Source organism: Arachis hypogaea, chromosome 16 (assembly GCF_003086295.3).
Source record: "Arachis hypogaea cultivar Tifrunner chromosome 16, arahy.Tifrunner.gnm2.J5K5, whole genome shotgun sequence".
NCBI lineage: Eukaryota > Viridiplantae > Streptophyta > Magnoliopsida > Fabales > Fabaceae > Arachis > Arachis hypogaea.
In genome coordinates, this window is record NC_092051.1 from 23,825,857 (window position 1) to 23,897,945 (window position 72,089).

Sequence of the window (72,089 nt, forward strand, 5' to 3'; positions counted from 1 at the left end):
GTTAATTTTAATTATCCTTTATTACCATTCGATGCTGTGATCTGTATGTTAAGTATTTTCAGGCTTTATAGGACAGGAATGGCTTAGAGGACAGAAAGGAAACATGCAAAAGTGGAAGAAACGCGCAAAATGAAGTTTTGAAGAAAATGGTAGCGACGCGCGCGCATGGATGACGCGGACGCGTGCCTAGCGTAGAGCACGAGCGACACGTACGCGTGACTGACGCATACGCGTGACAAGAAAAATCTCCAAATGACACGCACGCGTGACCTACGCGTACGCGTGACAAACGCCACATGCAGAAAGTTGCAGAAGTCGCCCCAGTGATTTATGGGCTCCTTCTCGGCCCAAATCCAAGCCTAGAAACACAGAATAGAGGCTGGAGAATGAGGGAATCAAATCATTGATCAATCATTCATTCATTATGGACAATTTTTAGGTTTTAGATGTAATTTTCTAGAGAGAGAGGTTCTCTCCTCTCTCTAGGTTTTAGGATTAGGATTTCTCTTAGTTTTAGGATTGTTTCTCCTCAATTCCAGATTCAATGTTCCTTTAATTTAATTTCTCTTCTACTTTTATTCATTCTATTACTTTAATTTATTTACTTTTCCAATATTGGTTTATGAACTCCATGTTAGAATTGATTTTCTTATTTAATACAAATTGAGGTATTTCAGAATTATGATTGCTTTCTTCTATTTATGTTATTGATGCTTCCAATTTAATTTAGATTTTTTCTCCTTGCTTTGGTTGAGTAATTGGTGACACTTGAGTTATCAAACTCAGTTGTTGATTGAAAATTGGAATTTGCTGATTGATTTCGATCCCTCTAAAGCTAGTCTTTCCATAGGAGTTGACTAGGACTTGAGGAATCCCATTGATTGGTCAACTTGACTTTCCTTTGTTTAGTAAGGGTTAACTAAGTGGGAGAAATAAAAAATTCTCATTACACTTGATAAGGATGACTAGGATGGGATTTCCAGTTCTTATACCCTGTAATGGTTTTCATGATTATTAATTTACTTTATTGCTAATTTATTTTCCTGTTCCTTTCAAAAACCCAAAAATATACCTTTTTCCATAACCAATAATAAATCATACTTCCCTGCAATTCCTTGAGAGACGACCTGAGGTTTAAATACTTCGGTTATCAATTTTATTGGGTTTGCTTTAGTGACAACCAAAATTTTTGTACGAAGAGATTCTCTGTTGGTTTAGAAACTATACTTACAACGAGCTTTTATTTGCGAATTTCTAGACCACACAAAAGTCCTCTCGTCAGATATTTGGTGAAAGAAAGTTTAGGATGCTTAGTGAGTTTTTATTACAATGCGTTGTATTTATTTGGCACTTTTACCGTACTGGGAACCCATGAGTCAGGGGTTCTCATTCCGTATATATCTCTTGTTTTTAAGATACAGGTCCAGGTACTTAGAAGTGAGCTGTGGTTCATCTGAGAGATGGCGGAGATCTTTATATTTTCTACTTTATATTTTGCTTAGAATCTCTCCACCTTTATTTTGAAAAGCTTATATTATATATTGAACTCTTTTGAACTTGCCTATAGAGGCTCTTATGTTTCTTTTGGGAGAGATTAGGAGATTCTGTTGTCAACTACTTTTATACTGTACCCTAACCGGCCTAAACTTCGCGGGTCGCGACTAGTGGGTATTTACCTATATTATATATCTATATACTGTCTTTGTCTTAATCTCCTTTATACCTTTATCTATATATCGTTTTCGACTTCACGCTTTATCTTTTGTTGTCGATGTGTGAGTGTTATGTCCTCGCTATTTTATTTTTACTCTTTTCAGGCTTTTCGATTAATACTCCTTTCAATTATACTTATAATTATATATTAAAAATCCAACTGAGAGTCATACTATCGTAATATCATTGACTTATGACTCGAGCATAAGGATTTGAATATTAGGGTGTTACAATGAGTGTGTGGACGAGTCAGATCCCATTCTCCTACAAGTCAACCAGGACAAGTAGCTGAGTCAAAGAAGATGAGGCGTTCTGGCGGGCGAGGGTTTCACGTGCTTAATAGAGAATTGGCGGTGGCGACAGCGGCAGTGTATGAGGTTGTAGTTGGAGGAGGAGTTGTCCTTGAAGGCCTTATCCACGGAAGTTGTGATGACGGAGGATTCAGTTTGGGGGAGGAAGGCGGCGGAAGAGGGGTGGTGACGATGACAACGGCGGCGGAGATGGGGGGAACTAACCGAACTTGAGAGCCTCTTTACCGTAGAGATTGTAGATCTGACGCTTCTAAGGGTCACTGAGAATTTTTAGAGAGAGAGAGGGAGAGAGAGAGAGAGAGAGAGAGAGAGAGAGAGAGAATTATGATAATAGTGGTGGAGAGAAGAGTAATTTAAGATCTTTAGGGTTGCGTTTGTTTCTGAGAACAGGACAGGAGAAGACACTGATGGACAGAGACCCAAAATTTTGTGTTCTTTTATTCTGTTTGGTGATAAACTAGAACAAATTATGAAAATCCAATTTATTCTCATTTTTTTTCATTCAAAAAATTTGAGATGAAAAATATAATAATAAAAAATGTAATTATGAAAAATTAACAAGAATAATGAAAGAAAAAATGAAAAATAAGTTGTGTCCCTTGTTAGTGTCTCTGTGTCCTTCCTGTCAGGATGGACACAAAATACACTAATTCAGTGTTTCTAGACACATTGTCTCTGTCCATGTCTCCTTTGTCAAATACGATTTTGTGTCTCTGTGTCCCTGTTCCAGTATCCTGTCTCTATAAACAAATGTAGCCTAGGTAATTTTTTAGTATTTAGATAATTTTTTATACGGGATCCAAGTTTTATAGATACAATTATAATTTTTTTTAATAAATAAATTTATCAACGTTTAAAATTTTCATAGGTAAAAATGATAATTTATTCTTAGAATATATGTTCTAGATAAAGCTACATGTTAGAAAGATTAGGGCTGACAACGGGCGGGTAGGGGCGGGTTTTCGCTCTACCCGACCCCGCTCCACCGTACAACAACCCGCATAGAACCCGCCCCACTTCTATCCGCGGGTAGTAAAACATTGAACTCTAACCCGTCCCTGGGGGTACCCGCTCCGCCCCTACCCGCCCCTATAATTATTAAAATCTAATAAATAAAATTAAATTTCAAAATTTATATAACCATCATCACATACATAATATAAATTAAAGTAAAAATTTAAATATGATACAATATTATTAATCATTTACTAATTATTTTACATATATTATACATATTATATATTAAAATTATATATATTATATATATAGCGGAGCGGGTAGAGGCGGATATTACCTAAATCCGACCCTGTCCCATCCCTCCCAAAAACCCGCTCCGCTAAAAATTTGCCTCGGTGTGGGGCGGGTAATTACCCTCTCCAAACGGATAGGAGCGGGGTGGGTACCCGTGAATTCAAATACTATTGCCATCCCTAAGAAAGATTGCAAAAGGTCGTAACGAATTGATATATATTCTACATGGAAGGGAAAAAAAAAAGAAAGAGAGAGAAAGCAGCTATGTTGAGTTGGATATAGCAAGGTATTTGCACACACGTCTTGTGAATTGTGATATTCAATACCTTAGAGCTCACACTTTATGTTCGTTAAGAAGTTCTATTCCCGTTGGTATAGTGGTTTAGTTAAATCAGGTAGGCACGTCACCTTCACCTCTATATTTTCCTCATTCATTCTCATCACTCCCCATAGAGATGGATATATATAGAACTTTGAAGAACGCGCGTCATGGAGTAGCTTAAAAGTAACTCATATAGCCAAATACTAGTAATATGTGCATGAAATTAGTAGTGGACATTGTTCAATGTTTTGAAGGCAACCACATGATAATGATTTAATAAATGGTGGGTGGTTGGTGTGTTAGGAAAGTGGATGACGATCCAACATAATTAATCAATCACCAATCATTCGAAGGGAATGTCTGAAGAGCCAGGCAACCTCCCACTGCATTAACTGATTTTTCTCCATATATATGTAGCCTATAATTGAATAGCATAATTTTAATGAAGTGAAGAGGTGGAGTCAAATCTGTATAATCATATAGTCATAACTCACGAGTATATGCTGCCAAATAATGCTCATATAGTTTGTACAAAAAGATTCGCTTTATTTAGACATAGAAAATAGAAACTAGTAGAAAGAGAGGAGTACAAAATATTTTGTGTTTATATAGGATAAAATTAAGACTTATATCTTTTTCATTTTATGTCCATTACACTATATATATATATATATATTCGTTATAAAACAAGTTACCACATAATCTATTCTTTTGCCCCCACAAATATTCTAGATTGCTTTTCCCATAGTAAACGCCACACACTTTGTGTCAAACTGTCAACGCAGTGTGCATATAGTATGCAACACCTATCTACCAACTTATTAGTTGTAATTACTTGAAACATCGTCATACTTCATTCAGTTCATTGTGAATGTGACTATTTCTTTACCTTGGTAGTTCAAAACTTGGGAATGGTTGTTTTGTAGCTTTCTAATCCTTGTATTCTTTATCTCTCTTTCACATTTAATATTCTTTTTACGGTAATACTAAAAAAATAATTACTTAAAATTATTTTAATTAACTTAACATCCATCATTTTATATACATATATAACATTTATAATTACACATTTATTATATATAATATTATTCAATCTTTTGACAATAATTAAAAAATATAAAATAAAAAAAATGTTAGACCTTTTTATTATCTCTTAAATGTTTTTATGCCCACATACGTAAGGTTGTGTTTATTTATAAACACAGGACACTGAGACATATAGATACAAAAATACAAAATCATGATTGTCAGATGAGATATAAATAGAAATATTGAATTAGTGTATTTTATGTCCATCCTGACAGAAAAGAGACAAAAACGCAACTTATTTCTTTATTATTCTTATCAAATTTTCATAATCATATTTTTTATCATGATATTTTTTTTCTTAAATTTTTGTATAGAAAAAAAGGAGAGTAAATTAAACTTTTATAATTTGTTCTAGTTTATCGATCACCAAACAAAATACAAAAATTCTAATTTTTGTGTCTCTGTCCTTTGTGTCTTATTTTCAATATCTTATCTTGTTCTCATAACCAAACGCATACTAAGTAACTTCATAAAATATTTTAAGAGTAAATTATGCTTTTGGTCCCTAACGTTTTCGAAAATTTTTAAAACTATCCCTAACGTTTAAATCGATTCAATTTTTATCCTCAACGTTTAAAATCAATTTTAATTTTATTCCTACTGTTAATTTTTTGACAGTCATACTATTGATCAATCTTATTTTTTTAATCTTACTCCTATTATCATCATCATAATCAACACCAACACCGCTGCCAACATCAACACCATCACTACTACCATCATCATTGTCACTCGCCACCATCTCATCTACTTTATCCCATCATAGAATTACACCTTCCACAACCACTTCTCCCCCTTTCCCCACCACCACCACCTCATAGACTCCACCACTGCCACACATCAGATCCACCTTCAAGAAACAGTAACCTCCCACAACTCACAATTCAATCCAACCTCACCATTACTGTAACCCTTACTAACCCTTATTATATTCTTTATCCCAATCTACAATCCTCTTTCGCTTTCACCCACAACCCCTCTACTCTTAACTCCATCACCCGCAATCCTTTTCCAAACTAATCATTTCAACAACAAAAACACTACAAGCATTTTAGATTATTATTTTCAAAAAAAAAAAAAAATACACGTACACAGAGAAAGAGAGGGAGGGAGAGAGGGAAAAGACAAGGTTATGAGTGTGAGAAGAGGGTAGCTTTGTGATGGTGGTTAGGGTGGGGTGAGAAGGTTCAGATGAGGTTGGGGGTTCAGGTTGAGACTGTAACACCCTATCACCCTAAACTTTATTTCTAACCGTAAAGTAAAGGACAATAATATATCACGATAATTTTAAAGCTCAAACTATACATATATATCTAAGGTAATATTATAACTAAAAACCCAATAAAAAAATAAAGGATCAAAGACGGTTAAAACAAAGATACAAAGTGCGAAGCCTTCACACACGATAACTAAAGCGCGTTGGCACGAATAAGAACAAAACAATATATATAAAACCTTGTGAACAGTTCCAAGATACACAAGGTAGTTAAATATAAGAAAGACAAGTGATGATATATATATATATTCAAAAGGTAACTAGCCGTAATCCGCGGAGTTTTGGCTCACTAGATAAATAAGATAATTAGTCGTAGTCTGCGGAGTTTCGGCCGACTAGATAACTAAGATACAATAGAATTTTTGATAAAAATAGATACATTCTGTCTCTCAAAGTTTAAGTCTCATTGGACTTTTAGTTATAATATTACCTTAGATATATATGTATAGTTTGAATTTTAGAACTGTCGTGACACATTATTGTCTTTTACTTTACAGCTAGAGGTAAGATTTAGGATAATAGAGTGTTGCAAGCACTGTAAAAAAGAGAGAGAGAGAGAACAAGGAAGAGGAGGAAGAAGACAAGATTATGAATTTGAGAAGAGGCCTAAGTGGCTTTGTGATAGTGGAAAGAATGAGGTGAGAGTTTAAATAGAGTTGGAGCAGTAAGAGAGATAATGATGGTAATAATGAAGAAAGAAATGTGAAGACCATAATGATGAGAATTAGGTGTAGAATTGAAAAAAAAAGTTTGACTGACTATTAACGGTTAAAGAATTAATAATAGGGATAAAATTAAAATTTATCAAAAATGTTAAGAATAAAATTGAATCAAATTAAACGTTAGGTGTATTTTTAAAAACATTTAAAAATATTTAAAAAAAAACATACTTTATCCCATAAATATCCTAAATTATAGTTAAAGACGCAAATGCCACATTTTATTTTGTTGCGTGGGTAAATATTTACTCAAACTTCCAACCGTAAACAAACCATTTTGACATGGAATTAACAACTGACCATCAAGTCATCAACATACACGTGATATCTATTTTTCTTTCAAAAGGAAAAGAAAAAAAAGTTCATGTCTACAGCTAGAAAGTAAGCTTACCAAATTAAAGTACTATAATAAAACATTTCTAATTGATATAGCAACAAAAAACCCCAGCTCTTGCTTTGGTTCAGTAGTGACAATGATTCTTGCAGTTGGCCATAAATTACTGCATGCATAAGGTAGAATTTAAATTTCTAACATTATTTGCTTAAGCAGATGACTCAACTTAGCTAAGTTGGTTACTTACACTTGTAGTAATTTAGTTATAGTATAGCTAATAAACACTACTTGTCTAATAATTAATAATTAAGGTTATTTAAACATGCAATGTAACATACAGTTAATACGATGAAATTAAACACTGTTCAAGAGAAAATTAAAGTAGTAGTTTTGTTAACATTTAGTGAAGAAGAGGAAAGTCAAGGATTTGAGATGAGAAGATGATGTGGTAATAGCAAACAGTGCATGTGTATCGGTGGGGACCAAAAAGATACATAACATCTATCACGAGAATGAAGACAGGTATGTGTGATGTGTGCATGGCAAATGGCAATGAAGTCGAGCCCCCACACTTGGTACCATCCCATCCACCCTACCCTAATATTTAATTTAAAGACACCAACGCCATCTCCATGTCCTACTGGTCGGGCCACCCGCAAGATGCCAATTACTTTCACAACATTTACCTCCACAAATTCCTTACTTTAATCTCTCAAACTCTTCTTCTAAAGCCTTTCCTTTTCACCTTCCAACAAGGAACGAACAAAATAACATGTACCCATGTGATTTCACCTCACATACACGGGGATTGGAATTGGAATTGATACTACACCCTTATAGTAGCTCTAGAAAAGTAGAATATAATGAAAAGAATCCATTCTGCTTCACTTTCTACACACCTAATCATGTTCAAATAATTCACAACACTTTGTTACATTTATACTTTAAATCATTGTAATTGAAAGACAACGCAGATATACAATAATTCGTTATTCCAACTTTGATATATATGTTCCCTTCAACTTTTTCTATTGACACACCTTGTTTAAATATTTCCCCCCTATTTCAGATTTGAGGATCTTTGACGAGCGGGGCAAAGATATACAATGCATATAAAACTGGCTATGATAGTTCCAAAATGATTTATCAGACAGTGAGACACTACTGAGTGTGTGTGTGGCAGTACACACAAGTACTTAGTTATTTTTATTGCGTGTATATTTGACTACTTTTTCTCTTTGTCTGTGATGTCACGAGTCCCTTGAGTTCTTCTCTAAATTACTAGCTAGCTCACATTTTGTTGCATATATATGATTTACACAAATTCGGATATATATATATATATATATATATATATATATATATATATATATATATATATATATATATATATAATTAAAATGAACTATTAGAATTAAATTACCAAAAAATCAATATTTTTAAAATACCTAAAATTCGTCTTATAAAATTTGGAAAATTTTAATTATCAATAATTTCTGTATTTTCTCTATGATAATACATGTTACTTACTGTAATTGTGTCATGAATAGTGTAACGACCATGATAGATATAACATAATAATAATAATAATTATGAGAGAAAAATTACACTTTTAATTATATTTTTTTATATAGAAATAGAGTATAATATTTACTATTTTAACAAATTATTATTAATATTATTGTACATATTAAATATTAGAAAAAGGCAAGTTAATAAAGGCATTAGCAATAAGATTTTAGAGAATCGACAATTTTTAGTTGACTAATATAGTAAATATTTTATATTTGATCAAATTACACAAATAAATCAGTATAATTTATTCCCAATTTTTTTTAAAAAAATAACGTATATATATAATAAATCTTATATGGTTTGTAGTTTTTCCTAAGAAGTAAGGCTATAATATACATAATAGATAATAGGAAGGAGGAGGAATACTAACAAACAAAAAGAAGAGCAAGTTGTCTCCATCAGACATTACCAGCGCAACCACGAACCTTAGGAGTTTGGACTCAAAAAATTCCAATCTAAAAAAAAGCCTTCACCTTTAGTTTTGCCATCCCCACCAATTTTTAATTTTAATACTACTCTGTTTCTCTCTCTCTCTCTTACTCTGCATTGGTGATCCCTTTTAACACCGTCCCATTATTCCCTAAACTAACCATAATAATGACAAGGCTCTTTCGATCCAAATCTTGCAGACTCGTAGATTCCAAGCCTTCTCCGCCAACTCCCATCTTCCGCAATGAAGAAGAAGAAGAAGAAGAAGAAGAAGAAGAAGAAGAAGAAGAAGAAGAAGAAGAAGAATTGGAGAGTGATGATGAGGAGGAGAGCAGTCCTGTTTGTACGGCGTTCATGAATGGAGGAGGAGGGTCAAGTAGATGCCAATCGGAGAGCCATCAAAACCAGTTTGCAATAGTGGACATTCTGGTGGCTGCTCTCAAGAAGTCTCTGGTCACTTGCAGTGTGGACACGGAAGAAGATCATGTTTCTTCCTTGGATATTAGCTGGCCAACGGAAGTGCGTCATGTTTCTCATGTCACCTTCGATAGGTTCAATGGCTTCCTCGGTTTGCCCTCTGAGCTTGAGCCTCATGTCCCCAAGAGGGTTCCTAGTGCCAGGTTTATTGATCTCTCTTTAATTCTTATGCTTCAATTATTAGCCACATGACATCAATTTCAATTATGGTGCTTAATTGAATCATTGAATGATGATGCAGCGCAAAGGTGTTTGGTGTTTCTGCAAAGTCAATGCAGTGCTCTTATGATGAAAGAGGGAATAGTGTCCCAACCATTCTTCTGATGATGCAAAAGCGTCTTTACTCTGAAGGAGGCCTTCAAGTATGTTCCTTTAATTTCCCTCGGATTACTTAATTACTTGTTATTGTTAACATCATTTATTTAACTAACTTCATTAATTAGGCGGAAGGAATATTCCGAATCAATGCCGAGAACAGCCAAGAGAAGTTTGTTCGAGATCAGTTAAACAAAGGTCTGGTGCCACCTGGAATCGATGTTCATTGCTTATCTGGTTTGATCAAGGTATATTAGCTTAATTAATGAATCTGCTGCTGATATCTGTGATATTCATGATCGACGAATGCTAGAGAATGTTGTTGGATTAGTAAACTAAAGGAATTGGATTGATGGCAAAAGGTTATGGCCAAAAATAATAAATTCTGATGATTCTTTAGCGTTTCTCGTTATTAAATTAAAGGGAGTGTGGCTTACAGGCTTGGTTTAGAGAGCTTCCAAGTGGGGTGCTTGATTGTCTAACCCCAGAACAGGTGATGCGCTGCAATTCGGAAGAGGATTGCACTAATCTGGTGAAATTGCTTCCTCCAACAGAAGCTGCACTTCTTGACTGGGCTATCAATCTCATGGCAGATGTTGTCCACCACCAACACTTGAACAAGATGAATGCACGCAACATCGCTATGGTATTTGCCCCCAACATGACACAGGTAAGTGTTTTTTTTTTGTTGACAACTAGAGAATTAAAGAAGGAAATAACAACTACTAAAATTAATGGGCTATTGCCGAATCCAGCCTTTGACAGAATCTTGATATGCAGATGGTGGATCCTCTGACTGCATTGATCCATGCAGTGCAAGTCATGAATTTTCTCAAGACATTGATTCTCAAGACCCTTCAAGAGAGAGATAAATCTACTTCCAAAGAAGATGGTGACAGGGAGGGATCTCTTGAGCAAACTGAGGATGCTACTTGTGCCTCAACACCACCTTCAAAAAGCAAGTTCTCAAGGACTTCTACATTGGGGAGATTAGAATGGTGCATTGAGGAGAAGCTTTGGAGACCTGAGGAAGTAAATGGAAAAAGGGAGTTTGAATGTGTTATAGATGGTAGCCCCTCTTCTAGTTCTAGATATGAGAATAGTTATAGCAGTAATAGTAGATCAAGTATGTATGAGAGTGAACATTGGGTGAGATTGAGAAAAGGGGTGAGGAAGTTATGCAGGCACCCTGTGTTTCAGTTGAGCAAGCCAACAAAGAAGAGTGCTAATAATAATGCTAATCTTGGAGTTGTAAATAGTAGCAGTAACAGGGAACAACGTGGTGAGGCTTGGGCCTAAGAATAATAGCATCTGCTTGCCCTACTTTTTATGGATTTTGTTGTGTTGTGTGCATTGTGCAATGACATGACATACATCATGCATCTCAATTTGTGTGAGCTGAGATTACTGTATGTACTAATGTAATGTAACTGATGCCTGATCTCTTAGTAGAAGAGTGCAAGTTCATGACATGTTTAGAGTTTTACTTGCTGACATCAAATATATTTACTCAAAAACAAAACTTTAAGGACATATAATGACCATGTATAGATGAAAAATAAAGAGAAAATTAGAAAATATGATAACACCTTTTGTTTTGTTCTCTTTTTTTCCCCTCCTCATTTTATTATAATGGACATCTTTTGATATCTAATTAAATATGTTGTGTTCAAATAAAGCAAATACTAGTTTTCTCTATCATTTTAAAGCTAATTTCTTCAATATTACGTATCATGAATTATTAAAGGGATAAATTTTAATTCATTATTAATATAAACTTTTTTTAGGTAAACTACCAGAACTGCACCCGATTTCGAAAATAGACAAAAATAACCCTAACTTTTGATAATGACAAAAAATATCCTCAAAGTATTATAAAATATAAAAAAAAATCAAAAATATTTTTTTTAAAAAAAAGTGACAATCAACTTTTGTATTTGGCAAATCGCTTATGCATTTGATCCAAAATTTTGTAAAAATATTTAGATAATTATTTAGAAAGTATATAAAAAATAAATAAAAATCCGACCTCTAGAATTTTTTTCATTTTTTAAAAGTATTCTTGGTCAATAATAAAAAAATTATGAAAAATTTTACTGAACGTAAAATCATCAAATTTTAAGAATAAAATTACTTTTTTTTAATAATGTTTATAAAAAAATTATATCAAAATCCAAATTTTAAAACACTTTTAAAGAATATATATTTAACGTGGGATATTTTTGTTGCATTTTAAAATATTTTAAAGATATTTTTATCGCTAATAAAAGTGATGTTCATTTTTATCAGCGTTATGATAATTTAGGTGTTAGTCATTTTCTCATTTTTTTTATATTATCACTTAATTATGAAATATTATATTGGTAAAGATACTTAATATAATTATTTGTTGAGTAAATTACCAATTCTGTCCTCGAATTATTAGAATGATGACAAAAATAACCTCCACTTTTATTAACGACAAAAATACACCTAAAATATTGAAAAATTACAAAAATATGTGCCCGTAAATAAAAATCTATTCCGTTAATAGAGTTGGTTGAGCTGTCAAATAGATTCCATTATACCCTTCTTCTGCTTCTCCTTCATTCTCCCTCACTCCCTCCCTCTCCAAAACCTCACAGAAAGAGCTTACGCCTCACCCTCTTCACTCTCACTCTGAATCCATGGCTGCTGCCTTCCGATCTTCTCTGTCTCGCGCTCTCACACCCCACTTTCTGCTCCTTTTTTCTTCTCCCTTATTTTCACTTTCACTTCTCCAATACACGGAACAGTTGCTCATCAACCCACGCCACTTTCTCTTTGTCTTCAATGGAAAAACCTCGTTGTCACCACTGCTACTTGCTCGCCGCCCCTCCGTTGTCATCAGACGCGAATCTCGCAGTTCCTCATCCTCTTCACTTTCACAACAGATCTCTCTATCTTTCCTCTCAGATTCTCCATCGTCGTCATTGCTTGCTCGCCGCCCCTGCATCGCAGTCAAAACCTGTCTTGCAGCACCTTACTCTCCTCTATCGCAATAAACCAGCAACGAACATTCTCTCTCTCTCTCTCCAGCTCCTCTCTTTATCATTCTTTCTCTTTGAATTTATTTTTATTAGATTATTAAAAAAAGTATAATGAGAAATTGTAAAATTGCTGATTATGGCTGATTATTAATGTGGCTGAGATGAAGAGAGTGAGGCGTAAGGTCTATTCTGGGAGATTTGGAGGAGGGAGGGAGTCACTGAGATGCTGTTTATTGTTGTTATAGTTGCTTTGGGGAGTGAGGGAGGACAGGAGGAGAGGGCAGCATCACCGCAATCGCCGTCATTGAGGAGAGAGAAAAGCAAAACAACAAGGAGAGAGAAAGAGAGAGGCGGAAAGAGAGAAGAATCGAAGGAGGAGAAGTGGATGAGCAAGATGACACTGGCAAAGAGCAAGACCATTGTCGTACTTAAGGAAGAAAAACTGTGGAAGAAGAGGCGACATCGTATTTGAGGAGAGAAATAGTAAGGAAGATGTTGTTGCAGGAGCTTCAGCTAGGAAGATGATGTTGTTGTTGCCGTTGTTGCAATTTTGGGGTGACTGGGATATGTTGTTGTTGCAGCTTGCAGCGGCTTCTGGAAAATTTGGAGGAGGGAAGAAGTGACTAAGATGCTATTTATTTTTGTTGTAGTTGCTTTGGGGAGGGAGGGAGTGAGGGAGAATAAAAGAAAAGCAGAAGAAAGGGTGTAACGAAATTCATTTGACAATTTAACTAATTCTATTAACGGAATAGATTTTCGTTTACAGTCAAATATTTTTGTAGCATTTTTCAATATTTTAGGTGTATTTTTGTTGTTAAAAATGTAGAGGTGATTTTTGTCAATATTCTAATAATTCGAGAACGAAAGTCAAATCTTAACTTCCCAAAATACTTTTAAATAGTTTCGGGAATATATGATAAGAGGTTATATTTCTTTGAGTTTTACTGACAAGTGTATGTTAAGATAGGTATAATAATCAAAATATTTTTTTTGGTAGAGATCAAAATGTTATTTGAAATATTGCGTATTCGTTAATTTAGTTCCTTAAAATAAATAGTGAATTAAATTGGTGATTTTGTGAGATAATAATGTGTCATAATCATTTTATGATATGTAACTATTTTTGTGTGATTATTCTACTTGAAGTATAATTTGTCCAGCACGAATTGAGGTATACGTCAGGGAGTGAGTGAAGAATAGAAAGTGTGGATACCTATAAAAATATTTTGATACTCAAATCAATTTTTTAGTATTATTTTGGATCAGTTTTAAAATGGAAATAAAAACATACATTTTTTTCTTTACGCAGAATGCAATTTTTTATAGATGATAACTTATTGTTGTAAACTGTTTATCAGTTACTGATCTTTAGAATAAATGATCTTAAGGGTAAATTATTAAATGACATCCTAGAATTTATGTCGTTGACAAAAATAATAATTAAAAATAGAGTAAATATCCTTTTCGATCCTTAATCATTTGTCTGATGGACTTCGCACCCCCTAACAAATATAAAAATTTAAATCAGTCCCTATCTACTTTAATATATGTACGTTCCAGTTTCTACAACCAATTCTGAGCAGGTCATTTGTTGATGTATCAGTAACTTATCCATGTGGGTTTCTCTCCTTTATAATTGAGACAAATCACCCCTTGAACCTTCGTTGAAACGCTACATTTCATAAAGAGTCTTATTCCATAAAACTCCTTCCTCTCCCTCGTCATTTATATTTGGCCCTAATTCTGAAAACCTTTCTCCTTCCCTCCAAAAGAGTGTTACATTGAGGACGTGCGAGTGTGTTGCACCACTGTGTGGGAAGACATTGATTGCATTTGGAAAGTTTCTTTGAAATGGTAAGGAATGATTTGTTCCCTTCTACTTACTTTATCTATTACTGTAGTCTAGTTGAGGAGTATGTGAGATAGTGGCCACGAAATTAGCATTGATAACTTTGTGAGTGTTATGCGTGGTGATTATGGGTGGATATGGTGAAGCACTAGCTTTGTGTGATGAATTAGGGTTGTTGCGAAGCTATAATAGTGATATTAACTTTGAAAGTTTCTACCTTTGTGTTTACTGATGAGTTAAGAATTCTTAACTGATAGACATTATAGTTATTTGCTCTTAATTAAGTTTGATGTTTAACTTTGTTACTGATTTGTGGTTAGAATTTTTGTAGATGTCTGTGTTTGTTGTCCCTGTTTTTCATCATGGTGGGAGACTCAAGAAAGATTCAAATGAAGTGTTACGGTATGTAGATGAAAAGATTGAGAAGTTTCCACCCATGGATGTTGATTTTGTCAACAAGAAGGACTTGGAAGAACTCTTTAAGGGATTAGGTTATCCAGAATACAAAGAAATTCACTGGCTTGATCCAGCAGCAAGAAACTTGGAGTTTGGGCTTTATATCCTTAAGGATAACCAGGATATTAATGACATGTGTGAAACCACCCTAAGTTGTCCAGACAAAAATGAGTTCTATATCTACTTTGAGTACCGATTAAGTCAACCAATGGAAGCTGAACTAGAGCAACAAGCAGAGCCAGAACCAGAGGAAAAGCCTGTTGTGGTCACAAATGATTCTTCATCAGATGACGAATATGAGAGTGCCGAGGATGAGGCCTACAAGCCTCTTCTTCCTGGTTATGAGAATGATAGTAGTGAGTCTGAGTCTCCAAAAAGATGTGGCAAAAAACAAAAACAAAAGCATCAGTGTCTCCATCAAGCAAGAAGAAAGTGTCACCCAAGAAAAGTGGTAAGAAATTGTCAAAGAGGTAAGACATGTGCTATATGGTGAATCTAGTAAAGGAAATCGAACTGACACACCTGCTAGTGGGTTGGGTTTTGCCCAAGGGCCAGTAGAAACAGACATGGGAGGGCCAGTAGAAACAGACATGGGAGGCCCAGCAGTGGTTAATGAAAAGAGTGACAGTGATGACTACAACTATGAATATGCTTCTAAAGAGTGTCATACCCCGGTTTCTTTTGAGGATGAGAGGACAATGCAAGGACTTAATTTCAATGAAGAAAATGAATATGGAGAGGTTCAAGGCTAGATGTGCAGAGGAGAACTGCTCATGGTTGATATACGTGGCAAGGAACTAAAAAACAATGGCATTTGAAATAAAAACATTGCAAAACAAGCATACATGTGGAAGAGATTATGGAAGCAACTTGGCCGATAGGGCATGGGTCACAGATAAGTTGGAAAAAAAGTTGGCAACATAGCCTAAGCTGTCACCGAGGGAAGCAACAGAGCATATGAAATAGGACTACAATGTTCAGCCCCATCCAAAAATGATCCAGAGGGATTTGAAAGAAGCTAGGGAAATTGTTGTTGGAAATGACAAGGCATAATATGGGAAGTTGTGGATTATTTACAAGAGTTGCATAGGAGTAACCTAGGCAGCACGACTGACATGTGTGTTGACCCAATTCCTCAGTCTCTACTGCTATTTGACAAAATTTACATATGCTTAGATGCGTGTAGAAATGGGTTTATTAAGGGTTTGAGACCACTAATAGGCCTAGATGGATGCTTTTTAAAGGAGTATTATGGAGGCCAACACTTAACTGCAATGTCACTTGATGCTAACAACCATATATTTGTTATTGCATATGTTGTGACAATTAAGAGCAGAAAAAATAGAGAACTGGATGTGGTTCTTAACTCGGCTTCAGGATGATTTGGAAGACCATCAAGTGCGTGGATGGAATCTCATGTCCGACCAACAGAAGGGAATGTGGCTGGTATTGATGATGGTGCAAATAACATACCTGTTGAAGAACCTGAACCTATTAACATGGACCCTCTTGTAAGTTTTTTCTTTTTTTATTTTAGACCAGTATTTTGTTAGTTGTGTAGATTTTGGGTTGTGTATTTATGTATTCACAATGAGTTAATCTTTGTAAACATATGTGGCTATAAAACATCTTTTTGTGATATAGGATAAAGCTAGGAAAAATAAGAAAAAAAATGCCAAAGAGGCCTCATGTAGAGTCAGATAAGATAAACATTTCACAAATTGCCCCAACTGTAGAGGTAAATAGACACACCATGGTTGTTATCTTTTTTTTTTTTTTTACACAAAAGATGCAGCTTTGGAGACCATATGTGATTCACTATTATTTTAACAGGTTTCAGGAACTGATCAAACTGCTCCGATGAATCAGGCCACAACTCAGGCTCTAAAGGCTCAGCCCCCATCCGCAGCTCCAAGGTTTAGACCCAAACAGAGTCTGAGAAGGCCTCCACCTCCTCCAGTACAGCCCAACCAACCTGCTCACAATTTCTAAGACCAACTAGAAGGACAAGGCTTACCAAGAACCTCTCCTTATGTAATCTCCAATGAAACTCTGGCAGCAGCTAGCATTGGGACCTCATCAAGGCTCTTCAAGTTTATTCCAACTCCAGGAACCAAGCCTCTACCAAAGAAACAGTGAAAGAACCTGTTATATGGATATTATGCTGTTTAGGGAATATAGAACTTTGGTTTAGGGGAAGACTCTGTCTTCATATTTTGGTTAATGTTGATGATATGATTAGGTTCTGATTTGAAGTCTGCATAATACTCAGGGTTGATTTAGAGATACTGTCAACTTTTTTGGTATTTGTTTTAGTATCAAGTTGCAAAACACACATGGTCATATTTGTGAAATTCTGGAGCTGTTTATATTTTAAAGTCAACTTTTTGTGAAACACTCATGCTTTGGTTTGTGAATCACTGGATTGGTTTATATATTGGTTTCAACTTTTATGAAACTATCATGATTTGGAGTGTAATTTCAAATGTGTCACATATTTGGGTATTTATATTGTTATCTTCATATTCATTGTTTCACAATTATATAATAACACAATATGGTAATATCTCAATATACTATGTCAAATTCTAATAACTACATGAAATGAAATAAATTAAGTATCACTAAATTAGAGTAAATAACTATAACATGAGATGTTGTCTTCATACAAGCCATGAATTTCAACCATAATACATTAAGCAGTTGTCTTCTATTTACATAACTTTGCACACTAAATCAAATTCACATTTTTTTCAATTAATCCACTGAAAATTGATGAAATTAAAAGTGTAACTATAATTCTAATTAAAAAAGTGGTTAGGATTCTGCATTTAGTGTTGCCTCCAAATATTTTTTCAGCTCTCTGCTTTGTCATCATGACTTCCAGTGCCTCCAATCTTTCCTCCATCTTTTTCAAACTTTTAACCACTTTATTCTGATTGACATCAGCTTTATGTGTATATGAATCAACATATTCATCAAGCCAAGTAAAGTATTTGCAATGTGGAATTGTGGTCTACAACAAATAACACTCCATAGTAACGGTAACTAATTTTGAAACAAAACAAAATTAAAAAATGTTTACCTTAAAAGAAGAGCAACAAAAAAAAGCTTCTTCGGATTTCCTGCGGTGTTAGATTCGATCAAACAATATTGCATATGTGCCACAATGACATCTAGGTGCTACAAATCTTTTCTTGCCTTAGTTTCCTTTTTTCCCTATACTCCCAGTGGAACCCAGAGTCGGACTCCAGCATAAATTCTTCCCAACTTCACTACTTTCCTCTACGGTTCGTGAAGAAGAGTCTTTGACTTCTGTAGCCATAGTCTTTTTTGGGAGAAAAGCCCTTATCTTTACTCTACACATAATGAAGACAATGAAGAAGAAAGAAAAAACCCTAAACAACTATGAGTACCTAGATGATAACGCCTCTTTATGAAACACAGCGTTTCAACAAAGGTTCAGGGGCGATTTGTCTCAATTATGAAGGAGAGAAACCCACGTGGACAAGTTATTGACTCATCAGCAAGTGACATGCTCGAAACCGGTTGTAGGGACTGGAACGTATATATATCAAAGTAGATAGAGACCGATTTGAGTTTTTATATTTGTTAGGGGATACAAAGTCCATCAGACAAATAGTTAGGGACCAGAATGGGCATTTACTCTTAAAAATATAAATGATAAATAAATTTTTGAATAATTATAAAATATGATAAAAATAACCAATAAATATTATATTTTTATTAGTGATAAAAAATCTTTTATATTTAGCACAAGACTTATCTATTTGATTTGAATTTTTATGACAATATTATTTGAATAATTATTTAAAAAATGTACACAAAAAAAATCAAAGTAAAATTAGATCTCTAGAACTTTTTAAAATTTTTTTAAAAAATTTAGTCATTCACGATTTTTTTTTAATTTCACTTGATATAAAAATTACTAAATTTTAAAGATAACAAGATTTTATTTTTTAATAATGCTTGAAAATAATATCAAAATCTAACGTCTAAAATATTTTTTAATATATATTTAATATCTAGTTATTTTTGTCAGATTTTTAAATTTTTTAAAAATTTATTTATTGTTTATATCTTTTGGAATTATTTTTGTCAATAACATAAATTTTTGGATATCAATTTAGTAATTTATCTATAATCTTAATAATAAATTGATTTCATATAACCGATGTATAATAGTAAAAAAATCAGTTATTCTTATCTATAAGTAAATTACAACTGAGTTATAATGACCATATTTATAATTGACAAAATAATTAATCTGACTCACAATTATATCTTTCAAAAATCAATTTAAAATGTGTAATCTTTTAAAAATTATATTGATGAATATTTAATATTTTAGAGATCATTTTTATCATTAACCCAGTTAAGATATTTATACTAGTATGCAAAGTTTTTTCCATTAAAAAACAAAACAAAAAAGTTTCCGAATTCCTTTGCTTTTATTTCAAAATTCGTTTATGAAAAACAAATAATTTAAAAATTTATACTATAAGTAATTTTAATTAGAGTTATGCTATTTATATCACTTTTTAAAATATTTTCCGTACACATTTTATTTTTAAATAAAAAAGTGGATATAATAAAAGGAACCGAATATAATGAATGCGCATTATTTTAAAAATGAAAAGTATATATATATATATATTCTGAAATTTTACGTAATTATTCGATTTGGTCCACAAGATTATAATTTTTTTTATAGTAACCCCAGATACAGCTTCGAGCACCATAGTAGTCCCTATTCTTGTTTTTAGTGATGAGTCAGACATCACGGTGCTAACGTGTCATGACTTGCCATGCTGGAGTGAGCTAAAACGTTGCCATTTTTATTTGAGACCTACTTTTGACAAAAATGACACAGGCAAGTCAAATTAAACATATAAAATAGTTTTGATCAAACACTCTACTTCACTCGTCTTCTCCATTTCCACCCTTCTTATACTTCTTCTTCCTCCCTTCATCAATGGCACTGTCGTAGAGTTCCGTTAGTGGAGTTAAAAATTTTGTGTCCGAAAGACATTTGGATCAAGTCTCACTTCATTCGTCTCCTTTTCTATCATAAGCAAGATATTCTGTTATTATCGTTGTTAGTGAAGGTAATTTTTTTAGTTCTTTTTTTTTTTAACAATACATGATTGTTCTTCATTATGTTTGTGACTTTGTGTTGTGAGCGTGGTTAGTGTTGTTTGTTTGATTAGTTTACATTTAGATGAGATAAAATATTAATTTATAATCATTTATAAGAAGATTATCTGATTTTTAATCACAATCATAGAAAAATAAGCATAAAAATAAGTGGCACAGAGAGTTATAGAGATCTAAACGACAAATGAAGTTGTTTACAGAAAAAGAATGTGATAATATGATCACTTAAATAGGTAATATAATAATATTATTTTCTACTATTTTTAGCCATTTCTATGGTGCTGTTAACATCATTCATAATTTTTTTTTTTCTATAGTTTTGTTGTGTTCTTCTAATCATGAGAATCTTTGCTTGTTCTTACTTTGTTTCCAAACAAGCATAATAAATAAGATGTAGTGAACAGAGTTAATCCTTGACCAAATTTTATTGTTTGTCATTCTTTCATTGAATTCTTTAGAAGTTTTGCATTAAGATATATAGATAGATTTTGTATTTTACTATGAAAAAGTTAAATCTCAAATGCAGTGGAGTTTTTTATATAAGTGACAGTTGATTATTTGCTAATTTTAATTTCAAAAAATTTATTGTTAAAATAAGTGCACACTACCAAAAATACGGGAGTTATCAACGGAAAGGTACCCATAAACGACAAACAGTGACAAAGTTCAATGACTGTAGTAACCAATGGCCAAATTTTGCGGAATTTTCTGACGTTCTCGTTTATCCGTGGCCAATTTGAGATGGGTTTTCTCATTTGCCACAGACCCAGTGATCACCGTGATAAAATGGAATGATGTCCACTTTCAATTTCGCGCTTAATTTGGTCATTCCCTCCAACCCTTTTAGAATATTTTCATGCAGTTCATCTTTTTCTTAAATTTAAACCGTAAATAACCTCAGATAAATATTAGGGTGCAATTCTTTTTTCAGGAATCCTCATACTTGGTTTCTTATCCCTCCTTTCTAGTGCTAACACTGAGAATTTTTAAGGTATGTTAATTATTTAATTTTAGATGCGATTCATGATTTACAATGTTCACACATTCTGCCAACTTGATTAAATAGTAATTTCCTGTCGATATTCTTTCTGGTCAAATGCAATTTATTCTTTCCTATTTATTTATGGTGGTTATGTTTATATTTATTACCCTTTTATTCTTTATTATTTATTTATGGTGGAGTTAAATTTTGATTCTATTTGAGATGCATATTTGAGAGTACAGATATAATAGTCAGTACAATCATCATCAAATTATTAGAAGAGAATTCAATGCTACAATAATAATGATCCATGTTATATATGTTAAAATTATAAGAAGAGTACAAAAGAGTACAAAAAGAAACTAATTTTATAAATTGCTTGTGATTAAAAATTACTTTTTATATCAGTTATATTTGTTTCATATATATGATGGATCATTATTGTAGCGTTGAATTGTCTTTCAATAGTTTGGTGATGATTGTTATGACTCTTGTGTCTGTATTTTTAAGTATGTAAATCAAAATTTAAATCCACAAAAAATAAATAGTAAAAAAAAAGTAAGAAATACAAATAATAAAGAACATGCAAAATTTATTTATGGTCAGATTTTAATTCTGTCTTGAATTTTATTTTTAACTCTTAGTTTTCATGGCTACTTGTAACACCCTCACTATCAGAAGTCACTATCAGAAGTCACGCTTCCGGCTGCGCTACTCTGATAGCAAGAAGTATTACGACTACTTTACATACTAAATACTAACATAGGAGCCTCTGACTCGACATTGTATCGCTGATTTCTTAGAAAACCGGAAATAAACACTTTATCTTAAGAAAAATACAAACAGGCATAGATTCATATACAAGACTCCTTACATAATAACTCATAATATAATATACATATAAAACATACAATTCCTATCCCTCTTACAAACTTATAATAACAAAGACGAGGGAAGAAAATAATCTAATTAATACAACATCTTATAAACCAAACACAGTATAACTCTTCTTAATGCTTCTTCATCCGGTTCCTGAAAAGGTAAAGCTGTAGGGGGGTGAGAACCTAACCACACGGTCTCACCACGCAGTTTCAAAGTTGTCATAAAAATATATTTAATAAGAAAACTGTTTTCAAGCTCAGTGATTATCATTGCCTTATGAATCTTTTAAAAACCAGTAGGTAATTGTTTAAAGCATTTTCAAAGAAACGTTTAATCTTTCAAAAAATCCGAAACATTTCCTTTCTTATAAGAAAAATCTCAATAAGAAACCGACCATGCAATCAAACAATACAATCATTAATTCAGCACCAAAGTTCATTCTCAAATGTAGCACACCAGGACAAACACAAGCAAGACAGACAAAGAAAGTACAAGTAGGAAGCAGTTACAGCAAATAGTTCAAGTAGCAGTTAAGAACAGTTTAGCAATTAGGCAAACCAAAACAAGTTCAAACCCAAGCAAAGCATACAAATGCATATGATGCATGCCTGTCCTATGGCTGATGAGGCTCATCTGTCGGTTATCCAGCCAACCCGACAAGTCTGAATTCTACTTAGACTGTCCCCCGACGTGCATCCCCAAGAGTCTATGCATAGCTTTTTCTCAAATAATCAATATTACTCAATCGGGGTAACATTCCCGGGAATTTATATAGTGCCCGGTCACACACTTACGTCGTAGGGTCAACAGAGTATCGAGTTTTTAACCTGGTACACGTGGTGGCAAGCCACGGCACTTAATCCAGGGAACCTCGTATCTCAGATATTTCAAATTTATAAGCCATATAAATAATTCATTCATCATTCATCAATAGCTAAGTCATTCTCAATATCATCATCATTCGTCAATCCATATCCATTTCCAAATTCATTCAAAAATCATATTTCAAATAAATCCTCATCATCCTTTTTTTTCCGTTTCGTTCACTAACAATTCTCAATCCAAAACATAACTTTTTCTTTGATAAAAGAAGTATTCTTAAATCATATAATGCTTAAAATTAAACCTTTTAAAATAACTACTTCAAATGAAACTTCTAATTTTATAAAATTTCGGCAGCATCTCCTCTAAAACTCGGATTCTGCCACCCTTTTCGGGTCCCATCCAAACATTTCTCAAACCTTTCCAAAACCTCAATCATTTTCCAAGGATTCGGCTAGTTCCAATATCAAATAATTTTCAAAGCGAATCAGTGCCCATAATAAATCTCTTTTTAAAATCAAACCATTTCCAAAGCCAACTCCTTTACACCATCAAAAATAGCTTCAAAACCAAGAAAAGCCATTTTCCATAATAATCAACTAAATAACCTTTCAAACTAATTTCTTTTCAACAATCACAAACTACTCAAGCAGTCAAACAATCAGTCATTCAGTCCAGCAAACAACCACATTTAGAAGACAATTATAATCACAGGCATATGTTCTCTCGCATTAATATCTATTTATCACAACTCTGTAATATAAATTAGATTTTTAGAAAAACCCCTACCTCGATGTCTCAATCGCACAATTTAGCTCAATAATCCCCTTTATCCCCAGTTCATGGCAGCAGCAGCGATCTTAGCAGCTCCATTATCAATTATGAATTTGCAATAGATAAATCGACAGTGGCTAGAATGGAAACATATTTCTGTAATTAGAGTAAGGGTGGCACAAGGAAACCAAATAGCAGTAGGATAAAGGCAGAAACATTATAAATTTTAGAATTAAAGGAGTTCAAATTAAAATGGGAAGAATAGTGCTACCGGAGACAACAACATTCAGTAGTTCCAAACAAGGGCGGCAGCGCCGAGATATGACAATAGTGACTCTGGTAAATTAAACGGATCAGAACTAGCTGCGTAAATAAAATGGCACAAAGAAGAATCAAAGCGATCTTACCCATGAACTTACCAAGATGAAAAGTAGTGGCTACAACGTCTCTCTCTACAATCAATTAGCAGCCAGGACACAACCAGGTTCATCTCCCAAACACGGCAGTAACTGCAAGCTCCGGAACACCGATAGTAACAGCAGCAGCAGTAGAGGTATCCATCGCCACCTTTTTCCTTTTCTTGCTCGGACTCCTCCCTGCGGCGAACCCAACAGCAGCAACAACTTCTCACAATAAAGGTAAACTTAACGGATGAAGAAGCTGAGGCAGGGTTAGGGCTTACCAACAGATACAGGCTTGAAAGGCACTTTCCGGCGCCAGCAGCGACGAGGAGCTCCGGCAATGCAGCAGCCACGCGAGCAGAACGACGGCGAGCCCATCAACGCGGCGGCGACGACAGCTCCGCGACAGTTTCCTTCGCGCGTGTTCCCCTGTTCGCGACTCAAACGGCGGCGGATCTGTAGATGATAACACGTGGTGGTTGCAGCGGCGTTCAGACTCCAGCGACGGCGTGTAGTTCTGGCGGCGATAGAGGCGCGAATGGCGGCGACGGGCTTCATCGCCGACAGCGGCAGCGACTGGCGCAAGGATGGCGGCGCTACGACGACGACGTGAACGCGGAGCGCAGTGGCGGCAGCTTCTTCCTCTCAACTCACTTTTCTTCTTCTTCTCCCTCTCCGCTTCTCTTTCTCTCGTCACTCGCTTATCCTTTCTTTCTTTCTCAGTTCCCCACTTCTCAAGTTCCCCCCTGCCTTCCTTATTTTCCCTTTCTTTTCTTATTTCCCCTTTCTTCTCCCGTTTTCCTTATTTTCCCTTTCTTTCCTTATTTCCCTTTCTCCCGTAGGTTAGGTTAAGAAATAGGAAAGTGAATGACGGTAGGGTTAAGTTAGGGGGTTTGGGTTTGATTTAATTAAAGTTAGGATTAGGGTAGTTTAGGTAATTTTAATAAAATTAGGGGTATAGAATATTAATTAAAAATCTAATTTAATCCTTTAGAATTATTTGAAAATTTTATTTGATTATTAATTTATTAATTAACTTTTAATCAAATATTTTAATTTAAAATTAGATTTAATATAATTAATTTTCTTTGTTTATAAAATTAAAATATTAAATTATAGAATCTCTATTATTTAACTAAATTGTATAAAATCTTTATTCTTTTACAACTATTAAGCTGTCTAATTTAAATATAGAAAATTATTCAATAATTATAATATTAAGTAAAATTTTTTTTTAATTTAATTGTCAAATTTTAATTTAATTATTTTTAATAAAATATTTTCTGAAAATAAAGTCTTTAATAAATAAATAAATTGAAATTAACTTATGATAATATTTTTTGAAAATTATGGGTCTTACACTACTTCTATATACAATGATAGATGGAAGGCCCATAAGTATTATTTATGAGGAGAATATTTCTTTCCTAACAAAAGAAAGACAGAAATCCTGGCTTCGAATCCCTCATGCATACCGCCTGTTGCATGGACTGCTTTTGTGGATCATTATATGGATCCTAAAACAAAGGTAAATTATTAATTTATGCTTTTTTATTTTTTTATTAAATAATTATTATGGATATTTTGGTAACATTTATTTACTAGTTTCTTGTTCTTGAAAATCATAGAAACAATGTTTGTAAAACGCCAGAAATCGTGAGAAGCTTATAGTTTCACATGCCAGTGGAAGTAAAAGCAATGCTAGAAGAGCAACTTCAGATGGTATTTTTTTTATTATTGAGTCTACTACTGTTATACTATTACTATAAAATTAGCGATTTTAATTAAATTTGTGATTACCTTTAATATTCTATTTATTGTATTAGGAGAAAAATTTAGGAAGGTGGTGCACGAAATTGTGATGTCCAGGCTCGAATAATCCCTGGTAATGGCTCCAAAGCTTGGTGCTTTGATCTTAATTCATAATTGTCACAACTTCGATACAACTAACCAGCAAGTGCACTGGGTCGTCCAAGTAATAAACCTTACGTGAGTAAGGGTCGATCCCACAGAGATTGTTGGCTTGAAGCAAGCTATGGTCACCTTGCAAATCTCAGTCAGGCGGATTTAAACATGATACTTTATTAGATTAAAATTAACAATAAAAGGGATAGAGATATTTATGTAGATTCATTGGCAGGAATTTCAGATAAGCGAATGGAGATGCTTTTCGTTCCTCTGAACCTCTGCTTTCCTGCCATCTTCATCCAATCAGTCTTACTCCTTTCCATGGCTGGCTGTATGCAAGGGCATCACCGTTGTCAGTGGCTACATCCCCTCCTCTCAGTGAATCATATGCTCACGCACCCTGTCACGGCACGGCTATTCATCTGTCGGTTCTCGATCATGCTGGAATAGGATTCACCCTCCTTTTGCGTCTGTCACTAACGCCCAACAATCGCGAGTTTGAAGCTCGTCACAGTCATTCAATCATTGAATCCTACTCAGAATACCACAGACAAGGTTTAGACCTTCCGGATTCTCTTGAATGTCGCCATCATTCTAGCGTACGCCACGAAGATTCTGGTTAGGAGATCTAAGAGATATTCATTCTAGCTTAATTCATGTAGAACAGAAGTGTTTGTCAGGCACGCGTTCATAAGGGGGAAGGATGATGAGCGTCACACATAATCATCACCTTCATCACGTTCTTGGGTGCGAATGGATATCTTAGAAGAGAAATAAGATGAATTGAATAGAAAACAGTAGTACTTGCATTAATCTTTGAGGAACAGCAGAGCTCCACACCTTAATCTATGGAGTGTAGAAACTCTACCGTTGAAAATACATAAGTGAAGGTCCAGGCATGGCCGAGATGGCCAGCCCCCTAAACGAGATCACAGGATCAAAATACAATCCAGGATGCCTAATACAATAGTAAGAGGTCCTATTTATAATAAACTAGCTACTAGGGTTTACATGAGTAAGTAATTGATGCATAAATCCACTTCCGGGGCCCACTTGGTGTGTGTTTGGGCTGAGCCTGAGTGTAGCACGTGCAGAGGCCATTTGTGGAGTTGAACGCCAGTTTCTGTGCCAGTTTGGGCGTTCAACTCTGGTTTTGGATTCTTTTCTGGCGCTGGACGCCAGATTTGGGTAGAAAGCTGGCGTTGAACGCCAGTTTACGTCGTCAATTTTTGGCCAAAGTATGGACTATTATATATTGCTGGAAAGCCCTGGATGTCTACTTTCCAACGCAATTGAAAGCGCGCCATTTCGAGTTCTGTAGCTCCAGAAAATCCACTTTGAGTGCAGGGAGGTCAGAATCCAACAGCATCAGCAGTCCTTTTTCAACCTCTGAATCTGATTTCTGCTCAAGTCCCTCAATTTCAGCCAGAAAATACCTGAAATCACAGAAAAACACACAAACTCATAGTAAAGTCCAGAAATGTGAATTTAACATAAAATCTATTAAAAACATCCCTAAAAGTAACTAGATCCTACTAAAAACATACTAAAAACAATGTCAAAAAGCGTATAAATTATCCGCTCATCACAACAGCAAACTTAAATTGTTGCTTGTCCCCAAGCAACTGAAAATCAAAATAGGATAAAAAGAATAGAATATACTATAAATTCCAAACTATCAATGAAACATAGCTTCAATCAAATGAGCGGGACTTATAGCTTTTTGCCTCTTGAATAGTTTTGGCATCTCACTTTATCCATTGAGGTTTAGAATGATTGGCATCTATAGGAACTCAGAGTTCAGATAGTGTTATTGATTCTCCTAGTTCAGTATGATGATTCTTGAACACAGCTTCTTTATGAGTCTTGGCCGTGGCCCTAAGCACTTTGTTTTCCAGTGTTACCACCAGATACATAAATGCCACAGACACATAATTGGGTGAACCTTTTCAGATTGTGACTCAGCTTTGCTAAAGTCCCCAACTAGAGGTGTCCAGGGTTCTTAAGCACACTCTTTTTTTGCTTTGGACCTTGACTTTAACCGCTCAGTCTCAAGTTTTCACTTGACACCTACACGCCACAAGCACATGGTTAGGGACAGCTTGGTTTAGCCGCTTAGACCAGGATTTTATTCCTTTAGGCCCTCCTATCCACTGATGCTCAAAGCCTTGGGATCCTTTTTAATTGCCCTTGCCTTTTGGTTTTAAGGGTTATTGGCTTTTTGCTCTTGCCTCTTGGTTTTAAGAGCTTTGGCTTTTTCTGCTTGCTTTTTCTTTTTCTTTCTATTTTTTTTTTCGCCTATTTATTTATTTTTTTCTGCAAGCTTTGTTCTTTGCTGCTTTTTCTTGCTTCAAAAATCATTTTTATGATTTTTCAGATTATCAAATAACATGTCTCCTAGTCATCATTCTTTCAAGAGCCAACATATTTAACATTCTTAAACAACAACTTCAAAAGACATATGCACTGTTCAAGCATACATTCAGAAAACAAGAAGCATTGTCACCACATCAATATAATTGAACTAAGTTCAAGGATAAATTCGAAACTCATGTACTTCTTGTTCTTTTGAATTAAAACATTTTTCATTTAAGAGAGGTGATGGATTCATAGGACATTCATATCTTTAAGACAAAGTTACTAACTACTAATGATCATGTAATGGAGGCACAAACATAGATAAGCACATATCATAGAAAACGAAAAACAGAGAAAATAAGAACAAGGAATGAATCCACCTTAGTGATGTCCTTGAGCTCTTCTATGTCTCTTCCTTGTCTTTGCTGCTCCTCCTTCATTGCTTTTAGATCTTCTTTGATTTCATGAAGGATGATGGAGTGCTCTTGATGTTCCACCCTTAGTTGCTTCCAATAATTGTGTGGAAGAAAATGTATCCCCTGAGGTATCTCAGGGATCTCTTGATTTGCAGTCAAATGTTCTACCACTGAGCTATAGACCCTTGATGGAAGCTTTTGTCTTCCCTTTCCTCTTTCTAGAGGCCTCTCTGGCCTTAGGTGCCATCAATGGTTATGGAGAAAAACAAAAAAGCTATGCTTTTTTACCACACCAAACTTAGAATGTTGCTCGCCCTCGAGCAAAAGAAGAAAGAATAGAAGAATAAGAAGAAGATATGGAGGAGATGGATGGGAGTGTGTATTCGGCCATATGGGTGGGATTGGGTGGGAGAGAGATGTTGAATTTTTGAAGGTAGTGGGTGTTTGGATGTGAGTGGTAAATGGAAAAAAAAAAGAAGGGATGATCATGAATGGAAAGAGAGATGATGAGGTAGGTGGGGATCCTGTGGGGTCCACAGATCCTGAGATGATCCTGTGGGGTCCACAGATCCTGAGGTGTCAAGGCATTTACATCCCTGCACCGATTTAGGCATGTAAAATGCCCTTGCACACAACTCTGGGCGTTCAGCGCCAGGTTGGTGCCCTTTTTGGGCGTTCAACGCCCCTTTGCTGCCATTTCTGGCGTTGAACGCCAGAACCATGCTTGTTCTGGGCGTTCAGCGCCAGGATGCTCCCATTCTGGGCGTTCAGCGCCAGAACTATGCTCTGTTCTGGCGTTTGAACGCCAGACAGATGCTCCTCCAGGGTGTGATTTTTCTTCTGCTGTTTATGATTCCGTTTTCAATTTTTATATTTATTCTGTGACTCCTCATGATCATGAACCTATAAAGACATGAAAAATAAGAATTAGATAAATAAACATTGGGTTGCCTCCCAACAAGCGCTTCTTTAATGTCAATAGCTTGACAGTGGGCTCTCATGGAGCCTCACAGATGTGCAGAGCTTTGTTGAGACTCTCCAACACCAAACTTAGAGTTTGGATATGGGAGTTCAACACCAAACTTAGAGTTTGGTTGTGGCCTCCCAACACCAAACTTAGAGTTTGACTGTGGGGGCTCTGGTTGACTCTGCTTTGAGAGAAGCTTTTCAAGCTTCCTCTCCATGGTTGCAGAGGGAGATCCTTGAGTTTTGAATACAAGGGAGTTCCCATTCCATTGAAGGACTATTTCACCTCTGTCAACATCAATCACAGCTCTTGCTGTGGCCAGGAAAGGTCTTCCTAGGATGATGGATTCATCCTCTTCCTTTCCAGTATCCAGGACTATGAAATCAGCAGGGATGTAAAGGCCCTCAACCTTTACTAAAACGTCCTCTACTTGTCCATATGCCTGTTTTCTTGAGCTGTCTGCCATCTCTAATGAGATTTTAGCAGCTTGCACCCCATAGATTCCCAGTTTCTCTATTACAGAGAGGGGCATGAGGTTTATCCCTGAACCAAGGTCACACAGAGCCTTGAAGATCATGGTGCCTATGGCACAAGGGATTATGAACTTTCCAGGATCCTGTCTCTTCTGAGGCAATGTCAGTTGATCCAGATCACTTAGTTCATTGATGAACAAGGGAGGTTCAACTTCCCAAGCATCAATGCCAAATAATTTGGCATTCAGCTTCATGATTGCACCAAGAAACTTGGTAGTTTGCCCCTCAGTAACATCCTCATTCTCTTCAGAAGAGGAATACTCATCAGAGCTCATGAAGGGCATAAGGAGGTTCAATGGAAGCTCTATGGTCTCTAGATGAGCCTCAGAGTCCTTTGGTTCCCCAGAGGGAAGCTCCTTATTGATCACTGGACGTCCCAGGAGGTCTTCCTCCTTGGGATTCACGTCCTCTCCTCTCCTCACAGGTTCGGCCATGGCGCTTATGTCAATGGCCTTGCACTCTCCTTTTGGGTTCTCTTCTGTATTGATTGGGAGAGTACTAGGAGGGATTTCAGTGATCCTTTTACTCAGCTGGCCCACTTGTGCTTCCAAATTTCTAATGGAAGACCTTGTTTCATTCATGAAACTTACAGTGGCCTTAGATAGATCAGAGACTAGATTTGCTAAATTAGAAGCATTTTGTTCAGAGTTCTCTGTCTGTTGCTGAGTTGATGATGGAAAAGGTTTGCTATTGCTAAACCTGTTTCTTCCACCATTATTAAAGCCTTGTTGGGGCTTTTGATCCTTCCATGAGAAATTTGGATGATTTCTCCATGTTGAGTTATAGGTGTTTCCATAAGGTTCACCTAAGTAATTTACCTCTGCTATTGCAGGGTTCTCAGGATCATAGGCTTCTTCTTCAGAAGATACCTCTTGAGTACTGTTGGATGCAGCTTGCATTCCATGCAGACTCTGAGAAATCATATTGACTTGCTGAGTCAATATTTTATTCTGAGCCAATATGGCATTCAGAGTATCAATCTCAAGAACTCCCTTCTTCATAGGCGTCCCATTATTCACAGGATTCCTTTCAGAAGTGTACATGAACTGGTTATTAGCAACCATGTCAATGAGTTCTTGAGCTTCTGCAGGCGTTTTCTTTAGGTGAATGGATCCACCTGCAGAAGTGTCCAGTGACATCTTTGATAGCTCAGATAAACCATCATAGAATATATCCAGGATGGTCCATTCTGAAAGCATGTCAGAGGGACACTTTTTGGTCAACTGTTTGTATCTTTCCCAAGCTTCATAGAGAGATTCACCTTCTTTTTGTCTGAAGGTTTGAACATCAGCTCTAAGCTTGCTCAACTTTTGAGGAGGAAAGTACTTGGCTAAGAAAGCCGTGACCAGCTTATCCCAAGAGTTCAGGCTGTCTTTGGGTTGAGAATCCAACCATAATCTAGCTCTGTCTCTTACAGCAAAAGGGAAAAGCATGAGCCTGTAGACTTCAGGATCTACTCCATTAGTCTTAACAGTATCACATATCTGCAAGAATTCAGTTAAGAACTGAAAAGGATCTTCAGATGGAAGTCCATGAAACTTGCAGTTCTGCTGCATTAGAGAAACTAATTGAGGTTTAAGCTCAAAGTTGTTTGCTCCAATGGCAGGAATGGAGATGCTTCTTCCATGTAAATTGGAATTAGGTGCAGTGAAGTCACCAAGCATCTTCCTTATATTATTATTATTTTCGGCTGCCATCTCCTCTTCTTGTTTGAAAATTCCTAACAGGTGCTTACTGGTTAGTTGTAATTCAGAGTCCTTTTAGGTTCTGGATCTGCTCCAACAAGAATATTCTTGTCCTTGCTCCTGCTCATATGACAAGGAAGAATGGCCAGAAAAATGATAATAATAATAGAGATCCTCTATACCACAGTATAGGGATCCCTTTGTAAGTAGAAGAAGAGGGGGGGATAAAGGATGTGATGTAAAAGAAGAAACACAACTGTGAGGATTGGAATGTGAGATGAGATGTTAGGACATGAATGAATAAATAGAATGAGATGAGAGAGAGAGGGAATTTTCGAAAATTATTTTTGAAAAGGAGTTAGTGATTTTTGAAAATATTTTTTGAAAATTGTTAGTATTTTTTTCGAAAATTTTTTTGAAATAAAAATAAAAATAAAATAATTAGTTAATTAAAAAGAAATTTTTGAAAAAGGGGGAGATATTTTCGAAAATGAGAGAGAGAGAGTTAGTTAGGTGGTTTTGAAAAAGTTAAGAAACAAACAAAAAGTTAGTTAGTTAGTTGAAACAAATTTTGAAAAGATAAGAAGTTAGGAAGTTAGAAAAGATATTTTGAAAAGATATTTTTGAAAAAGATAAGATAAGAAGATATTTTTGAAAAGATATGATAGAAATTAGTTTTGAAAAAGATTTGATTTTTAAAATCACAATTAATGACTTGATTCATAAGAAATCACAAGATATGATTCTAGAACTTAAAGTTTGAATCTTTCTTAACAAGCAAGTAACAAACTTCAAATTTTTGAATCAAAACATTAATTGATTAGTTATTTTCGAAAATAGCTAATAATTTTGAAAAAGATTTGATTTTTGAAAAAGATTTTGAAAAAGATAAGATTTTCAAATTGAAAATTTGATTTGACTCATTGGCAACAACTTTGATTTTTAAAAATTTTTGAAAAAGTCAATCCAAATTTTCGAATTTGATGAGAGAAAAAGGGAAAGATATTTTTTTGATTTTTGAAATTTTTATGATGCAAGAGAAAAACATGAAAATTAGGCAATGCATGAAATTTTTAGATCAAAACATGTGATGCATGCACGAATGCTATGAATGTCAAGATGAACACCAAGAACACTCTGAAGATCATGATGAACATCAAGAACATATTTTTGAAAAATTTTTTAATGCAAAGAAAACATGCAAGACACCAAACTTAGAATTCTTTAATGCTTACGCACTAAGAATTCAAGAATGCATATGATAAACATGAAAAGACACAAAACAAAAAATCATCAAGATCAAACAAGAAGACTTACCAAGAACAACTTGAAGATCATGAAGAACACTATGAATGCATGAAATTTTCGAAAAATGCAAGATGCATATGCAAGTGACACCAAACTTATGATATGACTCAAGACTCAAACAAGAAACACAAAAATATTTTTGATTTTTATGATTTTCTAATTTTTTTTTTTGGATTTTTATTTATATTTTTCGAAAATTTAAAAGAAAAAATAAGGATTCCAAAATTTTTAATATGAATTCCAGGAATCTTGCCATGTTAGTCTTAAAGCTTCAGTCCAAGAATTAGACATGGCTCACTAGCCAGCCAAGCTTTCAATGAAAGCTCTGGTCCAAAACACTAGACATGGCCAATGGTCAGCCAAGCTTCAGCATATAATTACATGGGCTGGAGTGATTAGTTGAATACCAATCCCAAAGTAGTTTGGGTATGGCTTTACAGCCAGATATGATTCAACATGTTTCATGAAACACTAGAATTCATTCTTAAAAATTTTGAAGCCATAGAATAATTTATTTTTGAAAACATTTTTAAATTTTTTTTTTTCGAAAACATATGAGAGATTTTTGAAAATATTTTTGAAAAATTTTTTGAAAAGAAAACGAAAAGAAAATTACCTAATCTGAGCAACAGGATGAACCGTCAGTTGTCCAAACTCAAACAATCCCCGGCAACGGCGCCAAAAACTTGGTGCACGAAATTGTGATGTCCAGGCTCGAATAATCCCTGGTAATGGCTCCAAAGCTTGGTGCTTTGATCTTAATTCATAATTGTCACAACTTCAATACAACTAACCAGCAAGTGCACTGGGTCGTCCAAGTAATAAACCTTACGTGAGTAAGGGTCGATCCCACAGAGATTGTTGGCTTGAAGCAAGCTATGGTCACCTTGCAAATCTCAGTCAGGCGGATTTAAACATGATACTTTATTAGATTAAAATTAACAATAAAAGGGATAGAGATATTTATGTAGATTCATTGGCAGGAATTTCAGATAAGCGAATGGAGATGCTTTTCGTTCCTCTGAACCTCTGCTTTCCTGCCATCTTCATCCAATCAGTCTTACTCCTTTCCATGGCTGGCTGTATGCAAGGGCATCACCGTTGTCAGTGGCTACATCCCCTCCTCTCAGTGAATCATATGCTCACGCACCCTGTCACGGCACGGCTATTCATCTGTCGGTTCTCGATCATGCTGGAATAGGATTCACCCTCCTTTTGCGTCTGTCACTAACGCCCAACAATCGCGAGTTTGAAGCTCGTCACAGTCATTCAATCATTGAATCCTACTCAGAATACCACAGACAAGGTTTAGACCTTCCGGATTCTCTTGAATGCCGCCATCATTCTAGCGTACGCCACGAAGATTCTGGTTAGGAGATCTAAGAGATATTCATTCTAGCTTAATTCATGTAGAACAGAAGTGTTTGTCAGGCACGCGTTCATAAGGGGGAAGGATGATGAGCGTCACACATAATCATCACCTTCATCACGTTCTTGGGTGCGAATGGATATCTTAGAAGAGAAATAAGATGAATTGAATAGAAAACAGTAGTACTTGCATTAATCTTTGAGGAACAGCAGAGCTCCACACCTTAATCTATGGAGTGTAGAAACTCTACCGTTGAAAATACATAAGTGAAGGTCCAGGTATGGCCGAGATGGCCAGCCCCCTAAACGAGATCACAGGATCAAAATACAATCCAGGATGCCTAATACAATAGTAAGAGGTCCTATTTATAATAAACTAGCTACTAGGGTTTACATGAGTAAGTAATTGATGCATAAATCCACTTCCGGGGCCCACTTGGTGTGTGTTTGGGCTGAGCCTGAGTGTAGCACGTGCAGAGGCCATTTGTGGAGTTGAACGCCAGTTTCTGTGCCAGTTTGGGCGTTCAACTCTGGTTTTAGATTCTTTTCTGGCGCTGGACGCCAGATTTGGGTAGAAAGCTGGCGTTGAACGCCAGTTTACGTCGTCAATTTTTGGCCAAAGTATGGACTATTATATATTGCTGGAAAGCCCTGGATGTCTACTTTCCAACGCAATTGGAAGCGCGCCATTTCGAGTTCTGTAGCTCCAGAAAATCCACTTTGAGTGCAGGGAGGTCAGAATCCAACAGCATCAGCAGTCCTTTTTCAACCTCTGAATCTGATTTCTGCTCAAGTCCCTCAATTTCAGCCAGAAAATACCTGAAATCACAGAAAAACACACAAACTCATAGTAAAGTCCAGAAATGTGAATTTAACATAAAATCTATTAAAAACATCCCTAAAAGTAACTAGATCCTACTAAAAACATACTAAAAACAATGTCAAAAAGCGTATAAATTATCCGCTCATCAGAAGGCCTGTATGTCGAAGCGAAGTTATTGTATCAACTTTGCTAAAGAAAGATGGGAGTTATGTAAACGGGGAAGGACAACAATTAGCTGTGAGTGTCTCAATTTTTTTTTATATGGCCGTATTAGCTGTGAGAATTTGTCTGAAGATCAAGAGCGTGCTGCCAATGAAGGTATTCATTTAAAAGTCTTGGCTCATCCAGATGATGCAATTGGAAAAGTTTGCGGTCCTGAGAATGGTAAGCGAGTACATGGCTTTAGTAATGCTACATGTCCCAATAGTTTTGATAAGTCAAAGTGCTTCTTTGGAGGGGCAATATGCGGAGGTTCTAGGAGTGCATCACAACAGCATGTTGCAAATTTAGAGAGACAACTTCAAGAAACTAAATATCAAGTGGCAACTCTCCACAGATTTCTACAACAGAAATACGGTGATGAAGTACCTACCTTCTCTGATTCTATGCCACACATTCAGTCGGAATGATGCACCTCATGTCATGTTTATTTTAATTTTAATTTATATCTAGTTTATACTGTTATTAGAGATACTTTTATTTTTTGTTGTACAGAATTATAGAACTTAGTTTTTGTTATTTCTTTACTATATATATATGAACAATGCATATGCTTTAATTTACCGTTATTACTTAGTTTGCTATTTTTTTTTGTTTTAATAGTTATTATCGTTTCTTTGATTATTTTTATTGTTAAAAAATTATTTATATAAATAAAAATATGCAATATCAATTTAAAAAAAAACAATTAATTTGTAATTATGGTTGAGAGTTTTTTTTTAAATTAAAAAAAAAATTAGCTATGGATTGATGTGTTGGTAAATAGCCCATAATATTGGCCACGGAAAAAAAGTGAAAAAAAAACCAGCCTGTCAAATATTTTTTGTGCATGTTTTTTTTTGTTGCCATAGAAAAAACCGTGGCTAAATAACCCAACAATGTTTAGCCACAGAAAAAATGTGACAAAAAAATCCCAGCCTGTCAATATAGCCACGAAAAAATTGTGGCAAAACTATATTTGTTGGTTACACTATTGTCAGTTAGCCACGGTTTAGAGTGTGACCAATAACGTAAAAACCGTGGCTAATCAGATGTCTCCATGGATCATAAAACTGTGGCTAACTGGTCGAAAACCATGGCTAACCGAAAAGACGTTGCCCTTGTTAGCCATGGAAATGTATTCGTTGTTAACGCTCAGTCGCCATGGATTTTCTTGATTTTAGCCACGGTTTTTTCCGTGGCTAATCACCGCATTTCTGGTAGTGGTAGTACTGATTGTTAAATAGTTTAAATAAGTGGAGTATTGGTTATTAAATAGATAATTTCGTTGTAAGTTTTGAGATACTTTATTGCATAACTTTCTATTACAAATACTTTTTATATGTGTATATCAATTACAACAATTGAATTTGTTAGATTTTTATTGTATATATTTATAAATTCCAGTGGTAATCTATGCACAAAATTATTTGTGTGCGCCCATGTTTAACATTAGTTTCTTTTTTCATGGCATTATTCAATACTAATCCAATTTCTTTTTGCCTTCCTTTAGTTTTTGAGCTCATTTTCATGTGTTTAGCATCTTCTATCTCTATAATTTGATGACGTTCTCTTTTAAATGGTTTCGTTTGTACACTACTGTTAAATGTTGTGCCTACATTGTATACTTTTATTACACTATTGAAAATTGAATTTGTTTTATGAAATTAAAATTCTTTGCATTAGTGTTTATGGTGATTGTAAAGTAAAATTTTTTGAATTTTTTTGCAGATGAAAAAAATGTTAGATATTATACACGGGGTGAGTTCAAAAAAAAAAGAATATTAGTTTATCTTTTAAATAAGAAGGCTTGTTTAGGTGATCTTGATGTAAATATTCTAGATGTTTTCTATACTACCATTAGAAGCTTGGATATAATGGAATAAAGCAATATTGGTGACATATTCGTGAAAAAGGTTTGGAAAATGGATTGAGATACTTAAATAGCAATAAGGAGATAAGAGAGATAGTTAATTGTGCTAAGAACAATGATGGAGTAATTGATGTCTATTTGGAGCATGGAGTATCAGAAGTTTTAGAAGATAATAAGGTAATTGTGTATTTGGATGACCATAATAAAAAAGGGTGCAATGCTATTATAGAGGCCCCTATAAATCCCCCATATAAAAAAACTGCACTTGTGGTTGCTCCCACCACCAATGACAACCAAAGAAAATTTTGTTTGGATTCAAATATGTTCCAAACCACCTCAAAATAGGACGATAGCCACAGCCACACCATTCAAGCACTCACGCTGCCCTCTCTAGATCCTGCATCCTCGTAGAGTAGTCATTGGAATGTGACTGGACAAAGCTCCCCGTGTTTGTGCTACCATCTCTTATCATGATTTTTGAACATCAATATTAATCATCAAAGAAGATTAAGCAAGGGATTAGAGAAGAAGAAGAAGAAGAGGGTTATATATTGAGCGAGGGACCAAATTAGATATAAATTAAAATTAAGCCATGTCACTCAAGCTGTTGGGAGTGTCCAGTGTAGTAACAGATGGCCACATTAGTACTCCCAAAGCTGATTTATCACCGAAAACGAAAACAAAAATGATTGTAGTCTCTGAAGTTATATCTAAGAGACTACTATAAAAAATTAGAATCTCAAAAACTAAATCGAATAATTGTGTAAATCTCAAAAATTATTATAAGAATTTACTCTATAAATATCATTCTTCTTTTAATTAAGCAAGATCCTATTCTTTTTGGGAACATGATTCAAGGAAAGACTTGTTAAATCCAAGAAAAAGAGAAGCAAGTGACAGTGAGCCATATGAAAAACCAAGTGACACACAGAGTTAGGATCACAAGAGAAACGCATACTAGAAAAATGGAGACAGAGGGAAACCTGGATGAAGTTTCTTGAGAGATTTCTAAAACGATTAAATAACAAATGTGTGCTCTTGATTTGTTATTCATTTGTTTTTATTGTTCAAAGTATTTTCTAATTTGATAGACTAAAAATTAATTTGTCACATATTTAAATTCTATTTAAAAGTTTGTCGCTGACCAATAAATTACTCATTATACTTAAAAAATATTTATCAAAATGTGATTTCTAAAACTCTTGGTGGAGGCGACCATAATATTAATGTATAGATAAGACATTAACCGTTAATAATTCAACTAAAGAAAGTAGAATTAAAATCGGATAAAAAACGTAAATAAATTAATTGAAGCTCAATATTACGTAGATATTTCAAATAAAAAAACTTTATATAAATATTTCTAATAGACATTTTTATATAAATCGAAACCGCTAGTATCAATTTACATATGTTGGTAGTAAATCGAATCACTCTTATTTGATTTATTAGGATTTCATACAAATCAAATGGGTCTGATTCGATTTATGCATGAATTTTTTTCAATCCTAGTAAGTCGAATGTGCTCAATTCGATTTACTTAGTAATACAAGCTACCCTATAAATCGAATTTGGCTGCTTCGATTTACTACCATTCTACCAAGAAATATAAATAGATGCAGGCTAATTCGATTTACTAGGGTGCAAAGCATATATAAACGGAGGATTCTCCCATAAAGACGCCTAAAACGTCTTTTTGTAAAGACACTTATGTATCGCATTATTATTGGACGTATTAATGAATCGGTTATTTTTTTATTTCTTAACAAACTAGAATAAAATTGATTTTTTTATAACAATAACAGTAAACCCAATTGTTATCAGATCCGGTCGAACCAACCAATTTACATAATCCACTGGATCATTTAAAAAAAATCAGGGATATATTTGTCTTTTTATAAAAAAATTTAAACATGATTCGGTTTAGATTGTGTAAATCGATCGAATCAAATCGGATCTAATAATTATAATGCGGACAATTGGGTTTATGATTGTTACTATAATAAACCGATTTTATTCTGGTTTATTAAAAAATAAATTATTAACCGATTTAATAAAAATCCAATAATATCATGACACATGTAAACGTCTTTAAAAAAAATATATTTTTAGTGTCTTTATCGAAGTGATCTCCTGTATAAATATCAGTTGAAAGTGAATTCTAGAGCATAAATCGAATCCATGCAATTATTTTGATCCACCAATAATTATATCTATATGGAGTCAATGTTAAATCAAATTCAATTAGTTCAATAACACGAGTCTATGAAAAAAAAAAAAATTTTATAAAGTTTAAAAATTTTATTATGTAATAGGTTAGTAACGAGTATATTATAAATTTTTATAGTACTCATCATAACAATATTTAATTTAAAAATTGTTATTAAAATTTTAGTTGTATTCGTTATAAAATGGGTTAAGTATTATTTTGGTCCCTCACGTTAAGGGTCGGAATCAAACCCATCCCTGGTGTATATTTTGATTTAAAATCGTCCTTAATGTTATATTTGGTATTAAAATCGTCCTTTTTGACCATTTTACCCTTGTATTCTCTCACCTTTCTAACTTCAAACCCTATCTTCTTCACTCCACCGTTACAACACAAAACACACAGCGCAACTCCTTCTCCTTCTTCTTCTTCACACGCAACAATCACTCTTCTTTTTCTTCTTCACACACAACCATCACACACCACCTCCTTCTTCTTCTTCTTCTCCATCACACACAACCGCCACACACACTTCACCTCGACAGCGACCTCCACCCTGATGGCGGCGACCTCCACCTCGACGGCACGACGCTCCACTCCGACGGCGCGGCGACCTCCACCCGACGGCGTGGCGACCTCCAAGCGCAGCAGCGGCCAATGACGACCTTCACCTCGACGGTGCAGTGATCTCCAAGAGCAGCAGCGGCCAACGACGACCTCCACCCCGATGGCGATCTCCAAGAGCAACAACGGCGACCTCCATGCTTTTTATAAGATAAAGTTTCATTATTTCTGTTTTAAAAAGAAATTAAATATGTTGTTGTTGTTAGATTTGGAGAATTTGATGTTGTTCATTATAATCCCTAATTTCCTAATTTTTATTGTTGGTTTTGTTTTTATTCTTATTTCTGAATTTTTGGATTTCTGGATTACTGTTGTATTTTTGTTTTTGAATTTTGTGTTTCTCTCTAATTTTTGTTCTTTTTTCTTGTATTTGATTGTTCTTGGTAATTAAAATGATAGATTTTTTATTTTTGTAATTGGAGATGAATTTGAGTATTTTTAATTCTTGTAATTGGATTTTGTTAGCTGTATTAAGATTTGAAGTTGAGTTTGTTAATGGAAGAATTTCTTCTATCTTCTGGAAGAAGAAGAATAAGAACAGAATTTGTTCTCCTGGAGGAAGAAGAACAAGAAGAATGAAATGAAAAAAGGGGTATTTTTAATTCTTGTAATTGGATTTTGTTAACTGTATTAAGATTTGAAGTTTTGAGTTTTGTTAATGGAAGAATTTCTTCTTCTGGAAGAAGAAGAACAAGAACAGAATTTGTTCCCCTGGAGGAAGAAGAACAAGAAGAATGAAATGGTGAAAAAAAGGGGTATTTTTGTCATTTAGAAGAAAAATATTTAAAAGGACGATTTTAAAATCAAATACAACATTAAGGATGATTTTAAATCAAAATATACACCAGGGATGGGTTCGATTCCGACCCTCAACGTGAGGGACCAAAACAATACTTATCCCTTATAAAATAAATAATTACAATAATTTTTTTTTATAAAACTTCCTTAAAAGATGTCATGAGTATTATAAAAATTTTCTTGAACCGATTTACATAGATTAACTTACAAATTTGTATAGTACTCATAAAATCTTCTAAAAAATTTTCACATTTTATAAAATTATTTACAATAAGATAATAATAATAATAATTATAATTATTATTATTATTATTATTATTATTATTATTATTATTATTATTATTATTATTATTAAACATACTTTATTATATTATATTAGATTAGATAAAGCCAATGAGTTATAACTCAAATGACATAGTCTCTCCATACTCATCTAAGAGGTCGCGGATTCGAGTCTCCCTATTTTTGGTAAAAAAAATATTAGGTCAGATAAAAATTAAACTATTTAAATAAATAATTTAGTCTTTAGAAGTCAAGCATTAGAATAGATTTTTGGGAAGTATTTATCATAAATTCATAATTATGTAAGTATGTGAAAGATTTATTTTTTAAATTACATTTTTAAATTAATTGGCTTTCAATATTATTAGATTGTCTTATTTTTAAATCGGTCAATTTATTTTATATTTATATATTGTTATAATTTTTAAATTTTTTTATTGTAATTATTCATTTTGTAACGAGTACAACTAAAATTTTAATAACAATTTTTAAATTAAACATTGTAATGATGAGTACTATAAAAATTTATAATGTACTAATTACTAACCTATTACATAATAAAAATTTTTAAACTTTATAAAATCAAATTTTTTTCATAGATTTGTATTATCAAACTCATTGAATTCGATTTAGCATTGACTCCATATAGATATAATTGTTGGTGTATCAAAATAATTGCATGGATTCGATTTATGCTATAGAATTCACGTTTAACTGATATTTATATATGTTTTGCACCCTAATAAATTGAATTAGCCTGTATCCATTTATATTTCTTGGTAGAATGATAGTAAATCTAAGCAGCTAGGTTTGATTTATAGTGTAGCTCGTATTACTAAGTAAATCGAATTGAGCACATTCGATTTATTAGATTGACAAAATACATGCATAAATCGAATCAGACCCATTCGATTTGCATGAAATCCTACTAAATCGCATCTGATTTGATTTACTACCAACATATATAAATCACGTTCATTAGAGACATTCACGTAACATTTTTTCATTTGAAGAATCTACATAATATTCAGTTTCAATTGGTTTATTTACATTTTTTATCCATTAAAATCATCTAAAAATTTTAAGGAGAAAATGAAGATTTTGGACATATATGGCAGTAATAAATCAGTCCTCTAGTTAGGAGTGGTAAAATGGGTTGAACCTGTCGGACCGACCCGCCGAACCCGCTAAAAAAGCGGGTCGGGGTAGATTTTGGAACCCGCCAAACCCACACCGTCAAATTTGCGGGTTTTAGCGGGGCGGGGTGGGCCGGTCCGCGCGGACCAAAGTTTTTTTTTTATTAAATAAAAAAGTGATTACTACTACAAAATTAATAATTATATAATTTTCAAACATTTTTTTCATTTTTTTATTTTTTTTAGTTATTAACTTTATTTATTTTATTTTACAATTTCTTATATATACTTAAATTATGTGACTTATTTTTTAAAATAAAGATGGTTCTATTGATAAATATTATTTTGAACAATTTTATTGAAGTTAAAAGTAAAAAAAAAAGATAATAAAAAATTTATATTATAATTTGACTATTTTTTATTTGTATTTAATTTTTTAATTATTATTTTTTGATTAGTTTTAATGAATTTTATTTTTCAAAAGAAAAAAGAGTCAAGCGGGCTAGTCCGCTGACCCGCCAATCCGCCATAAAGCGGGGCGGGCTAGCATTTTGTACCCACTTTAGTTGGCGGGACGGACTAGCCTGCCCTGTTTATGGCTCGGGCCTAGGCGGGACGAGGCGGGTTGGGAGCAGACCGACCAGCTTTGCCACCCCTAATAATATATTTGAATTTAACTTTTCAATCAAATAATCTGATATGTTCGCCAAAAAAATATTATGATATGTTCTTTAAATTTTAGATAAGTAAATTGATCATGCAACTAATTAAAAATGATAAAATTTAAATTTCCGACACTTACGCAGACGAATGAATTGACTACTCGATCAATCTAAATTGGTTATATTTTTCATTCCATTTAATTTAAAGATATGTTTAATTACTTTGCAATTTCTATATTTTTATCGATTTTTTTAATTAGGTCCCTATTCTTTTTCTTCTTTTCAATTAAGTCCTTAAATGTTAATTTTTTTTCAATTTAGTCCATATAATGACAAAATCGTTTCAGATAACAGAATATTTTATTAAAAAATCGAATATTCTCATGATTGGGTTAAAATAGCTAATTGAGCATACTTCCATTTTTTTAAAATACCAAAACAACTCTTAGCATTTTGTCCCAAAGTTAGAAAACCCTAGCTAGCTCTAACTTGTTTTCTGAAGTTCCTATGCAGTTGCGTTTCTCCTCCGTCGGTTGGTATCGTCGTCCATGGCGGCATCAGCGTCCGTCGCTTCATTGCTTATCTGCCATCATTTGATTTACCTTTTAATTTTCATGAACTTTTGTAACTATGGGTCTGTCAATGTGATTGAAGTATGTCTTTTAATGGAGCAGGGACATATTACAACTAAGCAAGTGTGCGTTCCAAGAGAAGAAGATTGATATACACAATAAGCTGATGAGAAAATATGCAGATATTATAACGATCAACTCCAGCTTCCATGGTGGGGTGTGGTGTTAGCGTGTGTTGTTGCTCTATCATTACTTTTCCAATTGGAATCATTAGAGCTACAACAAATTAAATCAGGTATAAGAGCATTGCATTTATGATCATTTATGACAATTCCCTATGCTATCATAATGCTGAATTGACAAAACTTGTGGCAAATTGCACTTACGCTACAATTAGATGACAATATAACCTGCTAAATAATTGTATTTAAAATGGTTCAATTTGAAAACTTAAAGTATAGGTGTTGTCTCATAATCTTTTTACCTTTGTAATATCAAATAGATAACAATTTTGTTTTGACTCCTGATGAAGGCTCCGGCTTTAAATGTTATCACATAATACATAATTGGATACATCTATCGAGGATATCCCATTGCAAACATTTTGTTCAAGACATATCGGAATGGAAGTATGAAACTGGGAATTTCTTTTTTGCAAGACTTCAAGCTTGACCATTACATGAAAATCCCTCCTCGATTTCTATATTGATTTCTTGAATGTTCAAACTCTTTTTGTTCAACCTTGATATTGATGTTATCAAATTGGCACCTGCTGCATATCCACTTAATTGTTTGAGAATTTCTTGCATAAACACAAGTCTAAGAATTTATTCTCAAACATATTTGCAAAAAAGAAATAAATAAAATAAATGAAACCCACTTTCATTGTAAATTTGCCTTGATACGATATTCTGTAAATTTGTTCCTATGTAAGAATATCTTAGTTATCTTAGTCCACATGAGGTAGGTGCAAAGTTTATGCAACTATCTCTTCTTTTTTCCTTCCAATTCCGAATGGTTTTGGGTGTTGTTGCATTGTTCTGATAGATACTTGGCACCACTATATCCGCTTTGGTCCATTTAACAATAGCATGGTGGCTCATGAGCACTATTCCAGACATATGTGATAGAGAATTGCTTCCAGTAAATAGTCCATGGACTTGCCCCACTGATTATGTATTCTATGATGCATCTGACATATGGGGTTTGATAGGTCCTCACAGAATCTTTGGAGATCTTGGACACTATTCAGCCATAAACTGGTTCTTCTTGGCTGGTGCTATTGCTCCTTTATTAGTATGGCTAGCACACAAAACCTTCCCAAACAAACAGTGGATTCCTCTCAGGGTTGTCCGGGGGACTTGATGCCGGATTAGCATTCATGGGAATGCTGCTTTACTTGTGTTTAGGGATGGAAAATGTTAACTTAAACTGGTGGGGAGTGAAGTGGATGCTGGTTGTGCTTTAGCTTCTTCATGTCCAACTGCTCAAGGTGTCACAGCTCAAAGATGTCCCTTTTACTAAGTTTGTAAATCACATCATTGTTGTAATTTGTAGTTACTAAGCTATAGATAGTTGTTTACATATCATTTTTTATTCTTCAACCAATTCATTGGTTATATGAATGACTTTTGTAATAGTTTCGTAGTTCAATAAAAACATGTTGGATTATTATGAATATTGATGTAAATTTGAATCTTATTATCAAACATGTCCAGCAATTCATGTCCCTTTGGATTTTAAAGTTGTTTGACTATGATTGTCAATACAAAAGTAAAATCTTATGATAAAAATTAAAAAAGAAAAAAAATAAATGTGCACTGATTATCATTATTATTTGTTGTAACCAAATATACATTCATTATTATTTTGTTTTAAGTTAATACAAAACTGAAAGAAGGAATAACTCTTACAAAATTTTCTAGATAAAACGACATGAAACATTTTGTCATTTTCATGCCTTGAGGAAAGGGAAGCATCGGTTCAGTGTTTCACACTTTCACTTGTTTCGTCAATTAACCAGCTCACCTGGTTCTTTTTCGTCGTTTTGGTACTCTGCTTCAAAACGGTGCATTATGAAACCAAAACGACATTCTTTAGTTCTCGCAGAACAAATAAGAAAGCTTCCTCTTTGAGATGGCAAATCCTCTGCCACGCTCTTCTCCCTCGCACTTTTCATTCTAAGCCACATAATTTAATTCCTACTCATTACACTTCTGTTGTGTGTGTGTGAAAGTCTGGGAGAAAGTAAAAGAAGAAAATTGAGAAAAGGACAAATTTTAAAAAAATATAAATTTATTATAGGTGAAAAATAAGAGTATATAAGTAATTTTATAATTTATTAATATTTTTTGGATATTTAATATTAATAGAGATTAAATTAAAAAAATTATATAATATAAAAATTTAATTAAAAAATATATAAAAACTTAATTAAAAGTTCAATAAAATTATAAAGACTTGCAGAATAATTAAATTTTAAAGATATCGCAGAATTGAAGGGATATTATGTTTATTAGACACTAGAGAGTCCAGTACTGCCATGTAGACTGTAGTTGTCGTATTTCTAAGTTGAGTTATTCTCTACATACAAGCGTTTTCCCATACAAGTCATTTATATTCACGCGTTTTCACGTTTTTCTCCGTGCCTCTTCTTCTTCTTCTTCTTTCTCCGTGCATCTTCTTCTTTTTCTGTGCCTCTTCTTCTTCTTCTTTGTAATTTTTCTTTCTCATTATCGTCGTCATCAACACCACCTCTTCCTCCTCCTCCTCTTCCTCCTTCTTTTTTTTTATGGGTTAAGTACTTTTTTCGTCCTTAAGGTCTGGGGCGAAAATCAAATTCGTCCCCGACCTTTTTTTGTTATTAAAATCATCCTTAATGTTACAAAACGTTATAAAATCGTCCTTTACTACTTCAATTTTATTATCTTGACCAAATTACCCTTTTATAATTAATTAAAATAATAAAAAAAAACAAAATAACCCCCCTCCCCCACCCCCATCCGAACCCAAACCCAAACCCAAACCCTGTATCTCTTCAGTTTCTTCCCTCTCATCCCCTTCTTCCTACCCTTCCTCCTACCCCTTTCTTCGAAACCCCCCTCCCAACCACAACCCCAATTCTTCTTCTCTCTCTTTTCGCCACCATACCATCTTCGCCCCCGCCTCCTTCTCCACCTTCTTCTCCCCAACGAGGTCCACAACCTTGCCGCCCAGTCCCACGTCACCGTCTCCGTTGACAGCAAAACGCACCGAACCAGCGAGTCCAATCCTGTGAGCGTTGCAAGGCGTGAACGACGTAGAAGCGGAGAAGAGAAGTGTGGATTTTGGAGAGCGTAGAAAGGAGACGAGGGCAACGATCCTATCAACTTGGAGTTTGGGAACGTAGAGGGAGAAGATGAGGTCGATGATCTTATCGATGTGGAAGCCCTTTCCAAGATTGGTTCGGAGCTCAGAGTCGTAGGATTGGAGAGTGTTGGTGAAGCCTCGGAAGATGAGGAACTCCCGAACCAGCTCCTCCGCATACTGCAGGTTCTCCATTAGCAGAGAGAGCGTGGGTTGGGGACTGGCAGAATGCGGCGCTCTTTTAGAGCGTTTGTTAGCTGTTTTCTACTTTACCGATTGTTCAAGTGGGTGTGTTTGGCTGTTTTAGGGGGTTTTGGATTCATCTTCGTTCCTCCTTTTTTTTGTTTTTCCTTTTTTTTGAAGAACATAAACATCAATTTTTTAATTCTTTTTAATTTCTGTGGTTGTTGTTGTTGCTGAATTTAGTTGTTGCTATTGCTGAAGGAGAGAAGAAGAATTGGAATTTTTTGGGTGGGAAAGGAAGAGGAAGGGGGAGTCCGAAAAGAGCAGAAGGAAGGGGATGGGAAGGGAAGAGACATCGGGGGTGGGGGGAGGATTTTTTGTTTTTATTTTTGTTTTTTATTATTTTTATTAATTGTTAAGGGTAATTTGGTCAAAATATTAAAATTGAGATAGAAAATAATGATTTTATAACGTTTTGTAACGTTGAGGATGATTTTAATAAGAAAAAAAAGGTCGGGGACGATTTTGATTTTGACTCAAAGACCTTAAGGACGAAAAAAATACTTAACCCTTTTTTTATTGAAATTTCTTCTCCTCTTTTCTTTTTTTCTCTTTCTCCTTCATCATCAGTTATCTCGTTGTTGAAGATAATAATAATTCAGGTTCAGATTGTCAATTGAACCAGAACAAAATTGATTATTGTTTTGAATCCAATCAAGTGGCTAAGGTGTGGCTCAATTTAGAAGAAAAAATATAGCATTAGAGAAAACATTTTTCTGCAGCAAATTTGGGTGTAGCACGAAGATATTTGGGTGTAACACGAAGATATTTGGGTATATTTTAAGAATTTTTAAGTGTATTTTATTCTGATAAGTTCTGCATAATTCAAAACTCTTCCTCTTCCTCTTTCTCATCTTCTACTGTTTCTTCTTTTTTTTTTATCATCATCATCATCACCATCTTCTTCTTTTTTTTTCTTATTCATCTTTTCCTTTTTATTTTATATTTTCAAGTTTCTTCTTGTTTTTCTCTCTTAACAAGAATAAAAACAAAAAAAAATCAAACAAAGAAGAAGAAGAAACACATAATGCTGCAGAATTACTTGGAAGATGATGAACTTATATTCATTTAACTAAAAGAAAGAAAGAAATAAGAAAAAAATAAGGAAAAAAAATGCAGCATTAGAGAATATATTTTTCTGTATTTGCAGCAAATTTGGATGTATTTTTATTCTGATAAGTTCTGCATAATTCAAAACTCTTCCTATTCCTCATGTTCATCTTCTACTGTTTCTTCTTTTTTCTTATCATCATCACCATCTTCTTCTTTTTTTTCTTATTCATCTTTTTCTTTTTATTTTACCTTCTCAAGTTTCTTCTTGTTTTACTCTCTTAACAAGAATAAAAACAAAAAAATCAAACAAAGAAGAAGAAAAAACACATAATGCTGCAGAATTACTTGGAAGAGGATGAACTTACATTCATTTAATTAAAAGAAAGAAAGAAATAAGGAAAAAAAGAAGAAGAAAAAACGCAGCATTAGAGAAAATATTTTTCTGTATTTGCAGCAAATTTGGGTGTAACACGAAGATATTTGGGGGTAACACGAAAATATTTGGGTATATTTTAAAAAATTTTGAGTGTATTTTTATTCTGATAAGTTTTGTATAATTCAAAATTCTTCCTCTTCCTCCTCTTCATCTTCTACTGCTTCTTCTTCCTCATCTTCTTATTTCGTTTTCTTATAATTCTTCTTGAGAGAAAAAATCAAACAAAGAAGAAAAAAAATACATAACGTTGCAAAAATCAATAGAAAGGAGAGGAGAAAAAAATGCAGCAGCAACAACAACAGTAATAAAAAAACGATGAAGATGAAACACACGAAGAAAAAGAAGGAGAAACGCAAAAAGAAGGAGAAGAAGACAAAGGAAGACGAGGAGGAGAAGGAGGAACGTGAAGAAGAAGAAGTATCTTCCATAATGGTGAGTGAGAGCGCGCTTTGAAAATGGTTGAGTGACGCGCGTGTTATCACGCTCCAGTGGGTAAATGTAGTTTTTGTTAGATTTGGCCCAACTTGTAAGACTTGTAAGCCAAAAAGACTTGTATGTGTAGCATAACTCTTCTTTTCTATCACGCTTAGGGCCGTTAAACTACCAAATAAGCCCCATAATCCTAACAAAGATATGAGAAATTTTTTACTTTTTGTCCTCGAGATATGAAAATTTTGAAAAGAAAAATTAGAATTTTATTTTTTGGGTCAGTAAGAGCATGACTTTCGAAATTAAAAAGAGAAAAGAAAGTTTGGAAAGACAGAAAGGTTTGGGTCTGCAGAAGACAGGTTTCACCGGCTTCTCAAACATATCTCCATGTTTTTGGGTTTTTCCTCAGGGGAGGGTCAGGTAAAATAAGAGGCCCAATTATGTAGGCAAGTTTTTAGGCCTATATAATCTCACTTTCTTTCTGTTGTCGGGCAGTGTACTCTTCTTTACTTATGTACCATTGTCCAAAGACTCAAACGACCAGCAAAAAAAAATAAAAAATGAGGCAAGTGGTGTTGAGGCTTGTGTACTAGTGACAAAGTCGAGTTAAATTCTAAAATGGTCTCTCAATTAAAATACACATTTTTTTGTAATTTGTATGAAATACATGTTTTTTATTGTATATAAATGGACTAAATTAAAAGAGGTTAGAGATGATAATAGAGATGATAATAAACATGCTTGAAAGACTTTCGATCTAACTCATTTACACAATCAAAAACGAATATTTCATAAGAATAAAAAAATGTGTATTTTAATTTTTGTTAAAAACATGTATTTTTGGATTAAAAAATGTGTCTAATAAATTATACAATTATTTTTTTATAATAACATACTTATCTATTATGAAATTTATCAATGTTAAATTATTATAGAGAAATTATACAATTAAAACTAAAATCTTAAAAAATTTTATAAAAACATTTGTATTTAAACGATATTTGAAAAAATAGAATTGAAATTAGTGCATCTAAAAATATTGAAATTTTTGAAATTTAAAAAAAAATGAGAAAAAATTGGTGAAGGGACTAGTTTGGTGCATAACATTCAATTTCAGAGACTAAAATGAATCACTTAAAACAAAGCGTAGGACTGATTTAGTGCATCTACAATAATGACATAGCAGATGATACGTGGATGAATATTGTTGCGACACGTGGCAAACCGTCCACATCAGCATGTGCCACGTGTCACTAGTCAATACATGGCCAAACCATGGAGTGATACGTATAACTAACAGTCCACGTTATCAAGTCATGTCATCATGCCGTTAATAGAAAATGAGTTCGGGACTAACATGGTGCACTTTTATTAATTTCAGGAACGTAATTGGTACAATTGGAATATCAAAAATGATTTTAGGGAATAAATTCCTTCAATTTTTTTTAATTGAGGGAGTAAAGTATAATTTTAAATTTTTTAATTTTTTTCTTATGTTTTCTCTTAATTTTACCTATAAAATATATAGTAAAAAATTACAATTTACCTTCTTAAGCGAAACAAAAAGATTGAGAGACTTTATTTTCGCAATAACTGGGTTGTAACTTGTAATTGAAGAACTTTGTAGTGTGGTTTCTAAATTTGGCTTTGTTTAGTTTAAATAATGAAATAAGATAGAATACTAAAAATATAATATAAAAGACATAAAAAAAAAAAAAAGATTTTATATTTTGTTTGATGAACAAAAATATAAGATAGAATAAATTATTATAAAAAATTCAATTTATATTTATTTTTTTCATACAAAATTTAAGAACAAAAATATAATAATAAAAATATAATTATAAAAAAATAATAAAAATAATGAAAGAAAAAATAAAAAATATTACATCTCTTATTAAATATCTTTGTGTTATTCTTGTAAAAAAAAATACAAATTTACTAATTTAATTAAAATTTATAATTTATAATATTTGTGTCTATATTTTATTTACCAAAAATAATTTTTATGTTATTATGTTCTTGTTTCTATCTTATTTTTTTTATACAAACGCATCATCTTGCTCCACTTATGACCGAATTAAAAAGAAAAAAAAAAGATATTAATCCACTAAAATGAGATATAATACATGAATTTCTAAATAAGGGTATTTATATAGAACTTTTTTTATGAAGATTAAAGTTGACTGAGTAGCTAATTTTTTTTTAAAAGAATGTACATTACACGTTATATCTTTATTTATTTTTTTATTATGTAAAGATAAATCTTCACTATTTATTTTTAAAAAAAAATCTTTATCATAACATGATCAATTTATATGGAATGTACATCAATTGACAGGCCATATCATATTGGATTTGTAGAATTAACAAAAAACATGGTGAAATAACTAACATAAATCATATTTGTATATTTTAGGGACTAAATAAAGATATTAAATCTTTTAAAGATCAACATATGTAGTAATATTTTAAGAAATATTTTGAGCATTTATCTTTATGTTTTTTACTTAAAAGAGAGAGAGAGAGAGAGAGAGAGAGAGAGAGAGATTGTGATGAAAAGTGAAAACAGAAGAAAAGAGAAGGGAGAAAAAGTATATGTGGACGTACACCTAAACACCTACTGATTATTATAGTGTCTAAGCTTTGTGCTTTATTACAGTGCATTTAAGTTTTAACTATAGATTTAATTTGGGAATCTCAGTATACCTGTTTCTTGTTATGAAACGTAACAAGCAGAGAATCTAAAAATTGATGCAGCTGAGATATTAAAGGAATTAAAATAAAATTAGGGGCAGCACAAAATTAATTAAACGATTCGTAGGGTATAGTGAAATGGATGGATATAAGAAAGAAAATTGACATTAGGTGGTAGAAGTAAGAAGTGTCTCAAAATCTGAAAGGGTAGATTAAATTTCAGCGAATTGAATACACAGAAGACAGAGATGATAATAAATTCGGGACCATTGTTGCATAATTATTGATGACATCTTGTGGATGGGAAGTGAAAGGGAAAGGAAAGGGTCTCAAATTAAGGAGCAGAGGAGATATTATTATTTGCAATTGTAGTTAAAAGAAGTGAATATATAAATGCTCTATGGTTTTGTTGCATTTGTTAGGTATATAAATAAACTAGCAGTAGTCCCCACTCCCCACAGGGCAGAACCTTATTATACACCACATGCAAATGCAAGAGAGCTATCTCTCTATATCTCAATATGTAGCATGCATTAATAACAGAACTTTTCTAATTCATTGAGTCACTATAACAATTAACAATATAACATGTTGCTCTACATTTTGTCTCAACCTGACAACCCTCTTTTAGACACGATTACATGTTACCTTATGTTGCCTTCTCCCTCCCTCTTCCCATGCGCACGCACTTTTCTCTTTACTTCCCAGAAAAAGGTAACACTAATGATTATATCTCTAATACTCCCTAAACTTCCATTGTACACATTGTATAAATATTTCATTGGCTCCTCATACTTTCCCAAATAATAATCATTTTAATTTGTATAACATTAATTAAGAGATTAATTTGTTAAGATGCTTAAGGTTCTAAGACAAGCTAAGACTCAAACCCTAATCTAAAGCACTCTATCTGTAGCCTCTGTATGTGTTTTCCAATCCCAAAGAAGAATCTAGGAGATTAAGTAATTTTTATCTTAGGTGCAGCCAGTTAGTGCGATTCGGATTAAAAAGTAGATTTGAAATTCAATCCAGTCTATGCAATTTGCAGTTTGATTAGATTGATTTGGACATGAACACACTAGCGAAAATAGGTGGAAGATGATGTAGTTGCTGCTTATAACGAATGATGTGATTTGGAAGGCATGAACACACTGACTGATGTATAAGGTTTCATTTTGAAGTCCTTCCATTGGCATTTGGTAACATCAAATCCATGTCTGGCATGGTAGAGGTACATATATCTACATGCTCTTGCAGCCTGTGGGGTTAATAGTTTATGGGATTCAATAAGTACGGACACTGATGTGCATTGTTATTAGATAGTTGATCATTGACACATACAGATAATTAACTTTCACTATTTTTCTTTTACTACTATATTGACGTATTAGGTGAATTTTAATTTGAAGCATCAAAAAGCTTATAAATACAGGCTTGCTTATTAATTAATTCTTCACGAAGAAATCAATCCCGTTGGGTGAACAATAAAAAAAATGCGAACAACGTAATCAACGGATCACATTTTAGGTTCACTAACTATCTAATTTTACTTTCACTTTAAACCCACAACTTTTACTTAATTTCACTTTGATCTAATTACACTCCTTCTAATCCAAATTTCCTTTTCACCGCAGCCAACCATCCATTACCTACCCCAGCACGCAATCCTCTTGTCAGCGAGAAAGCTCCCAAGCGCCGATATTTTCCACCGTCACCAACTCCGAGTACAAATAACCCTTTTTATATTAAGAACAAATATCTCATTTGCACGAAGAACAAACATCTTATTGACATTAAGAACAAACATCTCATTTGCATGAAAAATAAACATTCGCATATGCAATAGAGGACAAAGTTAGGTTACTTACAGCACCATAGAGGTGCGACGAGGCTGGACTAAGTGCGGTAGTTAGAGAGGGGCGACGAAGCATGGATGCGTGCAGCAGTTGCAGACACACAAGAAAGCCAGAATGAGTGCAATGATTCGCAAGAGACGGCGGAAGTTGGAGAAAGTCTAGGGGACTAGTAACTTTTGTGTTTTGTGGCCAGCACTTAACCATCAAAAGAAAAGTGAGTGATCTCTCACCAAAATACTATTGATGGCCAATTGATGGTTACGAAACATAAAAGTTGCTGGCCCGTAACACTCCTCGCGGTAGTTGTGGAGAGCAGAGGTGGGGTGCAGTGCAGGTGTGAAAAAAAGGTTTGTAATGATTAATTAAAAGTCAAATTCAAAATAAAAATTATATCTAAATAATTTAAAATTTAATTTTTAAATTAAAATTAACTTTTTTGTTTAACCTATTATTTACCTTCTCCAAGCGAAAAGCGTTATACTTTCTCAATTGAAAAAGAAGCATGTAAAATGATTCAATATTTGTGAGGATAAGCCATAAATGATATAGCGATAAGTTTAGAATTGAACATTGCATTATGCATGCGAGGACACCCATTCATCTTACGGCTGCATGAGGCCAAAAATCCGTACATCTCTTTGTTTTCAAATAATTTTGTCTTTTACCAAACGAAATAAATATCTGAGCAATTAGGTTGCCACTTTATTATGACTACAAATTCCAGAAATTGAATTTTTGGTATAACAAAAATGTGATTGGTGTTTTGGAATTATCATTATTATTTTATTATTTTATTAAATGATAGAAGAGAGCATAATAATATTTGTAATTTTTTATAATTTAAATATTTTATATTTTGTAATTAAAATTAATATTTTAACATAGAGACCAACAGAATAATTAAACTTAAATTTTATTACATAACAATTCATCTTACAAAATAAAAAAATATTTTTTATACATTTATATATTTTTATTTAAAAATAAAAGTCTACACTTGTCATTTTAAATTATATTTTGAATTTTGTTTTTGAATTTTAGTATGAAATATAGCTTTTAAAAATATAACTCTTTCTTTATTACATGTAAATGATTACATGCATCCTGTAGAGCTTTATATATAATGATGGTTAGTTTTTACGTAAACTTCCACATCTTAATATAGTAATTTATGTATAAATTTTAAAATTTCTATATTTTTATAGTGATTTATATAGAGTAAATACAAAAACAAAATATAACCATTTTAAAAGATATTGCAATTAGGTAAAATTAATTCATTCTTTATCTATTTATACTATTTGCCCCAAAAAATTTATTAAATGATCAGCAGTAGTATAAATATTTTTTATTATCAGTGTATAACAAATAAAGGAAGATAATAATATATCCATATTAATGCATCATGTTATCTATATTCATTCTCAAATCTCAAATGAAAAAAATATTCTCTCTAATAAAACTAGTATGTTAAAGTAATGCTAAATGTTAGATTTATAATTAAAATTCAAATATTAATTCATATAAGTGAAACAAAAAATTATGTATGCCAACGGCTGCCTCTGTGTGTGTGTGTGTGAAAATAATGAAATTAATAATTATTTCTCACTATAAAAACATTCAATGACTATATATATATATATATATAACTATATGGAAAATAATAAAAAAATAATATCTAAAGTTATTTTATATAATATATTTATAATTTATATATAATATTTGTAATTATATATTTATTACATCTAAAATTATATAATTATTTTAGTAATAATTAATGAATATTAAATAAGATAAATTTCAGTTATTTAAATTTTTTTATTATTGTCAACTAAATATTATTTTAACTATATATGCACGATGATAGCTCAATATAAAAGTCACAAATCACAATGTTACCATTTTAGAATAATGGTAATAATAACATGAAATTGTATATTTTAATTTGGTTTTTTACGATATCCTTCAACCTGACAGGCCAATGACTAGCTAATCCGTCACAGATTTGAGTTTTATTTAAGAGTTTGTCATTAACCAATAAATTGCTGCATGTACAAGATGGGATTTAAATTTTCAATACTTGTTTAAGCAGACGAATGAGTTGACCACTTAACCAACTTAAATTGGTTACATGAAATTTTATATTATGAAGCACAATTGCAAAGTTACAATTTCAAATTTTTTTATATTAAAAAAGTAATATATATTACATAATTTTTAGTTAACTCGTTTTTTTCACAAACCTTCACCATATAAAATATGTTACCTCGTATATTAAAAGCTAAATTATTTAGAAGGAAATGAATTGGAAGAGGAGGGTACGAAGAAGAAGCCAACCAACATTCGATAATCTAAATATCAACGCTACCCGTCACAATCAATTTATTATAGTTGTGAGGAATTTAGTAGCACTGAATTAATTTCCTGAATTGTCTGTCTATCGATGCATTGATTTTGATTGCTTGAAGTCAATTAGAGTAAGGTTGTGACTCTTTTTACCGTGAATATATATCTATCGAATTTAGATCTTCTAAATTTTAAATTCTCATTTTAGACGATAAATTATAATTTTTTATTATTTATTTCATAGATAAAATTAAAATTATTTAAAACTAAAATATCACACATTATCCTCTAAAGTAAAATCCAAAATTTAGATAATCTAATTCTGTATCTATCTATATACAATATAATTAAATATAAGATTTAATTAATTATTATAATTCTCTTAATTAAAAATTTATTTAAGTTTTTATAATTTAAAAATTTTGAAGCAAGATTTTAAATTTTAAATTCTACTAGAGAGACAATGAGAAATCTTAATAATGTATATAATGAGCTAGTTATTTAGCCCAATAGAGATAAATAATAAAAATTCCTCCACAAATTATTCTAAATTTAAAAACTCTCATACACATCAAATTTCAAATTTTAAATTTTAAAATTTCAAAAACTTCAATTAACTATTTCATAAAAATAACCATCCAAAATTCTAATTTACAAAAACATTTCACTTCAATACCCTCTTCTTTTTCAACCGATGGTCACCCCTACCTTCATCAATAATCATCTCACTTCATCTTCACTGCTTAGCTTGCCACACGCCACTCACCCTTAGTAAAAATAACCATCCATTTAAGAATAAAAATAATCATCTGCTTACCTAATGAATTGAACATCCAACATATTTTAATTATATATAATTAAATCCAATCTAGTCAAAATAATCATCTACATAAAATTTAAAATAACTATACGCATACCTACTAAAATGACCATCCTAAATTGACCATTAAAATAGTAGAAGAAGGAGATGAATAAACAGAAGAAGCAACTATGATCATCCAACAATTTGATTTTTATTAAAAAAATATATATATATAATTTGACACATGATTCTTATGATTTGATGTAACCATAAAATGAAAAATGAAAAAAGAAAGGAAAAAAAAGCTTGAACAAATGAGGAGAAGACGACGACTGTAGATATGAGGGGGCCGTAACACCAATGCAACCATGATCCGTCAAACAGTCATGCCTTCAACTGGCTGACGAAGGAGACAGGAGCCAGGCGGACGCAGGACGCACACATACACTGTGCATGTTACTGGCGCGGAGACAGGCCGGCGCCGAAAGCCGAGCACGCGCAATGGGTGAACGGTGCAAGACCGGGGCCGACCGAAGCCGCTGCTGCCAGCGGGGGGAAAGACGCGCGTGAAGGAGGTTGGGCGCTGCAGTTCTGATCAGCGCTGAGGAAAACTTCAGGTCACGCGGCGGCACAGCGGTGGATGTTGAGGGCTACGGCGGCTGGTGTCTGTGGCGGCGCAGCGGATGAGAGAGGATGGAGAGGGAGAGAGAGGAGAGAGAGAGACCGGTTGAAAGTGTTCGTGACTGTTTGGAATTCTTATTTACTTTGTATTTGGAATTTTTATTTGCTTTGTATTTAAAATTAGAAATAATTTTGTAATTAATTAATTTAATTATCATTAAATATTAATTTTAAAAATATTTCCATTGTACACATTGTACACTAATTACATTGGCACCTCATACTTTTTTTTTTTTTTGAGATTCATTTAAAAATTTGTCGTTGGCCAATAAATTATTACATATATAAAACATATTCGAATTTTTAATACTTACTTAAATGATGATAAGTAAACTAATTAGTCGACCATTAACTAATATTTCATAAATATTACTTCTCGATGTATTGTACATTATATTTCATAAAAATAATTAGTATTCTATCACATCTTCAACACAGCGTGGGAACTATGACTAGGAAGCAAAGATCAGGCATTCAAATTGGGAATGTATTGGTCAAGTAGTTGGATTGGGTTTACGAATAAAAATAATATTATCTTAATTGAATTTATTATTAGGACTTACAACTGGCAATATATACTTTACTCGCAGCTATTCAATTTTAACTAATTCATTCGAGTAGGGTTGTCTACCCGACTCGCTGTAGATAGGGTAGAGTACGAGTTTAGGGTATATTCTACCTTACTCTACCCGTATCCTTAATATATTATATAATATATATGTAAAAATGATGTATGTAGTGAAGAAAGTAAGTGTTAAACTCACAATCTTTCTCTTATAAAAACTTGAAATAACCACTAAGTAAGTTGATGATCATATTATTTGTAATTTTATGTTAGATTTCTTTAAGATCTTATTGTTTTTAATTTTAATTTGAACTTAGTATTTTATTTTCTATTTTATTAATATGTATGAAATTTAGAATGATTGAATTTTATATTTGCTTAAATTTTTTTATTTTTCTTCGAGTAGGGTCGGGTAGAATAGGGGTTTAGAATTTTAGGGTTCAGGTAGGGTTAGGGTTGAGAAATTCTCAACCCACGGATAGAATAGGGTAGAGTTTTTAAAAAATTTTCAACCCACGGGTAGGGTTAGGGTAGAGCCCAAACCCTACCCCACCCTATCCATTGCTAGCCCTATTAAAAATGGATGCATTGAGTTATATTTGTACCAGCATGGAAATAACTAAGTGTTTGTTTGGGCGTTATTATCTTAATAAAAAAGATATTTTTTCAATGAAAAAATATCTTTTTGTATTTTTTAGTATGTTTGGCAAATTTCTAGCAGTAAAAGTAAAAGCACTAGAAAAATTGAAAAAAAATATTTTTTTTGAGAAATTACAATTTACATCTTTTTTTAAAAGATCTTTTTCTTTAAAAATTTTTTTTTCATGTAATAAATAAATAAAAAAGTACTTTTATATTGTTATACCCAAACATAATTAATAGATAAAAAGATCTTTTTGTATGAGATATCCAAACATAAAATTACTTTTACTTTTTTTATAAGATCTTTTAAAAAAAGATAACTAAAAATAAAGATATTTTTTTAAAAACTCACCCAAACAAGCCCCAAGTAACTAAAACAAAAAATAATAATGCTCTGCATCCAAGTAATTTTATTAACCAAGTCTAACTAAGTTGTTATAATTTTCTTTACATTTACGCGCTATGTAACTGACTTTTAAATGTAAACAACTTTCCACTTTTAAGGTAAACGACAAATCTTCTTCTTCTTCTTCTTCTTCTTCCAAATTTGCACATGCATGTTCTCCTCCTTCTCCTCTTCCTCCTCCCTCGATATTGCGTCTTCTTCTTCTTTTTCTTTTTTCGTTATCTTTTTCTTTCATTATTGTCATCACCAATAACACCAATATTTTGCAAACATCTTTATTGGTTATGATTTTCTCTAATGCCATCATTAAATAATTTTGATTCATTTCTTAGTTTATTTTGGTTCAGTTGTGTTCTAATTGAGGTTCACTTGATGTTACTGATAAGTATTGACCAAATTTTTTAGTAAAGAAGAATGAAATTATTTATTATCACTTTATTCAATTGCATTAGATTCCATTCTATTTCATTCAATTTATTTTTGAACAAGTAGTAAAAAAGACTCAATCATCAACAAAAACAGATCGTATTTATTTCTAGATCCAAATGAACCTCAAATAAACTAAGAAATGAACCAAAATTACCTAAGGAATAAAAAGTTTACTCAATACTTATCAACAATATCAGATGAATCTCAATTAACACATAAATGAACCAAAATTAGTTCAATTTTGAATAAGCAGTCAAAAAGACTCAATTATCAACAAAAACACATACAATTTATTTCTGTATCCAAATAAAACTCAATTAAACTAAGAAATGAACCAAAATTACTTAAGGAATAAAAAATTTGGTCAATACTTATCAGCAGCATCAAGTGAACCTCAAGAATTCACAAATGAACCGAAATTAGTTCAATTTTAAATAAGCAGTCAAAAAGACTCAATCATCAACAAAAACACATCAAATTCATTTCTGGATCCAAATGAACCTCAATTAAAAAGAGAAAAAGAAAAAGCGCAGCAACAACAGCAGTAATAAAAAAATGACAATTGAGAGAAAACACGTGGAGAAGAAGAAGGAAGAAGACGAAGAAAAAAAAAGAATGCGAAGAAGAAGAAAAAGGAATACGAAGATGAAGAAAGAGAAAAGCGAAGAAAAATGAAGAACGCGAAAAAAAAGAACGCGAAAACGAAGACAAAAAAAATATATGTTAAATTATTAAAACACACGTGTGTTGTAATAAAAGTGATTTTTGTTAAATTTAAACCAATTTGATTAAATTTAATTATTAGAAACCCTTGAATGTATAGCTGGACTAAAACTATAAACCTAGTTAGATCCAATTTCTTCGACGTCAAGGTTAGTTCTAATACGATGCATTAGTAATTAAGCAGAAAAAACCTTCTTGTACTTTGCATTTATATTTAATTTATCACCTATATTCAGGGGCGGAGTTTAGTTAAGACAAGGGGGCCATGACCATGGTCCCCAAACTTTTAGTAAAAAATTAATAATACTTCTTCAAAAAATAAAAAATTAGTTCAATTGGCTTAAATACTTTACTATGACTTAAAATACCAAAGTTCAATCTTCATCTTTTGTTTTTATTGCATAATAATTTTTAATTTTAAATATTCAAAACATGTTAGATTTGGACTTAACTAAGTGTATTCGTATTTCGCAACTCTTCTCTATTCAATAAGCAACACTTTCTCTACCTTTGAGTTCAAATATAAAAAATTAGGTATTTTTTATTTATGTAATTTAGTATTATTTTACATTTTACATTTTACATTTTACATTTTACTGTTTATCTAATTTAATTTTTTATATTATAAAAAATATTAGAATATTCAATAAGTATTGATATTATTGTATTTGTATAAATTGATAAAAAAAATTCAATAAACATTATAAATTTTAATATTTATCATTCTAACTTCTTTTTTACATATTTTATAGGATATATATTCAAATTTTTATATAAAATAATCATGAAAAATCAAAGAATTGATGCATTTTTTAAGAGAAAGGCTAATATTTAAGGAGAACATATAACTTTTACAATATCAACACCTGTAGATAATTTTTCTACTTTAATGAATCACGAAAAAAGTGAGATACAACCTCCAAAAGTTCAAAGAGTTGCATCTGATGAGTTTGACCTTAATTCTTTGGAACAAGACCCTGGAAAACGACTTTAAATTTGGCAATATCACCCAAATCAAAGAGATGGGATTAGACAAACTTATCTTAAACGGAGTCTATATCAAAAACATCTTGACAATTATCTTTTATGTTCTATCTGGCCCCCTAAAATTTTGTTTTAAGCTCCGCCACTGCCTATATTACGTATATACTAAAAATTAATTATTAAATAAATCATCAATTTTATATAATATATATTAAAATATAAATTATATATTAAAAGTATATAAAATAACGAATATATATATATTTATATATAAATATATAAATATAATAATTGATTATATACCTGACTATATATATATATATAATATTTTTGCCAATTTATTTATACGTTTAAATTAAATGTTATCAGGCTGTGATTTTCATTAATTTTACATTTCTACTTATTTAATCTTTTCTATTTTTATATCAATTTAGATATTAAAAAAGTATTTTCTCTTTTGTAAAAGCATTAATTAATTAGTTGTCTTTTTTTTTTAAATTTCTTTGTCACTCTAGAAGCACAACTAATATAGACAAAATAACGCAAGATCTAAAAATGCATAGCTCTTTAATACGAAAAACACACCCAAATGTACTCATTGAAACGCTTAAAATAAAGCATATAAAGGCGATCTTCTACGTCACTCTCAAATCATTGTTGTGATGGAGAAAAATTGTTATGAAATTTAAGAACATTTATTCATTGATCACAACATAACATGCAATGCCAATAATAGCTAGCATAAAGCCATAAAAATATATATCTTCTATGACAAGTGTTAATAATGCCTTCGATGCCTCAACACACACCACTAGCTAGCAGCCATCCTATTAGAAAAGTTTAATTATTATGTTCATCTTATAATTTCATTAAATTTATAATTAAGTCTTTTATATATATAATTAAATTTTTATATTATTTTTAATTTTATAATAAAATATTTTTATTGTAAAAATATAAAAATTAATTGAATATTTTTTTATAAATTAAAAATCTCTATAATTACAAACTTAATTAAAAATTTGATTATATATATATATATATATATATATATATATATATATATATATATTTTAAAAGAAATATTTTATTAATTTTAATATTTTTTATATAAAAATAACTTAATTATAAAATTAAAAGTAGTGTAAGAATTTAATTATAAAAAAATATAGAGATTTAATTATAAATTTAATAAAACTATAAAAATCAAAAAAATAATTAAACTTATTAAAAATGTATAAATATATAAACTTATCAAACTCTAAAGTTACTTTACTTTACATTATTAATTACCTCTGAAATATATAAATACATAATATTAAATGTAATAAGTATATAATTTTAGATGTTAACATATATAAAATTATCGATATTAAATTAAATAAAATAACTTTAAATTATTATCTCCTTAGCATTAGATAAAAAAAATGTAGGGTAAAATATTAAATTGGTTTTTCAAATGTAATTCTATTTTGGTTCTTAAGGTTTAAAGTGCCCTATTTGAATCTAAAAAAGTTTCATTTAGCTTCAATATAGTCCCACCGTGAAGTCAAAATTAAATAATTAACGGAATATCCTACATGACAGCAGTACAAGAACAAGATCGATAACGTGAAGAACAAGTACAAACTTCAAAGACACAAAATCAACCATAGATGCATCAATACATTTATTTATCATTCTCCTTAGTTCTATAGAAAATATTTTATTTAAATTTTAAGAAAAATGATAAATAAATGTATTGATGCATCTACGGTTGATTTTGTGCCTCTGGAGCTTGTACTTATTCTCTAAATTATCGACTTTGTTCTTGTACTGCTGTCATGTAAGACATGCCGTTAATTATTATTTAACTTTGACCTCACGGTGGGACTACATTGAAGCTAAATGAAACTTTTTTAGATTCAAATAAAATACTTTAAGCTTTAAGAACTTAAATAAAATTACACCCAAACGTAGATGACGAATTTAGTACGAAGCGTTGCTCCATTTTAGCTCTAGATCTGAATTTTAATTTGGACAATTTGTCCATATCAAAAGATGCTCTCTCTTTCTCTCTCTTTCAATGGGACTCAAATTTAAGATTTAATGAAAACAAATGTCTAACAATCTGAGCCACCTGATTATTTGATAGTTTGGACATTTTTTTGTAAGGAGTAAAGTACCAAAACTGATAATGAAAGATTATAACACTGATAAATCTGACTATAAAAGAATTAAAATTAACTTGTAACCATGAAAGATGGGGTTTCATAGACAAAACTATAAAAAACCCTAAAAATCTATAAAAAAAAATGTCCTAAATTATCCCTCTATTCTAACCTAATCACTCTTAAACTCTACTTTAGTATAGAGGCATAACAATGCAGCTTGTCCTGACTGCAACGGTAGTTTCGTTGAGGAGATCAAGCCTCCGCCAGTCTCCGTCAACCTTGACTCCCACCGCTGCAAATTTCCTACAGCAGCCATGTACATGATTGACCAGCGCCCCAACTCCTCCTCTGAACAAAACAACAACGTCATAAATCACAACAACAACTCTACCATCAACCGCCATGCCCTCCGATGGACCCGCCGCAACGGCGGTAACCGCTCCCCTTTCAACCCCGTCATCGTCCTCTGTGGTGGCAACGTATCCTCTGAGTCTCACAAAAACAACAACGGCAGCAGAGGGGAGGTACGCAGGTTCGATGACGACGACAACGGTTTGGGCCTGAGATCCTTGCCGACATGCATGTTGGAGTTTTTGCTGGGATCCGGGTTTGATCGTCTTCTAGAACAGCTATCTCAGATCAAGATCAACTGTATAGAGTGTTATGAGCACCCTTCGGCTTCAAAGCCGCCATTGATTCCTTACCGACAATCGAAATCGATGAGAAGTACTTGGATTTGGAATCTCACTATACAGTTTGCAAAGAGGTTTTTGAGATGGGAACTTCAGGGGCACTCAGTTGCGTTGACCAATGATTAGAATGTTGGGTTGACCATTTGGAGGCTTTCCGGTTGGGAGATTCTCTAGTGGAGGAGAGGTGCTGAGAGGATATTCTCAAATCCTGTCGTGCCATTATCGTTGGAGACGAAGTGGGATTATAGTTTGAGAGTGATTAGGTTAAAATAGAGGGACAATTTAGAGATTTTTGATAGATTTTTAGGGTTTGGATAGTTTTGTCTATAAACCCCATCTATCACGATTACAAGTTAGTTTTAATTCATTTATAGTCATATTTGTCTATGTTATAATCTTTCATGGTCAATTTTGGTAATTTATTTTTTTGTAAATATATAAAGTATGGTGGAGATTTAAAAAAAAAAAACAAAGGAAGAAATTGAGTTAGGGAAAAGCTATGTATCTTCGAGCTTATCAAATTGTTAGAAAGGGAATAGAAGTAGAAAAAAAATTGTGTAAGGGTAAAAATAAATTAGGTCAAGCCATAATTTATTTTTAATAGATTAGATTTATAATGTATTTAACTAATTTGAGTCCAATATATAGTTTGTTATAAACTTTATTTTAAGTACTAAATCTGATTTATTATTATTGAATCTGATCTGACTTGAAGCCTGATAAAAGATATATATATATATATATATATATATATATATATATATATAATGTTTTATCAAAATAAAAAATTTAAAAAAAATATTTATATACAATATACTAAATTCAATCTTTATAATAATATATAAAATTTGTAAAGTATTTATAATATAAAAAATACTTATAATAAAGTATAACAAATTAAAAATTTTTAATAACTATTTTAATTATAAAATTGTTTTTGTATTTATTTTTATTTTAATAGGTTCTGGTGGGCTTGACAGGCCTGTCAGGCAATTTTGTGCGTCTAGATTTAGCCTATTAATAGAATTAGGCTTTTAAATCAATTTGGGTTTGGAATTATTTTATAACAGGTCAGGCCAGGTTGCAAGTTTCTGGCCTGTTAAAAATAGCAAGCGACTTAGCGACCAACGAATTTTCTGCCTATTTCTCTGATGGTTGCAAAATCGAGTTAAAAATAGCGACTGATTTTGTGACCAAAAGAACTAAATACTAACTTTTCTATTTTGGTTGTTAAATTGGTCGTTAAATTAAAAAACTAGTGACTGTTTTAGTGACCAACTTTATTTTGGTCGAAGAAAAATAGTATTGGTCGCTAAATCGGTTTCTATTAGTGAATGTTCTTATTGGTCGATAAGATCTGTCGCTGAATGAATTTAGCGATAAACTTTTTCATGGTCCTAGAAATCCTATATCTATCGGTCGCTAATTATTAGTCGTTATTAGCAACCAATTTTTTCGGTCACTAAAATCGGTCGCCATTTTGATAATTTTTTGTAATGATGCTTCTTCTTTTTCTTCTTTTCCTCCTTTTTTTTTCTCATCTTCCTCCTTCGTTATTGTCATTCCTCCTCCTCCTCCCCTATTATTATTATTATTATTATTATTATTATTATTATTATTATTATTATTATTATTATTATTATTATTATTGTTATTATTGTTATTAGAGTAGTAAAGTATATTTTTTATCCTTAAAATTTACTAAAAATTTTAATTTTACTCCTAAATTTTAATTTGTCTCAATTTTGCTCTAGAAATTTTTTATTTACATCAAATCTACCCCCTAAACATTAACATCGTTTAAATTTTTAACAGATGTTAATGACGTGGCATAGAGTGTGTCTGATATAGCAAATAACTGAATAAGTATCTTAGTTAGCTAAAAATGTTTATTTTAATTATTTTTTTTATTTTTTCTTTTAAAAATTATATTAAAGGAAGAAAAGGGTAAAAATCCCAATCTGAACCCTAGTATTTCTTCTTCTTCTTCTTCTTCATCTTTTTCTTATTCTTCTTTTTCGTAAGCCTCCATGACACTCCATAAGCAAGATACCTAAGCCATGAAACCACATCATAAGCCTTCATAACACTCTATTTATCTCTATCGCACTAGTGAACCATTGTCACTTCACCATCACTATTTCGCGTCAATTAATTAAACACCAGAAGCTGGGGCGCGGGCAAACGGTTAGCGGTGGTTTTTTTCAACCGTTGAAATAACCGTTGCAAAATGTGAATTAGTTTTGTGACGGTTATTACCCGCTGTAGTATGAGGGTGAAAAATGATATCTCCAATTTTGCAAACTGCCGCTAAATGCCAGTGATTTGAAAATAAGCCGTTTTGTGGCGGGTGATAACCGCTGCTAAATATCAGAAAATGGACAATATGCCTGTTTTGTGGCGGTTAAAAACCACCGCCAAATTCAAAATTCCCATTAAACTTTTAGGTTTTTTTTTATTATTTTTTCTGTTTTGAAAACGTCTGTTTATTAAACTTTAATTTTTTTATTTTCAATTAATTTAAAAAAATTGCAACCAAGTAAAATAGCCAAATAACATAACAAACCAAATTAAATATATGCAGACATAACATATATAATTAGATTGTCATAACACCATCCAAAATAAAGTAAGAATGCTTAACTTGAAGAAAATAAGCATAAAGCACTAAACCAATTTAAATGCAAAAGTATCTAAGAACATTAATTGAAATTTAAAATTTTTATTGCGGGTCGTGATTGCCAGATGAAAATGGCCCTGCGCGTGACGAGTCCGATGTACTGCCCAAAAAGGCCAGCTCTGCAACAACCTCAGCTGGCAAATTGCCTTCTTGTTGTTGGACTAGATATCCCAAGACCTTATATATCGACTGTCTCTTCACCTACTCTTCTTCTAGCTTAGTCGTCAATTCTGCAATCCTCCACTCGTACTCTTCATTGGGCTCTGCAGAACCCAACGGTTGTCCAGCAGTGTTACCAAAGACTTGGGTGGGACATGGTCCAGCACCTAGGGCACGAACACGTCCTAGGTGCTCCTTTCCGAGAACTTGTGCTAGCGAATATTTTGTGAAAGGTGCTTAGAGGATTTATCTTGCCTCTCAACATTCGCAATTGCTTCCTACAAATATACAACACATTGAAAAAGGCATGAGTTAACAGTAGCATAATATATACAGTAAGCTAAGTTACTTGAAAATTTCAAACATGACTTATACTAACAACACGCGCATCGGGATGGATATACGAGCTATTTTTTTTCTTATGAGTCATGATAAACAACTCTCCTCTACCAACGGGCCTTCCTTGCTCTTTCTCCTATATAATTGATATCGACACAATTATGTAAACAACAACAACATATTCAGTAAGATTAATCAAAATCTTAATGCAAATAATTACTTATTACCACTTCGTCTTTTTTTCTTGTCAATGTTTTCGAGTCTCCAGTATGTGTGTAAAGTTGCTTACTCCGATTTAAAGCGTTCTGTTTACACTTTTTCTATGAACAAATAACAGAACAAATGTAAATGAGAAAGAGATGTTGAATATAAAATGTAAGGGGTGTAATATATATACACATGTATGTTCTTATGGAAATAATAAAAAATACCAAGGCTTACCTTTGTTTCTTCCTTCTGGCGATAGTCAAGGAAGTTTTTCCATTCATTTTCTTCTATTCCTTTCGAGCGATGCTCAAGATTTTCCTCATAAGTCCTTATTTCTTTGTAACACTTATGATACAAGTTGTGCCTGGTATCCTTCCAATTCTTTCCTATCCTCTTCATAATTCCGCGCTTTATTTTTCCTCCAACATCATCCTCATAGTGAAAGACCCGCTGCAATTAGTTGACATTGTCATTAACCAAGACCAACTAACAAGCATAAGACTTCTAATTTGAAGAAATGCCACAACCATTATAGGCTAATTTAAATTGATAAAAAAGTGAATGTTTTGTGCAGCACAGTGAAAGGGGTCTCTGACTCCTTAGTTGTACTGTGTACCAAAATGCAGGAAGCTTGAGAACATATAGAAAGACAATCTTCTATTTAATATGCAATGGAAAAAACTCTCGAAGAGAAAGGGTTGAACTCATGTTAGGGTTTGAAAGGGAGAAGTCTCTCACTTGATGAGAATGACCTGCAGCTTATATCAGAGTTTGAGAGTTATAGAAAAGTTGGAGCGTATGGAGAAAACAGAAAATGCTTAGAATTAGGAGGAGATCACAACAATATTTGACCTATGGATTTAACATTAATCATTTCAAATATTTTTTTGTATTTTCAAATCACCTTAAATTTGTATTTTGCAATGTATCCCTATTCTTTTATTGTCGCCCCAAATCTGTTACGAAGTTACGGGATTAACTTAAACAAGTTAACTATTGCTTCTTTAAAAAATTAAATTGAACCACTTGCATAATTTATATGGACTTAAACTGTTAGGTTAACAAAAAAGTAGAAAATATCGGTTTAATTTCAAATGTTTGTTGAACTAATCAGTTATAAAAATCTGTGCTTATCAAAGATATATAAACGTGCCATTTCAATTAAATAAACTTTACTGATAAGCAATAAAATCAGTTTACACAAGTTCAGCACAAATTATTTCTAAAGCATCACTCACATATCTGGTTCTCCTCTTTTTGTGTTTCTCTCTAAAGATTTATTTATATGCTACTTTAAACTGTTTCAAATTAAATTGTTTTGATTTCACACGATGAATCTGTTTTTTTTGTTTTCCAGTTTTTTGAAGGCCTTAATTTTTACACTAACAGCCAGTTATATGGATCTTCAACCAGGTAAGTAACATTGTTTTTCTGCGTCTCATGTATGTACTATTTCAAACCTCATTTTATACTTTTTCTAATTTCAGTCTAAATCATAATAAACGCCCCTTGATAAATTAAATTTTTAACCAAAAAAAATATACAACTAAAAAACATGTTCACAATAGCATATAAAATTTAACAAAATTAACAAAATTTCAACCATTCAGAATCAGTAACCTAACCCAGCAACTCAAACAGTATTATTAACAACAAATCAACAGAATAAACCAAGCAAAAAGTTAAAATCAAATTCAACAAACAGTGCTTAATGCTGAATTCTGACCAGAGGAAGGGACAGAGAGACATCAGAAAAATAATCAATAATATTATTATGGCAATCTCAGCAACTCAGAATAATCAGAAATTAACGAAATCTCAGCAACTCAATATCAGTGAACTACCCCAGTAACTCAATCAGTAATTCAATATTATTAACAACAGATCAACAAAACTAGAAAAAACAAACTCAAGAAGCAGTGTTTAAGCTAATCAGAGGAAGGGACAGAGAGACAGAGAGTGAGCTTGACGGCGACAAAGAGAGAGCTCGACGGTGACGGCGAGGAGAAGAGAAAACTCGGCGGTGACGGTGAGGATAAGAGAAAACTTAGCGGCGACGGCGAGGAGAAGATAGAGCTCGACAACGGCGACGGTGAGGAATCTTCAACCCTGCTTGCGATGTCCAGATGACGCCGACGAACACAGAGAGAGCGCGCTCGACAATGACAACGACGCGGTGTTGCAGGGCTGTGGGGGCTGCGGTGGTTGTGGTGGGCGGTGGCTGTGGTACGGGGATGGGGGCTAGGGTTTTTTTGTTTATCCTTTTAATTTTCAGAGAGGATAGGAGGTGGGTGGGGGCCTGGAGGAGTGCGGAGCTTTCGAGTAGTCCAATAGGTTTAGGGGATTTTTTTTATAAAAATTAAAACAGCGCTGTTTTGGGGGATTTATCAAACCGCAAGACCTAAAAAAATCGACCGATTCTGCTGGTTCACCGGTTAACCACCAGTTTGACCGATTTTTTACCGATTTTTTGTTATACAGTTTTTTAGACGAATCGAATCGTTCTAGTGATCGTTATCTGGTTAACTCAGTTGAACTGGCCGGTCCGATTCGGTTTTTATAACTATGATTAAAATAGTATGATAATAATTTGAAGAGAAATGGAATTATGTCTAAATTTAATTTAACAAAAAAATATTATTTCTGATGAACTATTTTAATTTTATTTTTTAAAAATATATGTAAATAAAAAAAATATCTGCAACAATAATTAACACTGTTTCTAAAGAATAAGTTATGTCTTATTACATGTGTAAAATTTTTTTTGATGCATTGAAGTGGTTTCTTATGGTTAAGTTTATCTTTTTATTTAATATAAAACCAACTACAACTAATTATGGTATAATAATTTTTGCAAATTATAAAAATCCATTGAATATTGACTTTGTTCAATTTTTTCTTTCTCAAACCATTTCTATAACAATATATAAAGAGAATAAGAGAGTTTGGTGTCCAATTTTCACTTTTTCATCTTATTCCAATTACTAAACAATGATAACTATAACTATCATCTTAAAATTTGGTCAAAAATGTAATTATCAGTCAATTTTTTGGTTTTTCTCACACTATTTTTTGTTTACACATAACAGATAATCTAAGCTGATTTATTTTTTTTTTAATTTTAATTTCAACTGTTAAATTTAGATTTTTAATTTGAAAATATAAATAAAAGCATTAACTTTTTAAACGCTGAATTTTAATGATTATTTCAAACGAAGGAAATTGTAAAAAAATATAACAAATAAAGGTCAAAAAAGTAATTATACTCGTTTGATCTTTTTTTATCAACCCGCATATTTAGTATCATTTTCAACCAAAATAGATATCGTGACGATGATTAAAAGGTCCAAAGTTAAAATGAAATTCACGAAAGGCAACGCGTTTGGAATTTCTAATCTTCTGTGATTATTTTTTCTATTAGTGGTTATATTTTTTGTTTTGTGGGCAAGAATTTTATTATATTTCTATTAGTTTAAGTTCTTTATATTTTTTTAGTTTTATAGTAAAATTAAATCTCTAACTACTAACTTATTTAAAATATACGTTATATATAATGATGGAGATGAATCACCTTTTTTTTTTTATGTTATTTAACATATGTTAAAGTATATTTAAAAATGGTATAGAATAAAAAAATATATAATATCTGATAATCAACTAATAATTGAGAAATCTAAATTGGAATCGTAGGGAATCTTTTATTCTAAATTAGAAAGTGACTGACAATAAAATATAATTTATTGATTTGAATTTATAATTTCTTTTAAAATAACAATAGAATCATTATTGGATTTTAATATTTAATTTTTTCAATATTAGTTAACATAAAATAAAAACAAGTTTGACCAAATTGCATGACACCTAAACAATAATTTAGTTAAAACAAGTCGAAGTAATAAAATATTGGGTAAAGTATATTTTTTGTCCCTAAAGTTTGATAAAAGTTTTAAAAATACTCCTAAGTTTTATTTTGTTCCAATTTTATCCCAAAAGTTTTCGATTTGCATCAAATATATCCCTGACGGATAATTTTTAAAAAAATTTAAGACCAATTCAACAACAATTTCATAAGAACAGTCCTCAATACAAGCAAATCAAGCATAATTTTCATGCATTATTGTTAGATTGGTCTTAAATTTTTTTGAAAATTTAGCCGTCGAGGGTATATTTGATGCAAATCGAAAACTTTTGGGACAAAATTGAAACAAAATAAAACTTAGGGGTATTTTTAAAATTTTTGCCAAACTTTAAGGACAAAAAGTATACTTTACCCTAAAATATTTAATAAAGACATTAGTTACACATTCTTCAGTTTAAAGTACATTGACAAAAATTTAAA

At 32.5% G+C, this 72,089-nt stretch overlaps 3 protein-coding genes and 1 long non-coding RNA gene across 4 annotated transcripts; 3 read left to right on the forward strand and 1 right to left on the reverse strand.

Annotated features, from left to right (window-relative positions):
* The first annotated feature begins 8,946 nt into the window (after positions 1–8,946).
* LOC112758529 (rho GTPase-activating protein 3) lies at positions 8,947–11,283 on the forward strand. Its single transcript, XM_025807226.3, has 5 exons — positions 8,947–9,639; positions 9,738–9,858; positions 9,940–10,059; positions 10,251–10,481; positions 10,592–11,283. Exons 1-5 carry the CDS (start codon positions 9,188–9,190, stop codon positions 11,108–11,110), a joined length of 1,443 nt encoding a protein of 480 aa, XP_025663011.1. The 5' UTR covers positions 8,947–9,187; the 3' UTR covers positions 11,111–11,283.
* A 10,796-nt stretch (positions 11,284–22,079) lies between these two features.
* On the reverse strand, positions 22,080–25,559 carry LOC112756871 (uncharacterized). Its single transcript, XM_025805482.3, has 5 exons — positions 25,529–25,559; positions 24,445–24,964; positions 24,182–24,358; positions 23,778–23,899; positions 22,080–22,330 (listed from the first exon to the last, which is right to left on the reverse strand). The coding sequence occupies exons 1-4, from the start codon at positions 25,557–25,559 to the stop codon at positions 23,818–23,820; spliced, it is 810 nt and encodes a 269-aa protein (XP_025661267.1). The 3' UTR covers positions 22,080–22,330; positions 23,778–23,817.
* An 18,426-nt stretch (positions 25,560–43,985) lies between these two features.
* Positions 43,986–45,561, forward strand: LOC112754212 (uncharacterized). The gene is made up of 2 exons (XR_003178425.3): positions 43,986–44,178; positions 45,097–45,561. It is a non-coding gene; the product is annotated as an uncharacterized lncRNA (long non-coding RNA).
* An 18,194-nt stretch (positions 45,562–63,755) lies between these two features.
* Positions 63,756–64,491, forward strand: LOC112756872 (probable E3 ubiquitin-protein ligase RHC2A). The gene is made up of 2 exons (XM_025805484.1): positions 63,756–63,767; positions 63,874–64,491. The coding sequence occupies exons 1-2, from the start codon at positions 63,756–63,758 to the stop codon at positions 64,489–64,491; spliced, it is 630 nt and encodes a 209-aa protein (XP_025661269.1).
* Positions 64,492–72,089: the final 7,598 nt, after the last annotated feature.

Bases quoted from the DNA above. Each gene is read 5' to 3' on its own strand.
- LOC112758529 (XM_025807226.3), top strand. From the start codon at position 9,188: ATGACAAGGCTCTTTCGATCCAAATCTTGCAGACTCGTAGATTCCAAG. The intron at 9,640-9,737 runs GTTTATTGATCT...ATGATGATGCAG, and splicing joins AAGAGGGTTCCTAGTGCCAG to CGCAAAGGTGTTTGGTGTTT. The intron at 10,060-10,250 runs GTATATTAGCTT...TGTGGCTTACAG, and splicing joins GCTTATCTGGTTTGATCAAG to GCTTGGTTTAGAGAGCTTCC.
- LOC112756871 (XM_025805482.3), bottom strand. From the start codon at position 25,559: ATGGGCCTTCCATCTATCATTGTATATAGAA. The intron at 24,965-25,528 runs GTAGTGTAAGAC...AGGGAAAATAAG, and splicing joins ATCTATCATTGTATATAGAA to GAAAACGGGAGAAGAAAGGG. The intron at 24,359-24,444 runs GTAAGCCCTAAC...GGTTCGCCGCAG, and splicing joins TTTCAAGCCTGTATCTGTTG to GGAGGAGTCCGAGCAAGAAA.